Source organism: Oryctolagus cuniculus, chromosome 7, assembly GCF_964237555.1.
Source record: "Oryctolagus cuniculus chromosome 7, mOryCun1.1, whole genome shotgun sequence".
Classification (NCBI taxonomy): Eukaryota; Metazoa; Chordata; class Mammalia; order Lagomorpha; family Leporidae; genus Oryctolagus; species Oryctolagus cuniculus.
The window spans coordinates 54,923,803-54,995,891 of NC_091438.1; positions in this window are offsets into that span (position 1 = coordinate 54,923,803).

The window sequence follows — 72,089 nt, forward strand, 5'->3', positions numbered from 1 at the left end:
GTGCAGAGTTTGCAGGAAAACACAACACCAGCTTGTACAAGGGACTTGAGCATCTGTGGACTTTGGTGTCTGCAGAGGTCTTGGAATCTATTCACTCTCTTGAATATTAAGAGGCAATTGTAGTTAAAAGGAAAAGGCTTTGTAATCAGAAAAACTGAGTGACAGTCTTTTTTTAAAATTATTTATTTATTTGAAAGGCAGAGCTTGGGGGAGGGGAGAAAGAGAGAGAGGGAGAGAGGAAGAGAAATCTGTCCACTGGTTAACTTCCCAAATGACTACAGTAGCCTGGGTTAGGCCAGGTGAAAGCCAGGATCCAGGAACTCCATTCTGGTCTCCCACGTGGATGGCAGGGGCCCAAGTACTTTCCTAGGGGCATGAGCAGGAAGGTGTACCAGAAGTGGTGTGGCGGGGACTTGAACCTGTGTTCCTATGGGATGCAGGTGTCACAGGTAGAGGCTTAACCAGCTGTGCCGCAATGCAGGCCCCTGACCAGGCGTTAGCCTTGGTACTGATCCTTCACGGCTGTAGGAATGTGAGAAACTCAGACTCTCCGGCCCCTGTTCTCTCCTGTGTGGCATGAGACTAGTAAAGTGCCTGCTTCGCAAGGTTCCGTGAGGACGACTTGGGAAGGATCCACGAAGCACTGTCACGATGCATGGGCACAACCCTGGGCTGCCAACACTGTCAATCAGCTTGTGGCGGCCGCCTTGCTCCTCCATCCCAGCAATGCATTTTCGCTCTAGTAGCTGCTGGTGACTCACCGTGCGTATCTGGAAACCCTACTGTCCAAGGAAGTAGTCTCCTAAGAGAGACACTTATTGGCCAGTCTGGATGAAATGCTCTAGTGAAACTGCATGGCAGTGCCGAGTGTAAAAGGTGTTAAGAAGACTCCTTTCAGATCGCTTGCACCGAGCTGACGTAGGATTGGGTTCTACGGACATTTGGAAAAGTGCTTACTTCGTGCCAGGCACTGGGCGAGGCGTTGGGCTTGGACTAAGATACAGCCCCCGTCCTCAGGCAGGACACAGGGGCTGAGGGAGACAGCCACTCAGATAAGAAACTAGACTAGCTTGGCACCCATGTGCTAGTGGAGGCACAATGAGACTACAGGGCACAGAAAGAGAAGCAAAGAGAGGGCCGAAGTTGGAACAGGCATGGGGTGGGGGTGGGTGAGGGAGCTTTGAAGATTGAGTGAAGTTTTAAGCTCAAGCAGAGAGAAAGGAACAGTGGATCTGGGTAGGGGGAATGGAAGCATAAAGGATGTGTGTGCATAACTTAAAATGATGTGGTTTTGCTGCTTGGTGGACAAAAGGCAGAAGTTCCATCATGACGGCATTGTATATAACACAAAGGAGCTCACCGTGCGACCGGTGAGGGGCTACGGACAATGGCAGCGGTGGGTTGTTGGGGGCAGAGTTGAGTTTCCTTAGGAGCTCTCCTGTGACTCCTGTGGCGGGGCTGGTTGAGGAGAGCCGTGGAGAGAACAGGGCGTCAGAGGGAGAATGAGCCAAACAAGGGATCTTCAGTTAGAAGTCAGGAATCAGTGAACCGGCGATGGTGTGTGGAGGTGAGGGAGCAACAGGTGTCTAGGGCGATTCTTGCTTTGCCAGAGAGGTGCAGACACTGATCTTGGCTTCCATAGTGAGCGCTGTTTTAAATATTTGTGTTCTCCCTAGATTCCTACCCTGAAACCCTACCCCCTGGGGTCAGCGCTGTGGCGTAGTAGGCTAAGCCTCCACCGGCGGTGCCGCCATCCCATATGGGCGCCGGTTCAAGTCCCAGCTCTTTGCTTATGGCCTGAGGGAGCAGTAGAAGATGGCCTGAGTGCTTGGGCCCCTGCGCTCACGTGGGAGACCTGGAGGAAGCTCCTGGCTTCATATGGGCCCAGTTCTGGCTGTTGTGGCCATTTGGGGAGTGAACCAGTGGATGGACAACCTCTCTCTCTGTCTCTCCCTCTCTGTAATGCTGCCTCTCAAGTAAATAAAAATAAATTAAAAATTAAAAGGAAAAGGAAGTCCTACTCCCCACTGTGATGGTGTTAGGAAGTGGGGGGCCTTGGAGAGGTGAGAAGATCACAAGGGTGGAGACTCTATGAATGGGATTTGTGCGCTTAGGAGAGATCCCAGAGAGCTAGTCAGCCCCCCTGCTGGTGAAGTTTCAGTGAAAAGATGCCGTCTATGAAGGAGATGGGCCTACATCAGACACCGCATCTGCTGCACCGTGACCTTGAACCTCTAAGCCCCAGAGCTGTGAGGAGGAAATGTCTGTTGTTTATAAGTCATGGATGCCTGAGTGTACCAGGACAATGACCTCCCCGCTCTGCCACAACCTCCATCTCTTCGGTTTACAGTCTTCAACTTAGGAGGTATAGACCCAGCCCCAGTGGATGAACAACAATTGGTCTCAACTAGTTGTGCTACTCTCATTCCTCTTGGCCACTTGGACAAACTGTGGGCAAATGAGTCCTTTGTTCTGCCCAAGGCAGTGTAAGGAGGAACTTCCCTTAGTGAATGAAGAGATAATAAACAAAAACAAATAACTATGTGACACGATGAAGGTTAAGTTGCTTCACTATAGTGACTATTTTACTATCGGTAAGTGTCCCAGAGCATCACAGTGTATACCTTGAATATACATAATAAATCATAAAAAGATAAGCCACCAGAGGAAGCAGACTTCTGCCCGTTTCTCCTTCTTCCTGCCTAGAAGGTGGGCATAGCCCCCATATCTGAATGTCCCCTTGCAGCAGCCTCCTTGTCCGAGCAGACAAGAGCACGAGAACAAAGCTACCGCACTAAAAATGGTGGAGCGGAAAGTGACAGCCTGGCCGTGGACAGCGTCTCTGGACAGTTGGATAATGTTAGCCTCGGTCATCCCTGAACTTCCTGTTAAATAAGATAAAACGTTCTGTTAGGGGGTGAGTGTTGGTCCAATGGTTAAGAGGTTGCTTGGGATGCCCACATCTCTTATCAGAGTGCGTGGGTTCAAATCCAGGCTCTGCTTCCAATTCCGTCTTCCTGCAAATGCTTACCTTGGGAGGAAACAGGTGATGGCTCAAGTATTTGGGTCCCTGCCACCAATGTGGGAACCCAGATTGAGTTCTGGGCTCCTGGCTTCAAGCTGGCTCAGCCCTGGCTGAGGAGTGAAGCAGTGACTAGAAGGGCCCTCATTCTGTCTTTCCCTCTCTCTCTCTGCCTTTCAAATGAATAAAAAGTAAATAAAATAATTAACATTTTTCTGTTAGTGTAATCTCCCTGCTTTATTTAGGAAAGGATATTTTAGAGAATAAACAGACTCCGAAGGTCATGACTCAGACCCAGTAGACACTTACCTCTTGTCCTTGGGCGGCCAAGCCTGGGTGTTACAGGTCAGGAAGGCTCAGGGGCAGAAGCCAAGGAAGCCTCTGCTCTTTCCAACACATGGCTGCCTGAATCAGTCTGGGCCTGGAATCCCAGCCAGAGGGGAAGAGGCTCGAGATAGTCTTTGGGGAGATTTTGTGGGCCAGACATCTCACTTTGGCTCGTATTCCAATGGAAAGAACTGGCCACATCTAATTGCCATGGAAGGATGAGTTTTGGTGGATGGCTGGGAGTCCCACTACCCAACTTGTCACTTGTAACTGAGAAAATTCTCACTGATCCAATAGAGATGAGGAAAGACATTTTGGTGGGTTGCACTATTTTCCTTTAACTGACAGGAGCTATATTTTTCAACACATAGCACATGGGAGGGATAAAGTCAAAGGACCAGTGACTTCACCCAGGAAGACTGTAGAACATGAGAAGAGACACAGAGCTTGAGCCTTTTAAGTTATTCAGGGAACCCTTCTAATCAGGAAGGTTCCTCCTTACTTTGGTGGAAAGAACAATTTAGATGCCTCAATGGCCTACAGAGACTTCCCTTAGGTTGCTTTTAGACTCTTGGCTCAAACGGAAGGTCAAGTCCATTGACCACAGCAACATAGATATTTTTAAGGGGGCTTTTGGAAATAAGCAGGACCATCTCTGCTGGTTTTCTTTCTATAACTTTGACAAACAGCTGAAAAACGTCTTAAGCAAAATGTACCCGACTTCCTTCCTCTCCTGGTGAAGATGTTTTATGTGGACACCTAGCAACCCAGATCCTGAAATAGCTGATGTGGGAAATGCTCCAAGTGCAGCTCTGTTCTTTCCCCTTCTTCCTTATCCTCGCTTCTGAGGGTTCGGATTTGGGAACTGATTTTTCTTCTTTTAACTGTATGAAGTCACAGTAAAGGCTTTCGCTGGAAGTGCTTCATACCAAGAACATTCTAGAAAGACTGTCCCCCGTAAGCTGTAGTCCTTGAGAACCACAGCCATTCTGTGGAGTACATACTGAGGACTCTTTGCACTTGACCGACACAGCCTGTGTGTCTTGTGGCTGTGTGGCATACACAGTCCCGGGTAGATTGCCAGATGTCATCCATCGGTCTGGCTGAGTTTGTCCTTCCATATCCTCCCCTCAAAGCTCCTAATCACGATGGTTAAGCAAATGAGAACACTAAACACGATGGAAACTTGCAACCTAGGCACTTGTTAACTCTGTCCCTCTTTGTTTATAATCCAAATAAATTCTGAAAGGGCCGAAGCCATAATATGTATTTTATAACTGTCTTCCTGCCATACTCCATAACATGAAGATCCTAATAACTAGTGTAGGTGGAATATTTTAAACCAGGCATCATGTTATATGTTTTATCAGAGGAATCTCATCTACATTGTTTCCTTATAAAAATTTTTACCAGGCCGGCGCCGCGGCTCACTAGGCTAATCCTCCGCCTTGCGGCGCCGGCACACCGGGTTCTAGTCCCGGTTGGGGTGCAGGGTTCTAGTCCCGGTTGGGGCGCCGGATTCTGTCCCGGTTGCCCCTCTTCCAGGCCAGCTCTCTGCTGTGGCCAGGGAGTGCAGTGGAGGATGGCCCAGGTGCTTGGGCCCTGCACCCCATGGGAGACCAGAAAAAAGCACCTGGCTCCTGGCTCCTGCCATCGGATCAGCGCAGTGCGCCGGCCGCAGCGCGCTGGCCACGGCGGCCATTGGAGGGTGAACCAACAGCAAAGGAAGACCTTTCTCTCTGTCTCTCTCTCTCTCTCACTGTCCACTCTGCCTGTCAAAAAAAAAAAAAATTTTACCAGTCTGGCTGGCATTTGGTACAGCAGCGAAGGCACCCGTTGAGACGTCCACATTCCAGGTTGAAGGGCCAGGGTTAGTGCCCTGGCTCTGCTTCCGACTCCAACTTCCTGCTGACGGGCACTGTGGGGGGCAGTGGTGATGCCTCACATACTTGGGTTCCTGCCACCCACATGAGAGACCTGCCTCTTGGTTTTGGCTGGGCCCAGCTTGGGCCATTGCTGGCATTTGGAGAGTGAACTAGCAGATAAGACTGCTCTCTGTCTCTCTCTGTCTCTGTCTCCCCCCCACCCCCACCCCCAAGCTCTGACTCTCAAGTAAAAGAAAACAAGCAGGTAATACCAATGTCACCATTTTATAGATAATGAAATTGAGGCTAAAATGGTTAAGTAACTGCCCAAGTAACAACAGAGTTTAAAAGTAATCATGCTAAGATCCCGTCTGACCCAAGTGGGCATGATTAGCCCCTATCCCAGACTACCTCTCTTTCCATTTTCTAAGAATTACAGATCTATATAAAACAACCAAGCACCTGGCTGGCACACAGCAAATTCTCAATAAACAGCATCATCATTATGTCATTGTTCTTTCTTAACAGGTGGACACCATGTAATTTTCTTATAAAATTGTAAAGCAGGCCTTAGAGTCCATGGGCTGACTTACATTTTGTGTGACTATAAGAAAGCTATGCAGAGGCAATCCCTATGTTGGCAAATGTAGAGGCTTTGTGACATGACGACAGCTAAAGTTGTGGTGAATAAGCAGTATTTGGAGGACCTGACCCAGAGAAATGGAAAGTCTTGGAAGTCAACCACCCAGATAGGAAAATTATATATACTAGGAGTGCTTATAGGAGTCCATTGGATAACAACATTGCATTGAATCAATTAGTTGTCTGCTGATAATTTTTTCTTTAATAAACCTTATTTTTAAATATAAAAGTACTATAGCATTTGGAAAACACAGTGACATGAAATAGGAAAAGCAGGCTTAATTTTGCTGCCCAGACATCTCATTGACATTTTTGTATTCTAATTGGAATTTTATTCTTTTTTTTATTTTTTATTTTTTTTGGTATTTGTTTGCTTTGTTGATAGCATTAGAGACCTTCAAATTCCCAAGTACCTGAGTCATCAAAATTTCTAAATCTGGGCCCATTGGCTTGGGACACAGAGAAGGCTGCTATTGGCTGATTTGTAGCCCCAGAGTCTCAAGGGGACAATAACACAGATCCTGGCAGGGGAGTGGCCCGAGGGGCTGCTCTGGACAGGGTGACAGAGGCCCCGATATCTCAGGGAAAAGCACTCAGCACCGAGCCAGTATTCTGCACAGGGGTCGACCTAGACCAGAAGGAAGTTTTCCTGGGCCCCGTTCCCACCCTCGTGGTCACAGCACGGTGACACAGCAGGAAGTGGGGCCTCCCCAGGGCCCAGGTCTCTCACAGGAAAGTGCTGTCGGGGGCCATCCATGCACGTTGGGTTAGCAGCAGTTTTTCAAGCCACAGCACTCATTCACCGCTGGAACGCCGGCCTCAGCACTGGGCTGTGGCTCTTCCTCTGCTTGGTCCTGATGCTTGTGCTGAGACCTACGGTGGGACCACACGTCAGCTCTGCGCTGTGCTTTCCTGGAGAGATTTCCAGATGGCTTCTTCTCCAAGTGATACTTCCTTTAGGTTATCATGTTCTTAAATAATGACTGACCAAGGTTACGCATTTGACATAGTGCTTAAGACTCTGTTGAAACAGTTCTATCTCTTAGCATGGTGCCAGATTCTCTTTCCTGATTCCAGCTTCCTGCTAATGTATGCCCTGGGAGGCAGCAAGGGATGGCTCAAGAATTTGGGTTCCTGCCCCAAAAAGGGAGAGACCCAGATTGAGTTCCTAGTTTCTGACTTCTCCTTGGCCCAGCCATGGCTGTTCTAGGCATTTGAGGAGGAAACCCGAGGATGCAAGATCTCTGTCTATCTCACTCTCTATCTCTGTCTGTCTCTCTGCCTTTCAAATAAATAAAATTATTGAATTAACTTATTAATAAAAAGAAGGATGAGAGGAAATGTATTTCCCAGTTGAAAAAGACAATACTCTAAAGTCTTGGCCATGTTGTTCCTTTGGCATGATGTCTTTCAGTGGTCCCTGAAAGGAAGGAAAGTCTCCCTCACTCATCTTCTCTCCCTATGGAATTTGCTCTTTGCATAGATGAATGGCAGTGCCAGGCTGTGGTGTTGGAGTCTATTCAGCCTTCCCCGACTTGACCTATCTGTGGACTAAGAGGTAGCCTTGGTGTGAAGTGTTATTCTGCCTCTGTTAGAGGGAACAGCGAAGGAATGGGAGCCCGAAGCCCCCATGGATGCAGCAGGTTTGCTGCAGTTAGTGGTTAGTGCTTGACATTCGGCAAACCAAGAAAAGACCCTCAGCTTCCTTGAAAGTTCATTTACTTAACTGGACAATTTATTGATCAAAATTCTTGCAGTTGTCAATCCACGGGCAATGGATGTTCACAGTAATGATCCTATAACCCTGCATTGCAGCCAATCAGGCACCATCTGAGTTCCTTATGATCCCAATGCTGCATGTATTTTATGTGTTCAGATTCCCTGAGAACTGGTGACCCATGCATATCACTTGCAGAGATTCTAGAAACCAGAATGGTGCACCACTGCCATCAGTGGAAGGTCGACCTAATTCTTTGTCCTTTATTTTGAGGATGAAGCCATGGAATACGTTACAAGAGCACCAGCAGGGCTGAAGGACACACACAGGAACATTGGCTTGTCATGGGCACACCCAGGAAGGCTGGCTGTTGGCATGGGAAGATGGTTTTAGGCTGTAGACCCCTTACTCTATGAGGATATTTTTGCTCAACAGACTATCGCAACTTCTTTTTTTAAAGATTTATTTATTTATTTGAAAGGCAGAGTTCACAGAGAGAGGAGAGGCAGAGAGAGAGGTCTTCATCTGCTGGTTCACTCCCCAATTGGCTGCAACAGCCAGAGCTGCACCGATCCAAAGCCGGGAGCCAGGAGCTTCTTCCGGGTCTCCCATGTGGGCGCAGGGGCCCAAGGACTTGGGTCATCTCCTACTGCTTTCCCAGGCTATAGTAGAGAGATGGTTAGAAGTGGAGCAGCCGAGACTTGAACCAGTGCCCATATGGGATGCTGGCACTGCAGGCGGCAGCTTTACCTGCTATGCCACAATGCCAGTCCCTTCACAACCCCTGTTGCACAATACTCTAGCCAGTCCCAGCTGTTTCATGGCACAGCCTGCACATTCATATCCAGTTTGTTCTGTCCAATTGCATTTAGCCTATGCTAAATATCCCTCTGCACCTGGCACACATGTGGGCGTGACAACAAGGCCAGGTCTAAGCCACTGGGTGGGCTATGGGTCAGCTTAGAACTCAAGCTGTCCGTGAAGATTAATGGACACCTATCTGGTTATCTAGAGGCTAGATCAGGTCTCAAAACTACTACTCCACAGATCTTGGATACATTTTAGGGTGCAATGTTTTAGTCTTGGTCTGACATAATATTCAATGAGACTTTTTCCATTTTCTCATAATTGTGCCTGAGCCCTCTAATGACAACCCCACTTTCCAAAGAAGCTAGTAGACCAACCATGCAGAATTTGCCAAGAGGCGGCTCAGCACTAGCTCTTTGACTCTTGCCTGTCTTCAGTCTCTGTCTAAAGGAATCCTTGAGCTTGCTCCAGGGTCCTGGGGAGAACGTGTTTTCTTGACCTGACTCACCGATGTCTTGTGTTTTCCCTAGTCTCTTCATGAGGGTTCAGGGAAGGTGCTTTCCTGCTGCTTCGTCAGGCCCCAAGGCTGTTGGGAAACCACAGTAGAGAGGGATGGAAGAGTTCTTGAGAGACTGACTGTGTTTCCTGGGATCTGGAGACCACAAACTCCAGTGCCTGAAACTCCTGCGGAAAGGAGTGGGCATTGTGGGGCAGCAGGTTAAGCTGCTACTTGGGACACCTTCATCCCATACTAGAGTGCTTGGTTCAAGTCCTAATTACTCTGGGCCATCGCTGTGGCTCAGTGGGTTAACACCCTGGCCTGAAGTGCTGGCATCCCATATGGGCACCGGTTCTAGTCCCGGCTGCTCCACTTCCCATCCAGCTCTCTGCTGTGGCCTGGGAAAGCAGTAGAAGATGTCCCCAAGTCCGTGGGCCTCTGCACCCATATGGGAGACCCAGAGGAGGCTCCTGGCTCCTGACTCCTGGCTTCGGATCGGCTCAGCTCCAGCTGTTGCGGCCAATTGGGGAGTGAACCAGCGGATGGAAGACCTCTCTCTCTCTCTCTTTCTCTCTGTCTCTGCTCTCTCTGTGTAACTCCGACTTTCAAATAAATAAATCTTTTTTAAAAAATCAAGTCCTAATTATTCCCGTTGAGATCCAGCTTCCTGCTCACGTGCCTGGGAAGGCAACAGATGATGGCTCGTGTACTTGAGTCCCTGCCACACATGTGGGAGACCAGGCTGGACTTCTGGCTCCTGGCTTTGTCATGGCCCAGACCTGCCTTTTGAGAGCAGTTGGGGAGTGAACCAGTGATGGAGGATCTCTCTCTCTCTCTCTCTCTGTTTTTCAAATAATAAATAAATAAATAATAAAAAACCAAAAAATTCTGAAGGCGAGACAGGAACTAGCACTGTTTTTCACAATTGGAAGCAGAGCTGGTGGTAACACTGGGCACACTGCTCTTTCAGCAGGGACTGAGCACCACTGTGTCCTTGCCGGGGCTGGCACAGACCTTGTGGAAGGCACTTGGTCTTGAAAGAACCCTGCCCGAGGGCTGCCCAGCTTGGGCAAATTAACTCCAGCACAAACCACCCTGTGTGGGTGATGGCTTGCTAGGAGCTAAAGGCTGTCCACAGAGACAGGCAACTCATGTCAGGAAAGATTACAGGAGTCTGTGGGTCCCACCAGAGGGGTCTCAGTAGAACCACGACAGGGAGAATGAGCTGGTATATGGGATTTGCCAGGCACAAGGCTTTCATATCTGATCCCAGCGACTCTAGCCTTTTTCCTTTAATTTCCCTTCTTCTAACCTCAAGAAGCAGCATCGGAGAGCTAGGAGACAGAGTAAAGCTGGGGGAAAGCAAAGCCCGTCTCTATGCAGCTTGCAGCTGGAGTCAGGCTTGATAGGGTAGAGAGAAAGAGTCCTTTGAAGTGGAGAAGTTTGAGCTGGGGTGTAGCTTACATTGACTTTTGCTCTCAGAAAATGAAGATTGTTCACACATTAAACAGGCCTGCAAGGCACAAGGATCTGATCATGACGTCATGGTCATGATGTCACAGGAAGAACTGGCAGAGTGGGCATGAGGCAGAGCAGGGAAAGAGGAGAGCTTGCTTCCTGATTACTCTTCAGAAAGCTACGCACAGGAGAGTTTTGGAAAGAGCAAACATATATGTTTTTCTCTATTTCTTTTGTTAGGGCCAACTGAAACCCCTGGACATTCTATGTAAAACAAATAAAAGATGACCCTGAAAGGCAGAGAAAAGGCGGACTGGCTGGGGCCCCGGATACCGACACAGAGGTAAGGCGCGTGGGCTTTCCTTCTGCCTGATTTGGACTGGGTGCCGAAGAAGCCAGAGACATGGGAACACGGATGCACGCAGACATGAAACGCACCAGCGAACACCTGCTCTCTCAGACCAAGGAAAGGAGTGGCCTAGTAAATAAGTCTTTGAGCTAGAAAGTGCCCTGTTCCAATCAAACATCAAAGGAAAAGCCATGGTCCCCAACCACCCTGTATCAGCAAAGGCCTCACAGGGAGCTTCGACTTCCACCAGCTGTGGGCTATAAGGAGCTGGCCTACCTTCACCCCACCTGCCATCTAGGGTGCTGCCTAAGAAGGCCGAGAAGGGGGCTGGGACTCAAATCCTCATCTGCCATAAAAAAGAGGTAAAGTCTCAAATAAGTAACCTAAATTCTCACATCACAATAAAATCTAGAAAGAAAAGAGCAAAATGACCCAAAGGCAGCAAAGGAAGGGCATGATAAAGAGCGGAAATTAACAAAATTGGAACCAACAAGGAAAATCAATAATACGAAGAAAAGATCGATAAGTGGTCCAAGCTCTAGCAGGAATGACGAAGAAAAAGAGAAAAAAAGACGTTCTTACTACGAGGACTGAAGTCGGAGCTGTCACTACAGACCCCGTGTGTCGAAAGGATGAAGGAGTACTGCCAACCGCCCTACAGCAAAGGCGACCACCTGGGTGAAACGGAGAGCACAAACTCTCCAAACTCATCCAGTGAGAAATAGGTACCCACTAAGGAAAATAACTGCACAATTTAAAATCTTTCCCCCGAACGGTAGTCTCCAGACTAGAGGGTTTGAGCAGAGAAATCTACCAGGTATTTAAAAAAAATAGACACCAATTCCACAAAATATCTTCCAGATAATAGAAGATGAGAGACTACTTCCCAATTCATTTTATAATGTTAGTGTTACCATGATACGAAAATCAGACATTGAGAGTACAGAAAAAGACTGCTGTAGGCCAGCAAATTTAGAGGCAAAAATCTTCAGCAAAATATTAGCAAATAGAATTCAGCAATATATAGAAAAGTATACTCCATGATCACGAGGGATTTGTTCCAAGGATGCAAGGCTGGTTCATTATTTGAAATCAATCAACATAATCCACCTTAGTAATAGATTAAATAAGGAATAAAATGATCATCTTAACTGATAGAGTAAAAGCATTTTAAAAATATTCAGCATCTATTAATAATAAAAACTCTAAGGAAATTCAGAATAGAGAGGATCTTTCTCATCTTATTAAAAATATTTATTTTATTTATCTGAAAGGCAGAGTTACAGAGATAGAGATAGAAATAGAGATAGAGATAGAGAGAGAGAGAGAGAGAGAGATCTTTTATCCACTGGTTCATTCCCCAAATGGTTCCAGCAGTTGAGGCTGGGCCAGGCAGAAGCCAGCAGCGTGGAACTCCATCCAGGTCCCCCATACAGATGGCAGGAGCCATCATTTGCTGCTTTCCCAAGTACATCAGCAGGGAGCTCGATTGGAAGTGGAACTAGTGTTCATTTGGGATGCCAGCACCTCAGTGGCTTAACCCATCAGGCCACAACACTGGCCCCAACTTCCTCAACTTGAAAACAAACATTTACAAAAAGCTCTACAGTTAATATTTTCCTTGATGATGAAAGATTAATGTGTTTCCTCTAAGATCAAGAACAAGGCTAGATTGTCCTCGTTCACCACCCTTCTCGCAGGATCACAGAGTACTGCTAGAAGTTCTAACCGTTGCAATAGGATACAAACAGAAAAAGACATACAGATCAGAGAGAAAGAAATAACTCTGACTGACATGGTTATCTATGTGGAACATCTTAGTGAACCAACAAAAGGAACACCCTAGAACCAACAATGTGTTCAGCAAAGTCTCAGGTTATAAGACAAACAAAACCCTGTATTTCTGTGTACCAGCAATGGACACTGACATTTAAAATATGATATGATACTTCCTGCCACTCAAAAAACAAAACTCCGTGGCCCATGTTGTGGCATAGTGGGTTAAACCACCACATCATCCCAGCTGGCATCCCATATGGACGCTGCTTATTGTCCTGGCTGCTCCCCTTCAGATCCAGTTCCCTGCTAATGCAGCTGGGAAAACAGCAGAGGACGATCCAAGTGCTAGGGCCACTGCACCCATGTAGGAGACCCAGAAGATCCTGGCTCCTGGCTTTGGCCTAGCCCAGCCCCATTGTGGCGATTTGGGGAGTGAATCATCAGATGGAAGACCTCTCTATCTCTCTATCTCTCTGTCTCTCTGTCTCTCTCTCACTCTGTAACTCTACCTTTAATAAATAAAATAAGTCTTAAAAATGCTTAGATGTTATTCTAAAAAAGATACAGTATTGTATGCTTAAGACTTCCAAACATTGATGGAAGAAATCAAGGAAGATCGAAATAAACAGTTAGACACACTGTATTCATGAACTGGGAGACTCAAAATCTTAATAAAGACGTCAGTTCTCCCCCCACTGATACACAGTATTAACACAGTTTGCTTCAAATTCTCTCCTGGAATTTTTGCAGAAATATATAAGACTGCTTTAACATTTATATTGAATTTCAAAGGATTGGGATAGCTAAAACCAACTTTACAAGAACAAAATGGAAGGAATCCATCTACTCAATTCCATGACTTCTTATGGAGCTGAATAATCAAGACTGTGTGGTGTTGGTGGAAGCTTAGGCACAAAACTCATTGGAAAAAAAAAACAAGAACCTGGAAAAGGACCCATACAAATACACCCAACTGGGTTTTGACAAAGTTCTGAAAGCAATTCAATAAAGGAAAGATGGCCTTTATAACAAACAATGGTAGAGCAGTAGGTTATCCCTGGGAAAAACAGTGAACCTCGACCTAGATCTCATACTTACACAAAAATAAACTCAAAATGGATCAAGGGCTTAAGCATAAAATATGAAACTATGAAATTTTTAGGAAAAAAAAGAGAGAAAAAATGTTCGGCATCTGGGGTTAGGTCAAGTTTTTATACTTGACACCATAAGCACCATCCCTAGAAGGAAAATTGATAGAATTCTGATCAAAATAAAAAACTTTTGTTCTGCAAAATTCCTTATTAAGAGATTTAGAGACAATTTACAAACTGAGAGGAAATATTTTCACACCACATATCCAACAAAAGACTAATATCTAGACTATGTGAAAATCCCTAAAAACTCAACACTAAAAAGAACAAATAATCCAATTAGAAAATGAAAATATATGAATACACTCCATTAAGGAGGATGCACTGATGAGAGATAAGTTATTCAGCATCACAGGTTATTAGAGAAATGCAAATTAAAGCCACAGCAAGAAGGCATTACCCACTTATCAGAATGGCTAAAGTAAAAGTGACAACATCAAACGATGACAATGCTGTAGGGGAGCCAGCTTGCTTATACAGTGCTCTGAATACAAGACAGCACAGTCACTCTGGAGAACAGTTTCTTAGAAACTCAATATGCTGTTACCATAAAACATAGCAATTGCACTCTGGGCATTTAGTCCAGAGAAAAGAAAAAAAAAAAAACTTACCTTCACACAAAAACCTGTATCCAAATCCTCACAGAAGCTTTATTCATAGTGGTCAAAACTGGAAACTATCCAAATACTTATCAATAGATCAATGGTTAAATAAACTGGCGAAGTCATGCAAGGACTACTACTCATCCATTTAAAAAAGCATGACTGAAGGTGGACATTGGCTGGTGGTTAAGCTTGCTTTGCTTCTGATCCAGCTTCCTGCTAATGTGCACCTGGGAGGCAGCAGATGATGGTTCACGAAGTTAGATCCCTGCCACAAGTGTGGGCTACCCCAGCGAAGTCTGTGCTCCTGGGTTTGACTTGATTTGGAGAGTGAACAGTGGATGAAAGATCTCTCTCCCTCTCTCTCTCTTTCTCTCTCTGTTTCTATCTCTGCCTTTCAGATAAACTTAGCAAATAAGGAAAACTTTAAAAAAGGAATGAATTATTGAGCCACACTACAAACTGATGAATCTCCAAAGAACTCAGCTGAGTAAAAAATGCCAAAACCAAAAGGCGATGTGGTACCACGTGACTCAATTTACATAACATTCTTGAAATGACAGAAGTATGGTGATGGAGAATAGATGAGTGGTTTTGGGGTTAAGGAGGGATGGGGGCAGGAGAGAATTGAGTGTGGCTATAAAAGGACAACAGGTGGGTCCTTGTGGAAATGGAATATTCTGGATCTTGACCATATCAATGTCAACACTCTGCTGTGATATTGTACTATAGTTTGCCAAGCTGTCACCTTTGAGGAAACTTGGGTAAAGGGTACATGGCTCTGACTGTACTATTTCTCCCAACTGTATGCTGAGCTAAAATTATCTCAAAATGAAAACTATTTTAAAAAACCTTGGAGTCACAGAACTTAAACAGCCATATCTACAAAGTATCAGAAAAACAACAGTGACTTTATACATTAGATTTTCTATCTTGGGCAACGTCCAGTGCCCCTTATTGCTATACCCACCATGTCCTGTGATTCTGTCATTGCAATGAGCTTACCTAATACACTTGGCAATGGGCATGCCTGTCTCCTCCCCTACACCACAGCTCTGGAAAGTGCATCAGCTATGTCTTAATCATCTGGAACTTAGCATGCAGCCGTGTGTTGATGTGAGGTCTGACATTTGTATGCTGCCGGGGCGGTCAGTGAATGCCTCTGTGACAGCATCAGGTAGCAGAGCTGTGTCTGGGACTGACTTGTGGACTGGTTTGTACAGGACACTTAAGAACAAGCAGGGGCCGGGCTGTGGAGCAGCGGGTTAAAGCCCTGGCCTCAAGTGCTGGCATCCCATATGGGCGCCAGTTCTAGTCCGGCTGCTCCTCTTCTGATCCAGCTCTCTGTAATGGCCTGAGATAGCAGTAGAGGACGTCCCAAGTCCTTGGGCCCCTGCACCCATGTGGGAGACCTAGAAGAGGCTCCTGGCTCCTGGCTTCAGTTTGGCGCAGCTCCTGCTGTTGCAGCCATCTAGGGAGTGAACCAGTGGATGGAAGACCTCTCTGTCTCTACCTCTTTCTGTAACTCTGTCTTTCAAATAAATAAAATAAATCTTTAAAAAAAAAAAGAACAAGCAGAGCCACAACTAAATGAAATAGAGACAATGAACACTGCTATACTTCTTAGGTTTTGGAAAATGCTTATCAGAGAGTCAAGAATTTGGACACATTAATGGAATTGAGCAAGATTTTAATATGAAACAGGAAAGGATTCTCTCTGGGGTCTCTTGATTCCTTTAATTTCCCGCTTTTTTGTTCTTAAGCACTTCCACATTCCCCTCCAGCCCTTGTATACACAAAAGCTTTCCAGTTTTGGAACTTTTCTTTGGCTACTCAAAACTCCTTAATATGATGATTCAATTAGACAATGCCCCAAATTGCATCCTTCTGATCCCCAATATTTGACCTTGAACTCTCCACTGCCTATTTCCTCAGATTCAAGTCTTTGACAGCACAAGTTCGAATTGTACAAAATAAGCATTATACCAACACTGACACATTTTTATAAGGAGAGCGTTTTCCATTGTAAACTCTTTTAAGATATTTTTCTATAAGTGTTGCTAAGCCAGTCCAAAAATTTCCATCATTTTTATGGCTTCTTTCATATGTCAAACCCTTTAGACATTAATGTTGTCTAAAGGGTATGATTTTCCATTAGTTTGTCCCCAGTAACAAATTGTACTCTACGGAGTATTAGCTAACGTTGAGTTTTAGCTGCAAACATAGTAAGGGCTTAATAAATTTAGTGCTTAATATTCATTCTTGGAATATCATTCTTTATAAGTTTGTTTTGAGATACACTTGTGTACTATAAAGTTTTAATGTGTACAGCTCAGTGATTTTTTTTATATATTCATGAGGTTTTGAAACTATTACTACCTCTCTGATTCCAGAACAATTTATTAACAACCAAAGAAACTCAGAAGTCATTAGCAGTCACTCTCCATTTCCTCTTTACTCCAGCCCCTGACCACCAACCTACTTTCTGTATTCTACAGATTTGTCTTGTTGGATAGTTCATATAAATGAAATCATATACTATTGAGGCCTTTTGTATTTGCATATTTTAACTAGTATGTTTTCAATGTCTATCTGTGTTATAGCCTTCATTCCTTTTTATGGCTCATTTGTCCTGTCTCCTATACCACCTCACATAGCCATTGCATGGAAATACTATTCCTTTCATCAAATAATAGACATTCAAATTGTTTCCACTTTTTGGCCATTATGACTAATACTGCTATAAATATTATGTATGAGTTTTTGGGCTGACATGCAGTCTCTTTTCTTGCGTATTTGCCTAGAAGTGGAATTGCTAGAGTGGCTACCATGAGCAATGAATGAGTTCCGCACCCTCCATAAACTAGTCATACTTATTATTGTCTGTATTTGCGATTGTAGCATCCTAGTGGGTATGAACTAATTTCACATTGTGGCTTTGATTTGACTAATTGTGATAGATAATTTTCACGAGCTTCTTGGCCATTTGCATATCTTTCTTGGAGAAATTCCTATTAAAATTCAATTTCATGTTTGGATTATTTGTCTTTATTATGGAATTATAAGTTTTTTCATACAATTCTGGACAGGAGCCCCTAATCAGGCACATGATTTGCAATGCCTATTGCATAATATGTACTCATGTTTCCTTCCACTCTCTCTTGTTGGTGCTCTTTGAAGTGCAAAAGTTTTGACCCTCATCTAAATCCAATGTATTTTTATATGTGCTTATGTTTCAGATGTCATAAATAAGACCATTATATGAATGTAATCTATGATCACACAGATTCACGCCTAAGCTTTTGTCTGAGAGTTCTGTAGCTTAGGTCTGTGATCCATTTATAATTTTTGTATATGGATTGAGGTAGGTGTATGCCTTCACTCATTCACATGTGAATATCCAGTTGTCTTAGAACCATTTATTGAAGATGACTACATTGAATTATCTTGGCATCCTTATTGGAAATCAATTGACCACAAATATAAGGGTTCATTGCTAAGGCATCAATCTTGTTCCCTTCATCTGTATGTGTGGCCTATGCCAGTGTCACACTGAAATTGAATACTGTAGCATTATAGTTAAGTTTTGAGATTAGGAAATGTAAGTCCCAAACCTCTGCTCTTTTTCTATGGAATGAAAAAGGCAAGGAGAGTACGTGAGTCAGGCTAGAGCTACTGTGGTAAATTCACTACTTAACTCTTGGGTATCTGGCCTTGTCAAAGCAAAGAGAGAAACAGCTGGGGAGCCACAGGGGCAGACTCCCAGCTTCAGGCTCTGCATAGCCATCTGTACCAGTGAGAGCAGGAGTAAGGCAAGGAGGCTTTGACACGCCTTGAACTACCTCTGGCCTCCCAGGTGAAAGGCTCGCCCCTTCTACAGAAACCTCTTGGGGGAAGGTCAATATTTCAATGAATTTTTCTCTTTTGTAATCATTTTAATTTAGAATCATTAATAAAATGGGATGGAATGCTTCCCCCAATTCTTCCAGACCTGCTAGTCTACAAAAGGCTACAGATGCCAGCTGTCCTCATTTTATGAACAAATAGAACTCCAGGAATTGCCCACCCCCCACTCCCAGGCTATTGTGGCAAAGGGGAAGAAAACAGCAATAGCTGGGGGAAAGCCAACACTGAGGACTCTCTTGAGTCTGAAGCTGAGTTGTGGAAAAATTCTGAGAAATTCCCTTGAAAAGAATCCACATAAGAGATTTTATTGCTTATGACAAACTCCTGCTTCTCACATAAATTCTTTTACAAACTAGATCAATGTATAAATAAATATGAAATATATATATGTACACCCTAACATGTTGACCTGTCTGCATTTATAGTATGTTCTTCAAAAGAAAAAAAATCAATTTTAGTCTAAACATCTTTGAATATTTAAAACCATTTCAGAAATCTAGTTTTGCTTGTATAATAGTTGTTGTAAAATAGCTTGCATTTGGGGGTGGACTCTCAGGACCTCTTTATTCATTTAGTATAGTTCTTCTGCCATATTCATATTTCATTTGGTTTACAGATATGCTACTTTTAATTTTCCAAAATGTCTATGCTTACCACCCTTTTAAAGAGTGGTGCTTCTCAAATGCTTATAATATTTCATACTTAATATACCATTTGTCTTCCCAATATTCCTGGGAGGTATTAAAGAAGGCAGAAGAGTAGATAAGCAGGCTTATTCCCCCAGTACACTGATGAGGACTTTGAGCGTGGGGTAGACAATGGACATGCATCCATTCATCGACTTCTTCTTTCTCCAGTTATTTTTGGAAAGCCGTGTACATTAGGACCTGCCTCTGGATGCTGAGATTACAAGAACTGTCTTAGTCCTTCTTTTCACAGAGTCTCTGGTCTCATGGGGGAGTCCGATTGTTATTTTCAAATTACACTTCTTTGCTTAAATTATTTCTGGACTTTTTCACAAATCTCAAGATAAAGACTGAAAAATCTTACCAAGGCTTACAAAGTTCACGTGGTCTTACCATTATTTTGACTTCCAGCCCCACATAATTTCTGCCTAGGCACACACCCTGTCAATACTGCAAGTTTCTCACCTGGTAGGTTTTGTGATTTTGGCTTTGTGAGGGGATGGTATGGCTTAATTTTGATGTTCATTTTTTATCAAAGTTATACAGGTGCCTGGTCCAAAGAGCTGGTATTTTCAATAGTCTCACTGTGAAAAATAGTGACTCTCTTTTCCCCACACTCAACAAACTCTAAGTCTTTAGGTGATTCTTCTGGTGCCTTTGTTCTTATCACTCTTTTCTTGCCAGTTCTCAGTTTTTTCAGCTTCAAGCATTACCCACTGACTTCACACTGAGAAGCGGGAGACAGCTTTATTAACACCCCTCCCTCCACCTCACTCTCCGCTTCCATCCACCACAACAGACTGTCAGGACTTGCTTGGTGACTCCAGATTGCAGCTCTAACTGAAAACAGACTTTGTGCACCACAAATAATAGCCTAAAGTTATATTTACTTGTTCCTGGTTCAGAAACAGCCAAACAGAGCGCTTCGATCAGGGGAGAGAATGGATAAAAGGCATTCACCGGATGAACGGAGTTTTTTAAACTATAAGAAAGTTTGGGAATCATTGCTCCCTCTCCTTCAACTTTAGAGCTACTGGCACCTAGGTTCAAGGTCGTGTGGCAAATGCACTGCAGACGGGAAGGAAGCCGTCCTCCCTTTTGTTCCAAGGCTCTTAAGAGGGTGCCCTGCTATAAGCGAAATTTCAATCCATGTGAATACAGAACCAAGTGCTGCTATTTCCTTCCGGTACCAGAAATTCTTCACCAGTCACCATTCTGTCACCATATTAATGAGAAACGGTGACTTGATCAGCATAGCCCTGACTGTTAATGAACAACTTAATACGTTATCCCTCTTAGTATTTTTTTTTTGTCTGTTCTACTTAATACTACTGGTTTAATTCTGTAATTAATACACAGTTATTCTTAAGTGTTGTAATTTAACTGGAATGTGATCCCTGTTAAATATAAGAGTGGGAATAAGAGTGGGAAGAGATGTACAATTTGGGACATGCTCAAGCTGACTTGCCCCAAATGGTAGAGTTAGAAACATACCAGGGGATTCCAATTCAATCCCATCAAGGTGGCATGCACCAATGCCATCTCACTAGTCCAAGTGATCAATTTCAGTTCACAATTGATCATAATGAAAGGACTAAGAGTCAAAGGGATCACATAAACAAGTCTAGTGCCTGCTAATACTAACCGATAGAATAAATAAAGGGGAGAGCGATCCAACATGGGAAGCAAGATACACAGCAGACTCATAGAATGGCAAATGTCCTAAACAGCGCTCTGTCCTCAGAATCAGCCCTAAAGGCATTCGGATCTGGCTGAAAAGCCCATGAGAGTATTTCAGGCATGGAAAGCCAAGTCACTCTGGCCAAAAAAAAAAAAAAAAAAAAAGACCTAAATGAAAGATCTCTGTGAGTGAGATCCCAGTGGAAAGAACAGGTCTTCAAAGAAGGAGGTACCTTTCTCTGAAGGGAGGAGAGAACTTCCACTTTGACTATGACCTTGTCTAAGTAAGATAAGAGTCGGTGAACTCAAAAGGCTTCCATAGCCTTGGAAACTCATGACTGGAGCATAGGGAGATTACTGATGCCATAAACAGGAGTGTCAATTTGTAAAGTCAACAACAGGAGTCACTGTGCACTTACTCCTCATGTAGGATCTCTGTCCTTAATGTGCTGTGCATTGAGATTTAATGCTATAACGAGTACTCAAACAGTATTTTTCATTGTGTTTCTATGTGGGTGCAAACTGTTGAAATCTTTACTTAATGTATACTAAACTGATCTTCTGTATATAAAGAAAATTGAAAATGAATCTTGATAAGAATGGAAGGGGAGAGAGAGTGGGAAAGGGGAGGGTTTTAGGTGGGAGGGAAGTCATTGGGGAGGGGGGGAAGCCAATGTAATCCATAAGCTGTATTTTGGAAATCTATATTCATTAAATAAAAGTTAAAAAAAAAAAGAATAGTAACGGCCACTATTTATTTAACACTCGACACAGCAGTCACCATGCCAGGCATCACGCATGTTCTGTGCCGCTCTGGTTTTCACAGAGACCCTGTGAGGCAGGCGTTATCGTCAATCCCATTTTCATAGGTGGAAATTAAGTCTCAGGATGCGCAAGCTGCTGTCCTGTTGCCCTGCATGAACCCTACCGGGCAGATCTGGGCAGAGACCTAGCAGCTCTATCCAGAATGAATCCATCTCTGTCCAGCTCTGAACTCAGCATTTTCCCCTTTAACTGATGTCTTGCTTATGTGTTTATCACAGGCCACGGCCATCACCGATTCCTGGAGCCTGCAGCTATCTGGTCAGCTAGCAACTTCACAGACTGCTCTGAGAATTAGCAAATAGAAAGGTGAACCCTTTTGCCTTAGAAGGGTGCCTGACACATGGGAAATGCCCTATAAATGCTGAGCGGCCATCATAGTCCTCCTGCTGCTCTAATTTTCTTACTTTCCACATTGCTAACAGACCCAGCTCTTTCCTTGGTCTGAACAAATACTTCTTTCTGTAGATTTTCCACGTTAAAGATTTCGACTAACTTCCTTCTTTGCCATTGTCCGTTCATGGAGTTTAAAATTTATCCTCTCCTATTGTTTTCTTCTTCTTTTTTCACATCTGTCTTCCATTTTTTAATTGGCTACAAATGGTTCTAGAAGGGTTCCACTTGAATTCTGCTGCCCTAGGGTGTTCTTTATCTTAACTCTTCCCATCGGTTTGTCAATATCCAGTTCAGACTGATCTCTCCCAAGCAGTCTGGGCTGAGGTGAGCCTTCTGCCTGTCCCTGTAAAGAACAGAATCTGAGTGCCCGGCACCCTAGGGGACATTCCCTCATTCTGTCACTGCCCCCTCGAGCAGGTCTCAACTTTCTTATCTGTAGAAGAAGGGCTCCTAATTCCCTAGCCCTGAACTTCTTGGATTTAAAAAATGTTTTTGTTTTACTTTGATGTTAGATCCTGCTTTCAGCTGGAAACCTGGGGCCGGGTCACGTCCCCCAGGTCCTGCCAAAGGCTGTTGAGCGCCCTTGGTGCCCTTTGCTTGGTTTCATTCTTCCTGGAAAAAAGCGGTAAAATGACTAGCTTCAGAAACTGTTGGTAGAAAGCATTGCGTGTATTACACTATGGGAAAATGTCTTATAATTCAGACCATCATTTGTTCATCACTTTGGGAATATCCATTTTTGGAGGGAGAGGTAACTAAACACCTCCATATCTTTACATCCACTCCAGGCAATGAAATCAGAAAAATAAAAATGTTGGCAAGAAATGGATCGCTAGGGTTGACTTCCCTTCCTTTGCTGTACCTCTTCCCTCTCTCCTCACCTCTAGATCAGACGATAGCTCCTACTTGCAGCTCTTTTTACTCTTTTCTTTGAACACCTTTGGTCCTCAGAATCTTCCCCACTCACTATTACTTCCAGCTCCACCTACAAAGGGCACAAAAGCCGTGAGAAGTGGTTGAGAGGGGGTGTTGAAGGAGAGGAATTAGAAACGAAATAGCGTTAAATCTGACCCAATACATCTCAGGTCTTTCACTAGTCAGTACATGCCGTTCAATGGGATAGTGATGGCGGTGTTGCAAGGTAATTGCACTTACCACCATCTTGCAGTTGAGGAAAGCCAGGCTTGAGGTCAAATAACTTGTCCATAGTTGCATGGTTAGTATCAGGCACGAGCAGCCAGGGACCACTGGTCTCCAAAACCTATGCTTTTTAGTTCTTCCCTCTATTGATGATCTGTGTCAGCTAAACAAATTACCACCAAAGCAGAGTTGCTTAAAACTATATATATATATATATATATATATATATATATATTTGACAGGCAGAGTGGACAGTGAGAGAGAGAGACAGAGAAAAAGGTCTTCCTTTTGCCGTTGGTTCACCCTCCAATGGCTGCCGCGGCCAGCGCGCTGTGGCCGGCGCACCGCGCTGATCCGATGGCAGGAGCCAGGAGCCAGGTGCTTTTCCTGGTCTCCCATGGGGTGCAGGGCCCAAGCACCTGGGCCATCCTCCACTGCACTCCCTGGTCACAGCAGAGGGCTGGCCTGGAAGAGGGGCAACCGGGACTAGAACCCGGTGTGCCAGTGCCGCTAGGCGGAGGATTAGCCTAGTGAGCTGCGGCGCCGGCCCTTAAAACAATATATATATTTTTTAATCTCACAATTGCTATGAGTCGGGGGTCTGAGTTCAGCTTAGTTGGATGCTGTGGACTGAAGGGTCTCCCACGAGGCTTCAAATGAGGTGTGCTGAGGCTACCATCATTTATTTTGAGGCTCAACTCCAAGAGGACCAGCTCCCAAGCTCACACATACACTGTTGGCCGGCCATGGGCTCTCATCAGCTATTGGCTGAGCACATAGAGTTCTTGTCCTGTGGGCCTCTCCTAGGGCAGCTCACAGGGTGCCAGCTGACTGGCCCCCAGAGTAATTACAAGGTGAGAGAAAGCAGCCAAGATGGAAGCCACAGTCTTTCTATAACCTAACCCTGGAAGTGACAGCTCATCCCTGTGATGTATTCAACTGCTTAAAAATGAGCCAGTAAGTCCAGCCTGAACTCAAAGACAGTGGCTACACAGGGCGGGGGTACCAGGAGGAGAGGACCACGGAGAGCCTTGTAGAAATCATCTCTCTGAGCTCAGGGGCAGGCTCTGAAATAGTCTTTGCTTTACAAAAAAAATGATGTTTAAACTATCCCTTAGGTGAACTGCATGTTCTACCGTGTTCAGCTCCTTGCATGGACTTTCTTCACTGGAAATTGTCAGTAAAGAATTTCAGAGTTCACTTGCAACTGGAAAGATTGAAAGATATAATTGTGCATATATATATATATATATATTTCACTATAGATAGCATGTTATACTCTATTGTTGTTATCTATTTCTATTAGGCCATCACAAAACACACCAAACACCAGAGTAAGGGAAAGGGTTTATTGGGGAAAACGCAGCAGGACCGGAGGGGTGAAGCGGTGAAGGGAGGAGAAAAGGGCTGCGTGTCTGGGAAGGGGGTATAATATACCTTTTCCAGGGGGTGGGCAGGGAGGTAGGAACTAGCCAATCCCATTAAGTTGGAGGTGGAGCTTGGCACAGGTGGTTTGGACCATGTGACTACCTGGCTTTCAGCAATGGCGGCAGGAACCAGGGCATAGGATGTAAATCAGGTGTAGATCGCACCACAGATAAGACTGCGCCATTTTCCTAACAATTGTATGTTACATATACAATATTTAAAAACCCTTCGTGTGGGCTTTGATGTACAAAATGATAATAAAATTATGTAAAACAATGTATGAAACATAATAGTAAAATGATAGTTGTTATGTAATACTTCTATAACTTATAGTTATTATATAATTATATATATAACATATACAGCTATACATATTATGTGTACAGTATTTTAAAACTTTTCATATGGTTTAATGTATAAAACATAACAATGAAATAATAGGAATAAGCAGTTTCTGATGATGTTCATTATATCTCTATGTCTTATTTTGCAAGTATTTCTGTAATGTTACAGCCTGGGTTACCAAAAGAAATACATCTTAGTGTCTACCTGACCTATACTATGCAAACATCTCACCTCTTACTAATCGCATCTTATTAATGTCCAAAATATTTACTGACTATGTACCTGGAACAGAGTCCTTCTTTCTGGTGAACACTTAGCAAATAAAACTACTGGGGTCTACACTGTGGTGCCTGTGACACTGGCATCCTGTATCAGAGCACTGGTTCAAGTCCTAGCTGCTCTGCTTCTGATGTGGCTTGCTGGTAATGTGCCTGGGAAAGACATGAAAGATGGCCTGAGTGCTTAGGACCCTGCCGCCTACATGGGAGACCTGGGTGGAACTCCAGGCTCCAGGCTTCAGCCTGCCCCAGCTCTGGCTGGCCTTTTGGGGAGTGAACTAACAGATGGACGAACTCTTCCTCTTTCTGCCTCCCCCTTTCTCTCTGTTATTCTGCCTTCTAAATTAATAGAACAATCTTTTTAAAAAATGCTGTTTGTAACTACAAAACTTTATAACACAATTGACTATGTTGCACTATGCGAACCTCAGAGAACTGAATAGAGAAGGCACAATGGATGAACAGCAGAGCACTTGACCGAGGCCCTCGGGTCCCAGAGACCTGGCTGTGAACATCACACTACCGGCTGGGGGTTCTCAGGCAAGTGCCTTGGCTACAAATCTGTGTGTGTGTACTGCCCTGGCAGGACAGCTGCGAGGAAAGACCACATAACCAAGTTTATTTTTATTTTTATCTTTTTAAAGATTTATTTATTTATTTGAAAGTCAGAGTTACAGAGAGGTAGAGGCAGGTTCATTCTCCAAATGGCTGCAACGGCTGGAGCTGTGCCTATCCGAAGCCAGGAGCCAGGAGCGCGGGTGTAGGGGTCCAAGCACTTGGGCCATCTTCTACTGCTTTCCCAGGCCATAGCAGAGAGCTGGATCAGAAGTGGAGCAGCCAGGACTAGAACCAGCGCCCATATGGGAATGTCAGCACAGCAGGTGGCAGCTTTACCCACTATGCCACAGCATCAGCCCCATAACCAAGTTTAGATGCAGACTCTTGAGCCAGAGCACTTGAGCATAGTTCCTGTCTCTGTCAGTTACTGTAGGCGAGACCTTAACTTTTCCACTTCAGCTTCCTCGTGTGAGAAACCGAGACAAGGATGGCACCTGACTCCCAGGTCTCTTGGGAGGAGTCCCTGGGCTAATACGTGCAAAACACTTTGGAGAGTCCTAATCAGTAAGGATGAATGAAGTTGTTTCCTTAGGACGGTGCCTGGCATAAAGTGAGGAAATTGATAAATTGTTCTCAATTTTTTAACTTTCAGTTTTTCCATTTACAAAATGAAGGTATTAATGAGTGTCTTAGAGATTTCTTAGGAAAATTAAATAAATTGATATATACCATATAATTATATCGCATATTTATTATGTGTATATATAATTATATATATTATACATGTGCGCACACACACACAAAGCACCTAACAGTTTGTGCTTCAGATAAGGACACAGTAAATGGTGGCTCTTCTTATTGTGAATATTCGCATGTACTGCTAGAGCCAGCAGTAAGTGGGGGTTGGGGATGCCACACAACCTAGTGCAAAGCTTATCCCCCGCCAGGACCTAATACCTCAGCTCCCAGTAAGCTCCTGACTGGGAGGTTACTCCAAGATGTTCCTTTGCACTCTTAGCTTGGGCAGTACTTGCCAGAGCTCCTTTGGGGCAGTAAGCATCCAGGGAATGGTGAGTCTGAGAGTGGTTTTCCCTAGTTTCTGCCTGGTATTTTAATTGGCATATTAAGTTTCTTATCTACTTTCCTTTTGTGTTTTTCAGAATACCCTTTTGTGACTGCAGGCTAGAGCAGAAAGAACGCGTTGGAAATAGCTAGTGGCGATAAAGGCCTGGCCACACACAAGACCCATAGCCTGGGATCGGCTGGTGGCAGGCAGAGGAAGTTGTCAGCTCTGCACTGCGTCCCACAGGGTGACGACAGGGGGCAGAGTTAGAGGCACCCAAAGGACGCACTGGAACTCTCTGGCTCTGTTCTCAAGGACTTGCCACAGTGCCTTCTCTGCTCTCCTGAGAGCTCCACTTAAGGACATCAGTGTCCCGGTCCTCTCCTTCAAGGCCAAGGGTGATATTTAATAGGTGACATCAGCTTGGGCAGAAAAGAATGCATGTCTCCAAACCATAGCCCTGTCTCTGGCCCTGCTAATGATAACCACAAACCCAGGGGGAAGAAAAGCACTTCTAAAGCCAGTTCTGGGAAGGCGATTGCTCCCTGACCTCCCACCCAGGGCTGCAGCTCCGACTATCAGACTGAAGGCAAACATCTCACAAACCAAGACAGTGCGGGAGACACCACTTCATGACTAATTGGCTTTAGGAACACAGAATAAAGGAAAATATATAAACAACTAGTTGAGCTTTAAAAATAAACACAGCTAAGGACCATGGATTGCTCATATAATCCTGTTTTTATTAGAAATACTGACCCCAGTGACTATCACTGGCCCACCCTTACGTTGAGTTCATTGGGGATGGGTCATTTGTGATGATAACCTTCAGTCGTATTTGACATTTCACTTGTTTTTGGTCCCTCTTTCATTGTTTTTACCTGGTGGCTCCAGAGAAATCTCAATAGAGCTCGCTTGGCAATAGTTTATATATCTTAAATCAAGTTAATTTCACGAAAGCCCTAACTTTCATCACCTTTGCAATGGTGTTAGCGTGGCTTTAAGTCCTTAGTTGGAGCATCTCAGTGGTGAAGGGTAAGTTCCTGGGATCTGTTATCAGCTCCCTGTTTGGGGATTAGGGCGATGTTTTCATGTGGGATATAAACATATCCGGGTAATTCTCCTGAGCTTCACTTGTTGAAATGTGACAGTTGTCCTATCACTTAATTATGGCTTGGCTCCCGGAAAGCTTTGCTGGCACCTCTCTGACAGCTGCCTGCTCCCCTCACCCCGCTCACACACAACTCAGTCCCGTCCCAAATCCGTCCCTTAGCCAAGGAAGCAGAGCTAACAACAAATGAAACACTCCCTCTCGAAAAACGAAATCGTCTTTCAGTGGCTTGGTTGTTAGACACAGAGAAGTCAAGACATCAGAGGCTGAAGTTTTCCTGTCTTGGCCCGGTGGGGCTTACAACTACTTACCCTAGCCTGGCTCCTGGCCGCTCCTCCCAATCTGACAGCTTTCCTTGCAGTCAGTTTGTCCTGCTTGATCTCAAGAGCACTCTTCTAGGAAGCTTTTCCCTCTCCAATGTTGCCGAAACAGAGTCCATTAGAGTACAGCAATAGAGAACTAGAATTAGAATAAAAAGTGAGAGGGAGTGAAGGAGGGAGAGAGACAGTGAGCTTAATGCAATACTTACAACTTAAAAAGGAGAATACAGGGGCCAGCACTGTGGCATAGTGGGTAAAGCCCCTGCCTGCAGTGCTGGCATCCCATATGGGTGCTGGTTTGAGTCCCAGCTGGTCCACTTCCGATGCAGCTCTCTGGCCTGGGAAGCAGTAGAAGATGGCGCAAGTCCTTGGGTCCCTGCACCCACATGGGAGACCCGGAAGAAGCTCCTGGCTCTTGGCTTTGGATCAGCCTAACTCTGGCCATTGCTGTCATTTGGGGAGTGAGCAAGAGGATAGAAGATCTCTCTCTCTCTCTCTCTCTCTCTCTCTCCCTGCCTCTCTGTAACTCTGCCTTTCAAATAAATAATTTTTTTGAAAAAAAGAAACATACAAAAATCCCAGCCATCAGTTTCAGTTTATGTTATAATCCTTATTCTGTTGCCATAGTGTAATGAAGCATAGGGTGTTTCTCTCCATGAAAAGTAAAAAAAAAAAAAAGTCTGTACCAGTAGGGTGCTAATAAATGGGTAAAAATTAGCTCTCAAAGGAAAGAAAAAGTGTTGATTTGTAGCGTTTGCTGATTTCCTTGGTATAAATAGTCCCATCATCATTAACTTCAAGATACCCATGTGCAACAAGTATGCAAAGACTTGGGGAAAGATCATACCATCAACTTTCCCAGCCTGGACTAGTCTAGTTTAGTCCAGCAACAGGGATGGACAAAGCCAGGAAAAAAGGTTTCTCGAAGAGCAAGCACGTCTTGAGTTTGAGTCTAGTATTCTCTGAGTGGGATAGAGAGATGGGGGAAGAGGGTACACGGTAAGGACTTCTGGTCAAGGATGGCCAGCTTTGACTGCATTCTAAGTGCGCATGTGTGCAGTATGTATGCACATACTTGTGTGTGTGGCATGTGTAGCGGGTAGGGGGTGGACCAGAGAAAAGAATCCCTTCAAACAGCCCAGCTGTGACTCAAGCCATGAACCTTAGTCACCTACATGGTTCCCAGATGTCGATCTGACATCTAGAGCCTTCCTTTAAGTCTATGAGTTCCAAACCAACTGAACTTGGTTCAGAAAAGAGTTGTTTCAAATAATCTTTCGGTTACAATAGCCAGTGTAGTGGTCAGTGAAACAGTCTTTATTCTAGGAGCCAACATCAATACGCTATTATTATGGAGAGCAGCCACTCAACAGAGCACAACCAGGCCAAGGAAGAGGGACTTCAGACTGAGAGGCCCTTAAAGGTCAAGCTGTGATTTGGCCTGTATAGGAAAGAGTTTAAAGGGTAAGAGTGATGCACTGATTTGCGTCAAAATAAAAGCTCTGTGTAACAAGAACTGTTTCCGAATGGTCTAATTACCCTCTGTCTCCATCACAGTAGCTGCCCTCCAAGGGCTGCTTCCTTTATTGCATCAAAAGCAATTCAAGAAGTTTATTCTCCCTGAGCACTGGGAATTCCCCCCCCCCCCAAATAAAATCAGCACAGATTGATTGTCATCCTGACAGAGGATAACGGGTTGATCCTCACTCCCAGTTCACCCTCCTGGGGCTCTGAATGTCTACCTGTTGCCTGCTCTCGCTGCCTTTTTTGGAAAATCAGAGGGTTGTCTCTAGAGATGTCCCATCAGTACCTTCCGCTCTTGCTTCTTGAACTACAGAGCAAGCTCTGGGGCGTATGGATTCTCAGTCACTATTTCTTTGGCTTCTTTCCCTTTCATGAACATTTTATTCTTTAGTTTCAGTAAATTGATTTAAATATTTTAAATCTAACTTAACTATATTTAAAAATAATTTAACTACAACTAATTATAAAAATACTATAAACATTACTATACGTGTGGAACTGTTTCTCAACATGGACACCTACTTAATGCCTTTGGATAACTGAGACCTTAACACTGAAGATGAAAAAGTCAGGGAAATACCAGAAGCACAAACTGAGTGTCTTCTTTAAGATCGCTTTTTAGAAAGAGAGTTTGTTTTCTTAACTATGGGAAAATGCCTATTTTCCTGAATAGGAAACTTTAACAGTCTTTTTACAGTAAATAGTAAAAATAGTTTCCTAGTGGGAATATGTTAACGATATTGAAATAAGAACCCATTGGTAGCATTAAATAGCCACTAACATACGTGGATAATTAGGACAGAAAAGTTCTAATGAAAGACAGAAATACGGGCTTGGAAATAGACTGCTATCTAAATCATCATTTTGCTGTCTGGTCCTCTGAGCAGCATGGCTCCTTCCATGTTGCTTAAACAATGTCATACCAGGACAAACGTGAGGTTCAAGTCCACAGCATCCTGCTGCTGCTGTTACAGAGTGATTTTTAAGGGTTCTTCCTTTTCATTTACTAAGTAGCTCCTCAGAAAAGATCTGAGGGGCAAAGATGGCTGTTATGAGACATTGTTTCTCTAGCATAGAGAAGGATATGTTGTAAAGAAAAACATGTCAAAACAATTATGTTGAGTACACAAATTCCTTGGCTTTACAAGATTGGTCCCAAGGAAACTCTGAGTGAATGAAGGTAGCCCCTCCCAGATCTCAAGGCTCTGGGGGCTGGTCTGTTTGTGAGATCAACCTTATCATCTGTCCCCATCACCCAATGCCCTTCCCCAACACACATGCAGAGGAATGAAGTAGAGAACGTAGTCATTCCCTGGTGAACTGGCACTCTTCCCATGCTAAGTGGTGGCCTAGCACTCGTCTTGTTCACTCTGAATTGCCCTTGAAGAATGCAAGGACCAGGTCTTGAGGGAGTTTTCCTTTGGGACACAACATCCAAAGAGAGGGGACAGCATGGCGCAAGGAACTAAGTGGAGTGTCCAAAAGTTAAACTCTTCCCAGCTGGGTGAGCTGGGGGCACTGTTTAAATTGTGTGAATCGGTTTCCTCATCACAAAATGGAAACTAATAATATTTCTTTTCCAAGGCAGGTTGAAGGATCAAGTGAAACAGGGTTGTAAGGCGCCTGGCAGAGCAGACCATCATCAACGGAGATTCTCTTTAGATGTCAAAGCGGTGCTGATCCCTCTCAAGAATGGAGTTTGTCCCTCTCCCCTGCCAGTTCCCTTTCTTCTCCCACTCAAGGGGAGAAGGGAGTGGCTACCACGGCCTCCCTTCCCATCACCACAGGCAGCACAAGTACAATGTGGAGTTTGAGGCTGGTGAAGAGGAGCCTCCTAGGTATGGGGCCCAGCCAGAGCAAGTTCCAGAGAACTCTGGGGAGCCAGATAGTCTGAGGCCAGAGGTCACTCTGTGAGGTCAGCATTACTTTCAATGGGCATGAGCTCAGCTCTGTAAAGAAGGGCCCATGCCCAGAGAGGACAGACAGCCCCACCTCTTCCAATAAGAGGCCGAAACATCCTGTAACATTCCGGCACTTGGCTCTGATGCAGAGCTCTTGAGCTGTCCAAAACTATCTTCACTACACACAGTGCACATCGCCGTCTGTCCGTCTGTCTGCCCACAAGTGTTTGTTTTCAGTATCTTTGCGTATTGGCTCTGAGTTCAGGCTGAGTGTTGTGTCTGGCTGGAGGAGGTGTTTTAATATCCTCGCTTGATTGGAACTATCTTAATGTTGGTGAGTTCTGTTGTTTTGAATAGGATAAAGTATTGCCCCAGGTTTCTGCACAACCACGGTGGAGAATAGTTCAATTTTAAGCTTATGTTATCTCCTTGAGGAAATACTGACCAAAATAACCACATCTGGAGTGTTCCTCTACAGGTCCCTGGAGCTCTGACCAACTCTTGGATAAACCATGCATGTCAAAAAATACTTGATCACTCATCTGGCCTACAATCTTGGAAGCTGAAATTGATAGAGCATCCTGTAACCACCCCTCACCTTCCTTTATACGTGCCAGGAATCCGGCATGTCAGATGGGTGAAACCAGCGAAGATATAAAAGCAATTTTCATTAAAGTTTCTATGATTTATATTCAGTCCGCAAAAGATGTGTTCACCCACCCAGATGAAGTGAGGCTGAATTTATTCGTTCATTCACAAACATTTTATTGTACCTCGTTTGTGCCAGATACTTTGTAAGCACTAGGGATACAACATGTGCATGACCTAATCCCTGCCTGAAGGACTCAGTCTGTTGGAAGAGACGGTGTTTAGGATCCAAATTGAGGGGAGTGGTCAGTTGTAAATCAGGGAAGGCTCACGGTCCAGACTTCAAATCAAGGTCTTCCCTGATTTCCAAGTGCTATGGTTTGGATGTGGTTTGCCTTCAAGGGTTCATGTGCTGGCAGCTTGGTCCCCAGGGCAGTGATGCTGGAAGATGGTGCGGAGTTTCACGGAGTGGAGCCTGACCAGAGGTCCTTAGGTCACTGCGGTAACTTCCCTTCAGAGGGATGAAGGCCCATAGCTTCCTCAAGAGCCAGTTGTCATAGAGTGAGCCTGACTGCTTAGTCTCTCTGTCTTCCTGTCATCCACCTTGAGGCCGTCACAGGAGCCAAGTTGAGGATGATACCATGCCTCTCAATCTCCAGAACTGTGAGCGAAACAAACCTTTTTTCTTTACAAAGTTGCCCTTCCCTAGGTATTTCACTACAGTAATCAAAAATGGGCTAATACACCACCCCTCACAGAATCGACTGCTCCCTTCATGAACTCATCATGATTCTAGTAGCCAATAAGAATAAATCACACTGGGATAACTTTCCTGGCTCAAATTATCCAGGCCGACTTTAAGAATGACCCTAAAGTCATGAGATAATTGAACAGGCACTGATTTTATGGCATATGTTCATCTCTTAAGTCAGCAAAAGAAACTCTGCTTTGAAATTTGACAACCTCAGCAGATCTAGCCAATTCTATTAAAGGCCCATGTGTTCAACTCTATAAATGGGGGGAAAGTCTCTAAAATGTGCCCATTATAATATACAGCCTATCTCTTCTCTGCAGTGAACGTTAAGAAGCTGACTTTCAAAAAGCTTTGAGTTTAAGATGAACTGTGATATCAAGGGCAAGGAGGAGTGGAAGACGGGGGATTGGTATCAAGCCATTGACAAGTTGTAAAATTTCAGTAACACTTTATATTTTTCTTTAAATGTTTCTCACACATCCACCTCCAAGTGATGATACCTGTATTTCCACTGGTGAATTCTCATTTGTTTGTCATAAAGTTTAATTCTAACACACAGTTATCCCTATAGATGTCTTTTACACCTCATAATGAATAAATGTATCAGATTCTTGAGAGACTGCTGATACTAGGGATGAAAGAGGGGTGCTATACAGTAAATACTATGGGATTCCTGGGTTTGTTACTTGCAGTTTGCAAAAGCCCAGCCCTGGTTATAGCTTAGAGAACACAAAAATTCACATGGAGAAATGGTTAACAAGATCTATGATTTTAAAATGCCACAAGACGAGCAAGTTTGATAGTTTTGATAACCCAGAATAAGACACCCCACCCTTATTCCCCTGCCTCAGCTTGTAGTCGCATAAGTTTCTGGTCCAGAACCAATCTCTTGCACTAGGCACCCAATGACATGGCTGGATGTCATCTGCCGCTGTGACATTCCGAGCAAACAGCTACAGTTAAAGGCCATCAAAAAGGACTTTCCAAGTCATATTTCATCTTTTTCTATTTTTTTAAACTTTTCATTGCAACTCTATATTCCTTGTTCTCAGATCTTATTGTGCAAAGCTCCTCATTTCTCAGTCCCCACCCACAAACCAGTGTAGACCTGCCAGGAAGAGAGTGAGTCAGTGTCTCAAGGCCCCAGTACAGTCACAAAAGAACCTACCACTCCTACCTGCACCTTCTACATTCATTCAGAAGTATGGATTGAACACTCTCTGTGTAGCATGGGGGACCTACCTACCTCACGATAAGGATCAGAAAAGTAGTAGTCACAGTAGTAATCTTGTCCTGCTTATTATTGTCCTAGAGAGACAGGTGATAAATACATGAAAGATTATGTCACAGTAGGATATGGTGAAGGACTACCTATCCAAAAAGAACTATAACAGGTCAAGGAGAAGAAAGACATAGGCAAGAATGGTTATGCTCCATGAGAGCAGGGTCAAGTTCATTGTTGTGTCTCAACTATTTAACAAATTGTGGATACTCAACAAATATTTGTTGATAAATGAATGGAAGGAGAGGTGAATGGATAAATGATTGATCAAGGATTATTATAAAATGCTTCATGAAAGAGGTTTTTAAAAGTTGACTAGACTGGGTACAAAGGATTTCTGTGTGGGTTCCCATAAAAAAATAGCATAGTCGATGTAGCTTATAAACAAAAGAAAGTTATTGTTCACAGTTTTGAAGGCTGAGCAGTCCAAGACGAAGGCACCATCATATTTGGTATTTGGTGAGGGTGCACTAGGAGCCAGCTAGCTCTCTGGGGTGTGCATGATGGTATAAGGGACCATTGTAAGGACTCCATGCTTATGACCTAATTACCTTGTGAACGTCCCACTTGGCCATAATATTTCCACACATGGATTTGGAGGGGGAGGGGAACAAAAATATTCATACCATGGCATAGGAGAAGAGGGAGGGAAAATCAATACGTTCCTCTCCTGATGCATCTCGGGACATTCATCAGGATTGGGATATCTCAAAAATATAGCAAGCTTTCTACTACCTGTGGCCAGTCCTGAGCAAGGAGCAGTGCCACAGCCTCAGCTTTGGTGGTGGAGTTTATCATGAGCGAGCAGTCAAAATAACACTAGGATGATAGAATCCAAAGAGGGGCGAGAAAAAAAAGTAGAAAGGAAGCTTCTTAGTCTAAACACAATCTCAATGCCTTTGGACTCAAAACTCTTCCACCATGACTCCCTGCACCCATGATAGCACTACAGGAACCACAGTGAGCTTTAATCAAAGCCACTACCTATTGCACTGCAATCACTAATCCACTCATTTCTTCTTCACACTGAACTGTGAGCAAATGGAGGACAGGGACTATGTATTCCCCTTTATAGCTCCATTCTCTATAGCAGTGCCTAGTACATGGTACATAGCACTTGCTGAACAAAATAAGAGAATGAATGAATGAATGCCATCAAGGTAGTCTAGAGGAGATCTGATTTCACCCAGTTCCCTAGATGCCAAATGTTGCCTCCCATGATGAACATTTCTTGATCTTAGTCCCTGTAGTTCAAGTACATGGACCCCCTCCCACCTCCCTTCTGCCATGAGTGCTTTTCCCTGCTGCCCTTTGACTATACATACTGGGACCCACGGTAGCGTGTCTTGTTTAACATTGGTAGAGTGGAATCCTGGGTGATAAACATCTTTGAAATTTTTTTATTTATTTATCTAATTAAAAGTCACAATTTACTTGAAAGTGTGATAGAGAAAGGGATAGAGAGAGAGACATCATCCATCCACTCCTATTTCACTCCCAAAATGGCTGCATCAGCCAGGGTTGAGCCAGGCCAAAACCAGGAGCCAGGTACTCCCTCCAGGTCTCTCATATGGGTAGTAGCAAACCAAGTATTGTTGTCTCCCAGGTGCGCTAGCAGGAAACTGGATGGGCCATAACCCCAGACACTGCAATATGTGATGTGGGCATCCGGGCTGCGGCTTAAACTGCTGCTCCATAATACCCACTCTGCCATCATGAAAATTCAACTTTTGTCAGTCCAACCACGTGTTCTGACTGCTAATGCTTTTAGAATTTGATAAAACATTTTTATAAGACTTTGGCTCCTAAATATATGCCATCTATTTCATTTGGCCCAATAAAAACACTTTTTTTTTTCCCAACAGCCAAGAGAGAACTGTCAGATTTAATTAAAGATGACAATCTCTGTTCTATACTTTGTGAACAATTTAAGGAATTTTTCAAGGATAATTTTTGTGTACAAGGGTTTTACCTTACATTCTGATTTTCCTGTGTTTCTTAGAATTTCCATCATGTGGTTCACAATGTATCTCCAAAAGACAAGGATTTCTTTTTAATCATAGTCACAATACCATAATTCCCAAACCCAACAATAATTCCTTAATATTCTCAAATATCCTTGCATGTCTTACATATTTTTATTTTTAGATTTTTTTTCTGAGCTTGAGGTTTGAATTTGGATCCAAATAAAGTTTCTATCTTGCAATTGGTTCATATATTTCTTAAATTTATTTTAATCTAAAGGTTACTTCTCCACTGTGTTGTTAAAAAATTGCGCCTTTTTTTTTTTTTTTAACAGAACAACATTGTTCGACTTATAGTTTCCTACAGCCTGGATTTTTCTATTTCATCTTTGTAGTATTCTTTCACAAGTTACTTTATTTCATGTGTATCCTTTAATTAGTAGTTATATCTAGAAGCTTAAATAGATTTAGATTTGATTTTGTTTCTCAAAACTGCTGTATCAGGGGGCCGGCACTGTGGCGTAGTGGGTAAAGCCACTGTCTGCAGTGCCAGCATCCCATATGGGCGCCGGTTTGAGTCCCAGGTGTTCCACTTTAGATCCAGCTCTCTACTGTGGCCTGGAAAAGCAGATGGTCCAAGTCTTTGGGCCCCTGCACCTGCGTGGGGGACCCGGAAGAAGTTCCTGGCTCCTGGCTTTGGATCAATGCAGCTCTGGCAGTTGCGATCTATTAGGAGTGAACCAGCATATGGAAGACCTCTCTCACTCTCTCTCGCTCTCTCTCGCTCTCTGCCTCTCCTCTCTGTGTAACTCTGACTTTCAAATAAATAAAGGAATCTTTATTTTAAAAAAAATATAAAAAAGCCCCTGCTGTATTAGAGGTGTCTATATTTCTATTAGGCGGCAGAAAATGTCTGATTGTCTCCTTTGGAGATGCTAGCAGCCATTGATGAATGTTGTCTAGATCCATTATTTAATTAGGTTTTGCAAGTTGGTGAAATTATAATTTCATTTCTTCTTCTTTCCTATTACTGGGATACTTTCAAAAGGCAACCTTTCCCTTATCAATCATGTATTTAACCTGAGCAACAGCTTATCATTATGCTCTTAAAACTGTGTATATGAAACACATGAAATTTGTTCCCTTTATATAAATAAAAATTAAAAAGAATAACTTTTGATTGTTTTCTTTTACAAATAATAAGTTTTCTCTAATATCCTTGAGAGCGGATCAATGAAAAAAACCAAACTATCACTACACAGTCAAGGATTATGTAGCCAAGGATTTAAACATTTAAACATGAATTTAAACATTCATTCCATTGCAGTTACTATCTTTACAGATGCTCAGATTGTTCCCTCTTTACCCAAACACTGATCATTCTTGTGCTTGTCAGATAGTAGCTATGGATGACTTGAAGGATTGAAATGAAGAATGGGAAGGAAGCAAATCTCTTTAGCTGTATCAATTTGCAGAAGGTCAAATTCCTATAATAAACCATATGTTTTATATCACTCAAGTGATATTACATCTCTGATCTGACATTAAATGATAGATGTAAACATGTGCTGGAAATAGGAACTGCTGTAACAAAACCTAATATATTGGGTTTCTCCAGAGCACAGAGCTAGCAGGATATATAAATATAAATGTAGATGTCTGTGGGGGGATTGATGCTGGGATTTGGATGACATGGTTATGGAGGCCAAGAAATCCATGATATGCCATCTGCAGCTGGGAGAACCAGGAAGGCTGGTGGAGTGATTCAGGCTGAATCTGAGGGCCTGGGGACCGGGGAAGACAATGGTGTCCTTCTCAGTCTAAGGACACAAGAGGGGTGGGAGAGACACTGGTCAAAATCGCAGAATCTGATGTCCCCCCATCCCTGAAGTTGAAACTCTCACATCTAAGGTCAGGAAACAATGTACTTCCAAGCTCCAGAGGAGATAGTGAGGTTTCCTTCCTACCTAGTTGCTCTATCCAGACCCTCAACACATTGGGTGATGCCCACCCACGCTGGTGAGCTGGACTCTTCTTTACTCAGTCCATAGATTTCAATGGTAGTCTCTTCCAGAAACATGCTCTTAGATGCACCCAAAACCAACCTGGTCCAGTTGACATCTAATTCTACCCCTTTTTAGGTTGGCACCTATGTACACCTCATTAACCCATGCTCAGTTTTCAGAGAAGACAATAAGGTGACAATTCTACTTGATGTGATACAACTGTGCTTTATACAACCCGAAGCACACTAATCCTTTTTCTAGAAGAGGAAGGGAAGTCTTTACATGATGTTTATTGTTCTCTTGATATCCTGTAACTTAAATACTGTGATATAAAATTAACACTTCTAAAAACTGGTATAAAGTCAATACATCTTATTTTATATGATAAAGGATAAAGAAAGGAATTAGGACAAACATAGTTGCTAATATATATATATATACATATATATGTGTATATATATATATGAACACCAATATATTAGTGATAAATTAAGAGGAAATAGTCATGAAAACTATTATTCTCATTTCTATGACTGGCCATGGATTGTAGCTGGTTTTCATATTTAACATTCCTTTACTATTCATTCCATATTCCTTTGCCCTTAGCAGGCCCTTCAAGTAGAAGTGATTCTTTATTTAGGGAGGTGACACCATCCTTCCTTCCTGAAGGGCTTGGGCCATTTGTAGTTCAGCCTGGTTTAGGCTGCAGTTTTCCATTGCTCTGAATCCTAGGGCGTGATAACACTGAGCAATGGCACAAGGGGTCTGCTGCAACCCGGGCATACTCTTCCTTACCTCCACTGTGAATAGTAGCCCAATTCCGCTCGGTAGTCCAGATCAGTCAGCTAAGCTGATACTGTAACTTTCTTTTTGATCTGTTAACTCAGAGGCACAGAGAATCCAACATGACCACCTAGCAGTCTTCACCTCCAATTCAATGGAATCATGATTGTGTTTCCTGATGGAAGCATTCTTCCCGCTGGAATTAAGATCTCTAGGCCAGAAAAGCATAAGGTTACAGGAACAGGAAGCAAAATTTCTACTAGAGGGTCAATAGGGTAACAGTGAGTGGTGCTACTCACATTTCCATCTGTTGATTCATGGACCTGTTGATCCTGGCTATCAGAGAGATAGTGCCATTTATTGGGTGTTGATTCAGAGCATAGATATCCCACAGCCCTGCAGAGTAGGACCGTGTGACTGGCATCGTAACTGAGTCTTCAGAAGTCCATTCTATCGTTCTGTGAAGCCAACTGTTTCAGAATGGCGAACATGGCTAGGTCAGTGAATTCCACAAGCATGAGCCATTGGTGCACTTATTTGGTTGTGAAGTGAGTCCTTTGGTGAGAAGCAATGATGTGTAGGATAACATGATGATGGAAAGGCATTCTGTAGATCCACAGATAGAAATTTGAGCAGAGGCACTACATGTGGGGCGTGCAAGATCATATCCAGGGTATCTATTCAAGTAAGGACAAAACATCGCTCCTTCTATGATGGAAGCAGTCCAGTGTAATCAACTTGCCACCAGGTAGCTGGCTGTTGTGATTGTAACTAGCATTTATGCATGCTTTTTCTTTTTTTTTAAGATATATTGATTTATTTATTTGAAAGGCAGAGTTACAAAGAGGCACAAGCAGAGAGAGAAAGAGAGAGAAAGAGAGAGAGAGGTCTTCCATCTTTTGGTTCACTCCACAGATGTCCATAACAACCAGAGCTGCACCAGTCCAAAGCCAGGAGCCTCCTCGGGGTCTCCCATGTGGGAGCAGGGGCCAAAGGACTTGGGTCATCCTCCATTGCTTTCCCAGGCCATAGCAGAGAGTTGGATTGGAAGTGGAGCAACTGGGACTTGAACCGGCACCCATATGGGATGCCAGCACTGTAGGCAGCAGCTTTACCCTCTATGCCACAGCGCCAGCCCCAGCTTATTTGTTGTCTTCTACAATCCATTCTCTTTTCCTTTTTTTCTTCAGCAAGCACATCACCTGGGCATGATCATTTACCTAGTGGGCTAACCCTAGGGAATAACGCTACATTGGAGTCCAGTGTCGATTTCTACTGCTGTTAGATCGGGCACTGAGCAGTGACTGTAAACAGGCAGACTTTGGTAAGTGGAAGCCGGCACTGCCTTGATGGCCACTTTGTTCGTGAGTCTACTGAGTGATGACAAGGCTGGTTGGGGGGGAAGACTGATAGGTATCCACAGAATGAATCATCCTATGCACTTGATTATTAAAATTCTTCTCTGATGAGGTCACCTTTGGTGAGAATTTACATACGACATAAATATATTCACATTTGATGCTCAACTAGAGAAGTCCATCTACATCTCTCTCCCCCCAAATTCCTTGTTACTGATTTTCCAGTAATGTTCCTCCAAGTCCCTGACTACCCAGCCGAAACGCTGGCTACTGCCCACGAATCAGCATATAATTACATCTGGTCATTTACCCTTTCAAGGAACGCGCACAAGAACATGCACCGCCCAGTGTTCTACCCACTGGGAAGATTTCCCGCCACCGCCGTCCTTTGGAGATGTCCCAGGAAGGCTCCAGCACTGGAGCTGTCCGCTTTCAGGTGCTGCCTGCACATCACTCAGCATTTCTGTAAACCGGGCTGGAGTCTTGTCTTCATCAGCTGATTATACTCCCATGAGGCCACAGGTACAGGCTGGGAGAAAGAAGACAGTGTAGCGGGAATGGGGACCGTAGACATTTAGGTTACTTCTTTGGGTAACTTCCTTATCCTTCAGTCTGATCTCATGTATGTCACTTCTATTTGGTAATGGAACGTCACTGTGTATGCCCATCTCATGGCCTGGTGGGTCAGATAACACTCAGTCTATGACTGGCAGTTCAGGTCTTATGGTAACTTTGTGACTTATGGTCATTCAGTTTCTCCTAAGGCCCAGTAGCAGGCCAAGAGGAGCCTTTCAAAAGCAGAATAGGTATCTGCATATTATGGCAGGGACTTATTCCAAAACACTAAAGGCCTACTCTGCAATTCATCCATGGGAGTCTGCCAAAGGCTCCAAATAGCATCTCTCTCTGCCACTGACACCTCAAACACTATTGAATCAGATCACGTGACCCAAGTGGCAGAACAGTCGTCACAGCAGCCTGGACCTGTGGCAATCTTCTCTTGTTCTGGGCACCACTGAAAACTAGCAACTATTTAGGTCGCTAATACATGGGTGAGGGTAACATAGCCATAAAGGAACATTTTCCCTCCAAAATCCAAAGTGGTCCACTAGGTTGCCCGTTTCTTGGTGTGGAAGGGGTCAGACATAACAAGTCACCCTCAGAGGGATATCTTGGCGTGCCCCACACTGTTGGACCCCTAGAAGTTTCACTGAAGTAGAAGACTTCTAGGTCTCCCCCTTAGTCTGTCCAGGGCACCACAGCAAAACACCATAAAGGGAGTGGCTCATAGACAACAAAAGCAATAGATTCTCAGTTCTGGAGAGGGGAAAGGCCAAGATCAAGGCAGCAGCATATCTGGCGTCTGGTGAGGGCCCCTTCCTCATAGACAACACCATCTTGCTGTGTTCTCACATGGCGGAAGAGGTGAATGGGCCATTTGGATCCACTTTATATGGGCACTTAACCCCATCATGAGGCCTCCACATTCGTGACCGAATCATCTCCCCAAAGACCTCACCATCACCTTGAAGGTTATAGTTTCAACCCACGAATCTTGGTGGTGCACAGACATTCAGATCATGGCACTAAACTCTGTGACATTAGTTTGAGGACAAGAAGTCAGGCAGGTGTCTGATGACCTTGAGGAGGCCATGGTGACAGCCTAAAGAAAAATGACAAAGATGTCAAAAACTGAGCAAAACGAGGTCTATTGTAATAGTGGAAATTTTGGTAACATGTCCTCTGTGGAAATGAGAGAGATAGGAAGTGGACATAACGAACGTGATGATTTAGCTTTAAGTTATTTCTGATAGAATATTAAGAAATCTACCTGGGTTCTCCGAGCTGTCTATCATTAGGGCACAGAGAGAGATGATCAAAAGAAGAAATCATTAAGTTTTCAAGTAGCATTTGGAGAAAATGTAAAGGTTGCAGCACCATTTTTTTTTCCAGCCAGCAAAACTGCCTTAAAGTTAAAAACGGCACCAAGGCAGAGACCGGGGAAACATGGTCTCGGAGTGAAGACTGAGTCCAGGTCTGAATACAAACTTTGTGAGGACTGCAAGAAGACTTCACGTGCAGCCTGACTGAGGCCCTTGCTGACGAGCCGTGGCCCTTTACAGGACCTCGGATGTAGACTGCTCAGATCCTCCCTGTTGAGCGAGAGGATTTCTAAGAATCATAAAGACACACCATCCCTCAGCTGCCCCAAGGGGAGCTCAAGGAAGAGAAAAGCTCATTTCAGTAGGGCGTGAAGGTATTGCGTTTGCGTGATAGAGTTGATCATTAACTGACACACAAGAAACCCACTAATTTTTTTAAAGATTATTTATTTATTTATTTGAAAGGCAGTGTTACAGAGAGGCAGAGCAAAGAAAGAGAGAGAGGTCTTCCATCTGCTTGTCCGTTCCCCAGATGGCCACCGTGGCAGGAGCTGGGCCGATCCAAAGCCAGGAGCTTCCTCCAGGTCTCCCATGCGGGTTCAGGAGCCCAAGGACTTGGACCATCTTCTACTGCTTTCCCAGGCCACAGCAGAGAGCTGGATCAGAAGTGGAGCAGCCGGGACTTGAACCGGTGCCCATACGGGATGCTGGCGCTTCAGGTGGCAGCTTTACCTACTCCAACACAATGCTGGCCCCTGAAACCCATTAAATTTTTAAGGAAATCAAACCAAATTGGACTGAAAAGTAAAGCAAAGATAGTATAAAATGCAAGTCTTCAGACTCTGTAACTTGTATGAAGAAGCCTCAGTGTGGGGAGACTACTTACCTACAAACACCGATATTCCTCACGAAAAAGTAAATTAAGATGAGCGTAGAGGACAGCCCCCAGGGAGCAGGCCTGGGCTTCGCTCAAGCACTGGCAGCAGGCTCCAGGTAAATTTCAGTTACTGCACACCAGGGACTCTTCCTGTCTCCCCGCTTTGGAACAGTGGTATCTACTTCAGCTGTCTTATGCCTATCACAACATTGGAGCAAGATAACTTGTCCCTTTAGTTCCTAAGTTTTTGAACTGTGTGTACACATGATGTGATACTGGACCATGCGCCTGAGCACGCTCTGTGGTGAGATGCAACCTTACAAAGTGAGTATGCCGCTGGTAGGACGGTTGTGAGAGGGAGAACTCTGGCTATTTGTTTTTTTTCCCAAGATGGCTACAATAACACCTGCCATTCCACGTGCTCCTCCTCTGTGTAATCGTGTCACTTTCTCCCGAGGTGGGGGTCTAATTTCCTTCTCCTTATATCTGGGCTAAATAAGAAAGGTGGTGGAGGTGACCCTGCATGACTTTTGAGGCTCAAAGTAAGCTCTACAACTTCAGCCTTGGTCTTGTCTTTGAAAACACTTGCTGCCGATGCTTCCTGAAGGCAGAGTCCCTCTTGGAAACCATCTGCTGTGTTGCAAGGATCCCAAATCATAGGGAGACTTTGTGTGTGTAGGATCAGCAGCTCCACCTGAACCAAGCCTTCAAGCGATCCCAGCCTTGGAATCAAACATTTGAGTAGGGAAGCCTCCAAATGACTCCAGCCTGTAGCTGTTAGGGTAACCCCTGGTCATCTGGTCTTTAAGGTCCTGTAAGACCCTCAGAGTGAGGATGCTAACACGTCGAGAGGCACATCCCAAAGACTCAGAGTCCAGACCAGCTGATGCAAAAGCAAGAGGATTTATTCGGCGTCTGCGCAGACGGGCCTCCTGAACTCCGGAGTCCAGAGAGCGCCCCCAGCACAGAGCCACAAGGTTTATATACCTGCAGTGACCAATCAAAAGCACTATAGTGTCCATGCACACAGCAGTCCAATCCGTGAGCTGATCATGTGAAAGGCATGCGTCTTCTATCCAATCAGCTACGGGATCACATGGGAGGCATGCACCTCGTCACCATTTTGTTGTTTACTTCTTTAGCAGTTCCTTTCCCTGCCAGCGTCATCTTGTTCACCCTGAGGGGGATGATGTCTCCTCGCTCCCTTTTTTCCCCTGGTGGGAGAGCGGCATCCCGCTTCCCACACCGTTATTTGTGTATTAGGAGGCATACAAACTGGGTTAGGTCTTAGCACAGCCAGGCACAAGTGTCGCAGCTAGCTAAGCATAGGGCCCCTTATTTTTATAGCTGCACCTAATTTTAGCTTTGGGGGAAAAAGTTTAGGGCTATAATTTTTAAAATTTAATTTTATTTGGGGCAAAGGTGACTTCTTGTTTTTAATAGTGTTAGCTTAAGTCACTCCATCTTGGTTTGATTTTTAAGGTTCTTCAGTCCCAGATAGCAGAACAGAGAGCAGAGATAAGGTTCTCTCGATGTGTCTTCTCTGAACTTCTGGTCTATGGACTCTGTGAGCATTAGAATAAAGCTGCATTTTGTCACAGTTTGGGGTGGTTTGGAGTACAGCAACAAATAACCAACATGATGCTGAAATGCGCTGTTAATACAAGAAAATGACAACCCATCAAAGAACAATGTGGACTGAGAACACCTTTTGAAATCCACACGAAAGCATCCAGAGAACCTGCATCCAAATGGACCCAGAAGACAGAATATTTGCCCTACTGACAAATGGGGATTGTGCAGCTCTAACAGGAAAAACAATTGATGATCCATTTTTAGAATCTTTTGTGTATCATTTGTAGATTGCTGTACATATCCAGGCCTGAATTATATGGTAAAACATAAAAAGATTCTTATTCAAGAGCTTGGGTTCCCTTATTCTTAATTATTTTTCTTATTCAGCTACAGAATTTCAAATCCAAACCAAGACAAAATAAGGCAGAAAGTATCTTTCATATGGGTACTTCTGCCTCCAGCAATGAAGAAATAAGATAAATGGCAAACCATTTCAAAACTGGGCAAAATACAGGAAGCAACTATTTTCAGACACTGGACAATAGATAGCAAAGTTGTGGGTCCCTGAGAAGAAGGAAACAGATGAGGTAGGCCCTACCACTGCCTGGTTTTCTTCTTCCTGGATGTGATTCCAAGACTCTTTGCAGGAACAGTAAACCTGTAAAGAACCCACTGATCTTGCTTTGTTGCAAAGACAAGTAGCAGAGTTCCAGGAAGCCAGCGCAGCCAGAATTTGAAGAACGGAGAATCTATCCTGGAAAAGGGGGTTGACACCAATAAAGAGCTCCAGGAATCCGCAGAGGGGTCGAGCATCTATATGCATGAGCATGGAATAAATCCAATGAGGCCAAACAAGAATAGCTTCTGAGAAAATAACATTTATTGGGAACTATAAAATAATTTCAAGAGCTCATACTGGGCCAGGAATTGTTCAAATTCTCTCTGAACAAAATGGGGAAAATTTGATTCACCAGAATAATACACTGGACATAAAATACAGATTCCACAAGGACGAAATCTTAGAATTAAGGCTAAATTCACCTGACAATAAAGGTAATCCTAGACCTGCCTTAAAACAAACTAACAATGTGTGATATTTTAATTATCAGGAAACATTTAACAGTCTTTAAAGTAATACAACAGAATATATTTCTCAACAAGCTAAAACTCACAATCTAGCATCCATCTAATATTGATAACATACAAAGAAACAAAACAGTGACCTAAGAGGTTCTTCAAAAAGTTCATGGAAATGCATATTACCAAAAAAAAAAAAAAAAAACCCACCATGAGTGGATTTCGAAATTTTTGCACCAGAAATGCTATCAAAACTTACAAGAGACTGTGTGTGTGTGTATTTTTTTTCTTTAAAGATTTTATTTATTTGAAAGTCAGAGTTACACAGAGAGAGGAAAGGCAGAGAGAGAGAGAGAGAGAGAGAGAGGTCTTCCATCTGCTGGTTCACTCCCTACTTGGTCAGAAGGGCCGGAGCTGCACCTATCGGAAGCCAGGAGCCAGGAGCTTCTTCTGCGTCTTCCACATGGGCTTTCACAGGGGCCCAAGGACTTGGGCCATCTTCTACTGCTTTTCCAGGCCATATAAGAGAGCTGGATCGGAAGTGGAGCAGCCGGGACTCGAACTAGCGCCCGTATGGGATGCGGGCGCTTCAGGTAGCAGCTTTACCCTCTGTGCTACAGCGCCAGCCCCACAAGAGAACATAGACAACATGAGTAGCCCTTAATATATTTTAAACATTAAACTTACAGCTAAAAGAACTCCACAAAGAAAACTCCAGATTTAAATGGTTTCACTGGTTAAATCTCTCAAACATTTAAGAAAGAGTTGAAAGTAATCCTACAGAAATGATTCTGGAAATAGAAGAGGAAAGAATTCCTAACTCATTCTATCAGGCCAGCATTATCAAAAGGAAGCACAGACTACGAGAATGAAGCTATAGGTCAGTATTCTTCTTAGATATGTATATATCCATTTTAAACTAACTTAGAGCAAATCCAATCCAAAAGAAAATGGGCAAGAAATCATGACTAAGTGAAGTTTATCTCAGGAATGCCAATTTTATTTGGCATTTATTTCAGAAATCATTACTGTAATTGATGATAGTAAAAAACCAAACTAGAAAAACTATATGATCACTTAAATAAATGCAGAAAAGGCATTTGGTAAAAGTCCACACCTATTCATAATAAAAATTTCTCGCAGGATAGGAACAGAAGGGAACTTTCTCAACTGAACAAAAGCATAGAGGAAAATCCTGCAACCTTAACAGTGAAAATGGTGAAGCATTTTCTCACTAAGATCAGGAAAAGTGAATAATATCTTGTCATCACTTCTCTTCAGCTGTGGACTTGAGATCTTAGCCACGGCAATAAGGAAGGAGAAAAAGGCACACAGACAAAAAACAAGCGAACAAACAAACAAACAAAAAAACAAACCAAAGTTGTCTTTATTTCCAGGCAGTACGCTTTTTTTTTACGGGTTAATAAAGACTTTAATTTCACACACAAAAAACTCTATGCATAATTTAAAAAGGAAACAAAAACAAGGGAAAACTGTAAAGGATACAGAGGAACAGTTCTGCTAAAACACAGATAATATGATTGTTCATATAGAAAACTGTAGCCATCTATAGAGAAGATACTAGAATTAAAAAGTGAATTTAGCAAAATTGCAGGATACAAAGTCCATATAAATCAACTGGGTTCCAATCACTAGTAACAACACTTAAAAATTACAAATTGCATCAAAAACATTAAATATTTAGGGATCAATTTAGCAATATAGGTGCCAAACTCGTGCAGTGGAAAGTATAAAAATAGTTGAAGGCGATTAGGAATATTTGACTAAATGGCACAGGTCATGATTACAGACCAGAACACTCAATACTGGTAAGAAATCTGATTCTCATCGCATGACTTTGCTAGGGCTGCTAACTCAAAATACCATAGATGGGTTGGTTGGCTGAAACAACAGAAAGTTATTTTCTCAAGTCCAAGATCAAGGTTTTGGCAGCCTTGGTTTCTCTCCCTCCGGCTTGCAGGCATCCAGCCTCTCTCTCTGTCCTCACATGATCCTTTCTCTGTGCGTCCATATCCCCTCTACGTCTCTTCTCCTGCCAAGGACACCAGTCACGCTGGATTAGAGTGCTGTATCAACGACTTAATTACCTTCTTAAAGGGCCTATCTAAGTATCATTACATTCCAAGGAACTAGGGAATAGGGCTCTGACATCTGAGTTTGAAAGGTGTACAATTCTGCTGGCGCCGCGGCTCCATAGGCTAATCCTCCGCCTTGAGGCGCCAGCACACCGGGTTCTAGTCCCGGTCGGGGCGCCGGATTCTGTCCCGGTTGCCCCTCTTCCAGGCCAGCTCTCTGCTGTGGCCCAGGAAGGCAGAGGAGAATGGCCCAAGTGCTTGGGCCCTGCACCTGCATGGGAGACCAGGAGAAGCACCTGGCTCCTGGCTTCGGATCAGCACGATGCGCAGGTCGCAGCGTGCCGGCCGCAGCGGCCGTTGAAGGGTGAACCAAAGGCAAAGGAAGACCTTTCTCTCTCTCTCTCTCTCTCACTGTCCACTCTGCCTGTCAAAATAAATAAATAAATAAATAAAAAAGAAAGGTGTACAATTCCATCTCTAACACTCCTCAAAGTGGACTACAAATTGAAGGCAATCCCAACCCAAATCCCAGTACACTATAGAACTTGGCATATTTGTTTAAAAAACTGGTATGTAGAATCAAGGGCCTCAAACAGACAGAACAATGTTAAAGGGAAAAAGAAAGACAAACTGGAAGATTTATACTACCTGATTCTAAGACTAACTATAAGTAAGTAACCCCAAAATGTGATGTTGGTATAAAGATAAATACATAGATTATGGGTTGGCAAACCATGGGCCACAGACTTGCTGCCTGGTTTTGCAAATAAAGTTTTATCAAAATATAGCTACTTCCAGGCCAAAGCTGTGGCTTAGCGGGCAAAGCCGCCACCTGCAGTGCTGGCATCCCATGTGGGCGCTGGTTCAAGTCCCGGCAGCTCCACTTCCGATCCAACTCTCTGCTGTGGCCTGAGAAAGCGGCAGAAGATGGCCCAAGTGCTTGGGCCCTTGCACCTGCATGGGAGATCCAGAGGAAGCTCCTGGCTCCTGGCTTTGGATCGGCCCAGCTCCAGCCATTGTGGCCATTTGGCGAGTGAACCAGCAGATGGAAGACTTCTCTCTCTCTCTCTTTCCTTCTCTCTCTGTGTAACTCTGACTTTCAAATAAATAAGTAAATCTTAAAAAAATAAAATAAAATACAGCTACTTCCATTTGTTTATATGCTGTCTATGACTGATGTTGTAGTACAACAGCTGAGTTGATAGGATATGTTAAAGATTATGTAACCCACATGCCCAAAATATTTACTCTATGCCCCATTAAGTAAAAGGTCACTGGGGTGGGCATTTAGCCTAATGGTTAAGACACCCAATACGATGCCTGCACCCTATATCCAAGTGCCTGGGTTTCGTATCTAACTCCGGCTCCTGACTCCAGCGAAAGGAGACAGTAGTGATAACCTAAGTAACTGGGTTTTCTGCCACCCAGGTGGGAAATCTGGATTGAATTTCCAGTCTGTGGCTTTGATTTCAACCCAGCCCCTGCCGCCATAGGCACTTGGGGAGAGAACTAGCACAAGGGAGCTGTGTCTATCTGTGTCACTCTGTCTCTGTATCTCTCCTTCTAAAATAAGTAAGTGAGTAATTTTTTACAGTTTGCTGATCCCTGACATAGATGAATGAAACAGAACAGAATTCAGAAATAGCCTAGCCCAAGTTTTCCTAATGGCTGCACTGTTGACATTTTGGCCTGCATAATTCTTAGTTGGAGACTGTGCACTGCACCATCCCTGGTTTCTACTCACTTGATGCTGGATACACTCCCTACTTGTGACAAATAAAAATTCTCTGGGCATTGTCCCAGGTCCTCTGATCAGCAAAACAGCCTTGAAAGCCACTGATATAGTACATGTATTATCAACCAGCAACGAAACTACCAAGGAAATTCAGCAGGGAGAATATATGGTGCTATAACAACCAGATATCCTCATAGAAAAAAAATGGACCTCCATCTATATAAAAAAGAATCAACTTTAAATGTATTATCTACAAACACAAAAATTAAAATTTTTTTTTAGAGATGGGCATTGTGCATCAGGTTAAGCTACTATTTGGGACACCCACAACTCGTATCAGAACAATGGTTTGAATCCAGGCTACTCTGCCTCCAATCCAGCTTCCTTCCTGGGAAGAACAGGATGATGGCTCAAGCGCTTGAGTCCCTGCCACCCTTATAGGAGACCCAGATGGAGTTCCTGGCTTCCTGGCTCCTGGCTTCAGCTTGACCCAGCTTTGATTGTTGTTGTGGCCATTTGGAGGGTGAGTCAGTTGGATGGACGATCTCTGTCTCTGTCGTTCTGCCTTTCAAATAAAATTTATTTTTTGAATATGTGAAACAATCTAGGAAAAAAGCATTTGTAATTTTATCTTTTAGATAGACATAGGAAGTATAGACTTCATAAAAAAAAATAAAACTTTTGCTGATTAAAGACATTGTTGGGGCTGGCATCATGGCACAGTAGGTTAATCCTCTGCCTGAGGTGCCAGCATCCCATATGGGCACCGGCTCTAGTCCTGGCTGTCCCTCTTCCAATCCAGCTCTATGTTATGGCCTGGGAAAGCAATAGAAGCTGGCCCAAGGCCTTCAGCCCCTGTACCCGCATGAGAGACCCGGAAGAAACACCTGGCTCCTGGCTTCGGATCAGTATAGCTCTGGCCGTTGTGGTCATTTGAGGAGTGAATCAATGGAAGTAAGACCTTTCTCTCTGTCTTTCCCTTTCACTGTCTGCAACTCTAGCTCCAAAATAAATAAATAAAATCTATTTTTTAAAAAAGGACATTGTTAAAGAAATGAAAAACAAGTCATAAGCCAAGAAAAAAAATTCTTGTAAAAACATACATCTAGTAAACAGCTTAAATCTAAAATATTTAAAGAACCCTTAAAACCCAATAAAAGCCAAAGAACCCAATAAAACATGGGCAAAATATTTTCACTGTCACCTCAATGTATGCAAATGGCCCATAAAAAGTCTTCAACATAGTTAGTCACCAGGGAAATTAAAAGCAAAGCCAAAATGAGATACTGCTATACACTTACCATGCCATGTGAGTGGTAGGTTTTCTTTTTCAACAAAACAAAATGTTTAAAATATCAGATAATATCAAGTATTGACAAGGATATGGAGCAACCAGAACTCCCATAAATTTCTGACTGCCATACACGATGGTAGAGTCCCTAAATCACCTAAAGTTTCCTGTATAGTTAAACATCGCTTACCACAAAACCCAGTATTTCTACTTCTACATTTTCAAGAGAAATGGAAACATGTTCGCACAAAGACTTACAGAAAAGACTCGTGGCAGCTTAGCTCATAATTGCCAAGAAAATAGGAAACCTAACTGATGAGCGAATAAACAGACTGTGGGGACAGGCATCTGGTACAGCAGCTAAGATGCTGTGGGGGACACCCTCGTCCCGTACAGGAACGCCTGGGTTTGGGTCCCAGCTCCTCTTCTGATTCCAGCTTCGTGCTAACGCGGGCTTGAGAAGCAGTAGGTAATGGCTCAAGTGGCTGCTCCCTGCCTCCTGCATGGGAGAATCAGATCCAGTCCTCAGATTCTGCCTTTGGCCAGGCCCAGTCCCAGCTGTTATGGACATCTGAGCAGTAAGCTAGCAGATGGTCTCTCTCTCTCTCTCTCTCTCTCTCTCTCTCTTCTTTCTCCCTTTCAAATAAATTTTAAAACACCACAAAATGTTAAAAATAACAAAAATTAACAAATTGTGGGATATCCATACAATGGAATACCACACAGCATAAAGAAACGAGTTATGGATATCTGCAATGGCACGGATGCATCACCAAAGCATTTTGCTAAGATAGAAGCTTCACACTAAGGACTAAGGATCATGCAGCCCTCCACATGAATCCTAACTTTTATGATTGTAGATTCTCCAATCAAGTCAGTGGTTTCCTGAGGCCGGGTGGGGAGAAAGATTGATTGCAAAGGGACACAAGGAAACACTTTGGGATGTTGTATCTTTCTATATATGTGACTGTGTACAACTTGATAGTTCCACAAAGTGACTAAAGCAATCAAGATTTTGTGGCTAGGGTGACACAGAGTGGTGGCTCTGGTGGCAGTAGTAGCCGCTGAGATGACCTTCATTGAGCCAGATGCCTGGCTAAGTCCTTCAGATGCACTGTCCCACTCAGTCTTCAGGATGGTCATCTGAGGTGAGTGCTAGTGCTTCTCATTCCTACATAGGAGGGAACCACACACCTTAGAGCAACATGTCCCCAATCACTCAACTGTTCTATAGATCTGGCTGAGCCCACATCTGTGCTCTAAAGCACAGAATTACCCTGCAGCCTGGAGGGAATGCTCTCCCACTACTTATTTCTATATTATTAAGCTACCCAATGATCCAATACCAATACTCTATCCTTACCCAGTTCTTTGCAAGATAAGCTTGTGTGAGCACGACACTCTAGACACAAAGGCTCAGGGAGTTTCAGGCTAAATTGAGACTGTCTCAATTAACTCTCCCCTAGGCCAACTAGGAAAAGACACATCAGGTTTTAGAGTGTGCTACAGGCTGTATTCTCTGGAAGCAGCCCCTGAGACAGAACTTGGGGTGCATGTGAAAAGGACAGAAGGGAAAGCAGGATTGGGCAGATGGAGAAATCAAACCACAGAGTGGACCCAACCAGCTCTTGGACAGCCTGATGTGGGATTCTTGAGCAAGTATTGCCTGGAAGAGCAGCCCACGTTGGGCTGAAATGGTAGAACTTTTGTATTCCTGCCTCGCTCAGTCACTGACTGGATGTCTGAGGCAACCAGGAATTGCTAACAGCCAGAGGCTGGGTGTGGCTGGGTAGGAAGTCTTCCCCAAAGCTGGGTCCACCGCTGAGTCCACAGCCCAGTATCACCCTCTTAGAGCGCCTCCCAAAGGTACTACCATGTTAGTGAATTCTCCCAGCCTTCCCAAAAGTTTCATTTGTAAAGAACTTACATGATTTCAATAGAAAAACTGATACACAAAAAGTAACATCCAAAAAGTGTTACCGTAAGAAACGTGTTCTAGTGATTCAAAGCAAAACCATTTAATAGAATATCAATATTTTACTTATAACTAAAATATACCAAAGGGCAGTCAACTAGATCCATTACCAGCATGATTTGTTCATCTACAGCGGATGGAGCACTCTTATGCCCCAAGCCCTCTGCTTACCATTGAAGACACGGAAACAAATTCAAGAGGGTATGAATAATGAGAATAATGAAATCATCTAAAAGGCACACTTCTTATCCTCCAGGAGCCTGTAATGTTCCACGCGAGGACAATCCGGAGCCAGGTGACAGGAGAACAGTGTGCGGCCTGGCTGTGCAGTGGGCAGACAGAAGGCTTGTGGCGTGTGGGCTGTGTCCTGTAGTGCACAGCTGGATGGACGACGACAGAGGAGCATCCCAGACACAGCTGGCAACAGAAGCAACGTCACCAGCAGGAATGGTCCAGGGTGACTACTTTGTAGGATGGGATTGGTAGAATGAAGGGAGAGGGGACTCAAAGGCCGGTCGGGATGGTTTGTGAATGCCCCTACACATCACGCGAAGGAGGCCCGATGGATTAAAGGAAGGTGTGGACAGATGAAGGCGAATCTAGTCCCATGACTGGACAGCAAATGCATGTGTCCTTCCAGATAATGGCATTTTTTTCCCTTTAATTTTTAATTACAATTTTAAAAAAAGATTTATTTATTTGAAAGTCAGAGTTACAGAGAGGAGAGGCAAAGGCAGAGAGAGAGAGGTCTTCCATCCACTGGTTCATTCGCCAGATGGCTGCAAGGACCAGAGCTGTGCCCTTCTGAAGCCAGGAGCCAGGAGCTTCTTCCATGTTTCCCATGAGAGTGCAGGAGCCCAAGGACTTGGACCATCTTCTACTGCTTTCCCAGGCCATAGCAGAGAGCTGCATCGGAAGTGGAGCAGCCGGGACTCGAACTAGCGCCCATATGGGATGCCGGCACTGCAGGCGGCGGCTTTACTCGCTATGCAACAGCACCAGCCCTACAATTTTTTTTAAAAAACAAAGCAAACCTCCCCCTGACCCTGGCAGTGGGACTTCTGCTTTGTTCTCTCAGACCCATCATAGTCTTATCCTTCCATGCTGACCCTGGCTACAGCTTTCAACAACATGCCCTCCTGTTCCTTTCTTAGGCAAGACGGGATTTCAGACTGCAGAGGTAACAGCAAAACCTTGAGCTAAAGGAGCAGCTGCTGCCAGCCCTCCAATGGAAAAGCCATCACCCACTGCACAGCAGACAAATATGCCCACAGCTTGGCCACGTCCTCCTCTTTGGCCAGTGCTAAAGAAAGGGTGACATTGTCCTTCTCATTCTGCTCTGTGTCTTTGCTGTCTTTTGTAGGTTTCTGTTCTACCTACCTGACCCCCTTCATCAGAACTGGTTTTAGATATGTGACTTGAACATGGTCTCTTAGAAATCAAAAAGAAACCTAACAGAATCACTTAACTCAATTTCTAGAAAATTTGCTTCTGAATAGCACAGCTGATTTACATATGGTAAGTAAAACAGGAATTAGCAAATATTTTCTGAACTTGTAAAATGTTTTTAAGACACCCTGATGAGTCAGTGTTTAATCCCTTCTCCCATAAATAGGACGAAAGATCCTTGCTATGTTTTCTCTTAAGTAAATATATTTTAAAACTGTGCCTACATCGTGTTCCAATTTTCTCTTCAGCTGTCACTGTGAATGGACATAGCAGCTGGAATGAAGGCTAACACATCACACCTCATCTTTGAATTTCCTGCCTTTTGTTTTCTTGAATCATAGCCTTGATGTTGTTTAAATAGTGCTCTGTATATTGAATTTCCTTCTTCTCTTGACAAAGACCAAACAATTTTTAAAAATCACCCCATCTTTCACAGCATACTATAAAAGAGTTCTCAAGCTGAAATGGAACTGGTCTCTTATTTACACATATAAATATATATTTAGGTATTTTAATACGCTGTCATTTATCTTATCGATTGACTGCTTGGGCAGAAATGTATTTGTTCACATTGTATCTGTGCTGTGTGGTTTGCATTTTAAGATGACACCGCTGATAGTGATTGCTAATTGCGTGCACAGATGGTTGGGCAAAGAGCAAGCATCTTCGAGGTCCATGGACGCAGTCTGTCTTTTGCTGTTCGCAGGCCCTGTCGCCTGTGCCTTTCCTTCTTCATCTCAAGTCCTCCCGCCAAAGCCAAAGCCACGTGGAGTTAGGAGGACATTTCTGCACTACTTCCCAACCACTGAAATGAAACAGGTTCCCAGCGTTTCCCAGCTTCTGCTTGCAGCTTTCAGTGATAAGACATTCGCCTCTTAATTGTCCCTCGTTTAAGATTATTTGAAAAGTCTTCTTTTCATTATACCAGCCATTTCTCCCATCTAACTTTCACTTAATCCGAGCGCCCTTTGGACCTGCACAAGGAAGCCTAGGGGGAAGAATGCGCACATCTCCTCTCCTGGTTTCCCCAGTGAAGATTTTCTCATCCCCCCGTAGCTCCTCAGGGTCCTGAAGCTGCCCAGATCCCACTTCAGCTCATCAACTGTCTCCTTTTCTGCGCTCGGGGAGCTCTTCGTGTGGCCTGGCCAGTGCCGCAAGATTGCCAAGCCTTCCCTGCCGGTTCTCCTTCCTTTCTCCAGGGTGGTCTCACCCGTGACGGGCCAATTTTTGCAGCCAAGATTCACTCTTGTTTAACTAATTTATATTTCAAAGACTTAATTTTTTTCACAAGCAGTTAGGTCATATTATTCTCATCTAATATGTGTCCATTCGAATATTGGAACTAAAATACAAGGTTTATACCTTTAATTCTCATCTTGCTTCTTTCTTCCTAGTCATTGGTCCAGAATTATTTTTTGTTGATTGCATCAACAAACATATTAGTTCTTTCTTCAAGGTTAGTTTCATTTGAAAAGCTGGCAAGCATATCCTTTGCGTCTTCATTTAAGTCATGCGTAGGATGTGGCTCAGGACGGGACTCCGTGATATGCCTCCTCCCCAGGTGTACATCAACCATAAGAGACAAGACCCATTATCTAGGTTAGAATACGTCCCCCTGAAGTTCATGTGTTAATCTCCAAATTCTTGTGTTTACAGTTTGGAGACGGGAGGTAATTAGGGGTGGAACGGGTATTGATGCTAGGGCCCCCTGCAGAGACTAGAGGGTTCAAACAAGAGGAAGAGGAACCTGAGCATGCGCACTTCTGCCCTCACCGTGTGGCGCCCTTGTCCGGTTCTGCTCTCACAAGAAGGCCCTCGCAAGAGCCAGTGCCAGGCTCTTGGACTTCCCAGCATCCAGGACCCCGAGCCAAAGGAGCTTCCATGGTCTCCACTGCATCCAGCCTCAAGGATTCTGTTATCACGGCAGAAAACAGACTAAGACAGTGTTACTGGCCTGTCAGCCAGCCAGCTCTGGCCAAGTTTCTGTCTTACTCAAAAAAGCATAAGGAGACACTTTGTCAATAAGGAGGCATTTGTCAAATGCCTTCTTCAAAGGATGCTACGTCAAAACAGAGCCTTCTTTCACATATGAGAGAGAACGCGTGTTGTTTGTTTTTCTGTGTCTGGCTCACTTCACTTCTCATGATGATTTCAAGTTCCATTCAGTTTGCCGCAAATGCTGGGATGTCATTCTTTTTTTAGGGCAGAATAATACTCCCTTGTGTATATATGCTGCATTTGCTTGACCCATTCATCCACTGAAGGACGCCTAGGTCGATTCCACATCTTGGCTACTGTGCATGGTGCTACAGCGGATGTGGGGTCCAATTATTTTTTCATGTGCCAATTTCATTTCCTTAGAATATGCACCCAGAAGGGGAATTGCTGGACTATATGTAGATCTATTTCTATTTTTTTTTTTGAGGAAACTTCATACTGTTCTAGTGGTTAGCTCACATTCTATCAGCAGTGTATGTGAGTTCCCTTCTCTCCACTCCTCCCCAGCATGTGTCACTTTTTGTCTTTTTGATAGTGTCCATTATCACTAGAGGAAGATGATACCTTGTTGTGGTTTGGATTTGCCTTTCCCAGGTGGCTAGTGATATTGGAAGGTTTTTTTTTTCATGTTTTTGTTTGCTATTTGTACTTCCTAAGAAATATTTATGCGCGGTGCGCCAGCCGCAGCGCGCCAGCCGCGGCGGCCATTGGAGGGTGAACCAATGGAAAAGGAAGACCTTTCTCTCTGTCTCTTTCTCTCACTGTCCACTCTGCCTGTCAAAAAATAAAAAAAAGAAATATTTATTCAGATTCTTCACCAATTTTTAAATTAGATTGACTGTCATTTGGCTACTGAGTTTTCTGAGTTGATTATATATACTGGATCTTAACTTTGGTTTTAAAGATTTATTTATTTATTTGAAAGGCAGAGTTACAGAAAGAAAGGAAGAGAGCAAGAGAGCGAGTGAGAGAGAGAGAGAGATTCCATCCTCTGGTTTACCCCTCAAAATGGCCACAATGGCCAGAGCTGGGCAGATCTGAAGCCAGGAGCCAGGAGCTTCTTCTGGGTCTCCCATGTGGGTGCAGAGGCCCAAGCACTTGCGCCATCCTCTACTGCTTTCTCAGGTGCATTTGCAGGGAGCTGGATTGGAAGCAGAACAGCCAGGACTTACACCAGTGCACTTATGGGATGCTGGTGATAAAGATGGTGGATTAACCCACTATGGCACAGCACTGGCTCCAGATCTTCACTTTTTGTTAGATGAATAATTTGTAAATATTTTCTTCCATTCTGTTGGTTGACTCCTCACTCTGTTGATCATTTCTTTCACTGTGCAAAAGCTTCTTAGTTCTTGTAATCACATTTGTCTATTTTTGCTTTTGTTGCTTATGCTTTTGGGTTAATAATAGTAGTACGCATGTTTAAATCTGAATTGAAAATAGTGCTTATTAAAAGCTGCAATGGGGGGGAGGAGAGTGAGGAGGGAGGTTGGACAATGGGCATAAAACGCAGTAGGGTGCACATAATAGGTTCTAGTATCTTGCAACACAGTGGGCTGACTACAGTCTATGATGACATAATATTCTGTACGAAAAGAACTGGAAGAGGGGAGCTGGTAGGCTCCAAGCACAAAGAAAAGACCAGGAAATGCAAAGGCTCATTGCCTGGTATGGATGGTTGAAGCTATATGTACAGGTCTTGCTTGCATTGTATCCCTTAAAAATGTGCAAGTATTACGTAATGATATAAAATTAAAAACAAATAAATAAAATATTTTTAAAAACCATAAGTTTCTTGACCTTCAATTTAATAATCTAATGACGGGGCTAACTCTTTTTACTCAACATCCTGTCCATAATACTTGCCAGGTGGGGCCTGGCAAGGAATGGGTGCTCCACAGATACTGGGGAAGTTAATGACTAACTGAGGAGTGGGATGATGTAATACAACAGAAGAAGCAGACTGGTAGGATATGTTGAGTCTGAGGTGTCTGTGGAGGGGGGGAGTAGATTTCCACATTAATAAGTTGAACACCCAGGTTTGAAATCCAGGGGAATGGGCTGGCCTCACAATATAGACCCAGGACTATTTAGGGTAGTAAGTGAAATTAAAACCAAGGCCATGAATGAGCTTAGAGGGAGGGGTTGGGTGAGAAGAAAAGGAAGCAATATGGCAGATTGAATAAAAACATGGAATTCTACAATAAAAATGCCTGACTATACATTCTGCCACTTTCACAGGCTTCATGATAGAAGAAGTTCCTGTCAAGATGAAGCAGCAGAAACCAGATTTTAGTGGCCCAAAGAAAGGCTCAGAGGTCAGCAAGTGAAGATGTGCTTGGGAGAGCGGGCTTGACCATCGCATGGTGACAGGAAGGGGAGGGAAAGAGCCATCGGAGAGCCAAAAAATCTGGAATTATAGAGAAAAAAGGAGATAGCAAAGTAAAGACAAGATCCAAGAATCCATAGGGCTGGGAAAGGAGGGCTCAAAAGCACACACGAGGGACCTCTGCTCTTCCCCAGCCTGTCATGTCTAGGACGACAAAGGAAGTGTACACAGATGTGGCCAAAAGATGTCGAGGCCAAGTTCTAGGGGTGGGAAAAGAAAGGGAGTGCAGTATTGTTAGAAACTGCTAGGTAACAGGTGGCAAGTTGATGAACTCTGTGTCTTCTGTGGCATAATCAATGACATCCTGGAAAAAGGAAAAGTTGGAATTGAGTAGGGAGCGTGAAGGTGATGGTTGAGGGTGAATCCAGAGTGGCCAGGCCAGCATCAGTACCCTGGACAACTGGTGGAAGCAAAACAGGAGATGATTATTCAAAGCTCAGTGTGCACTTATTGAGCATTTACTATGGCAGGCACTGTTCTAGGTGCTGGAGATAAGTCAGTGAACAAAATAGACATCCTCCCCACCTGCAGGAAGCTCACACTTTAGTGGGAGAGCCAAGCCAGTAAACAAATGTGGATGAGGTCAACAGTGTTTTGGGAAGAGTGTTCCAGATGGAGCAAGAGCGTGTAACAAGGCACTGTGGCAGAAAGGAGCTGAGGATGACTGAAGACAGCTCCCAGGGAGGGAGAAGCATGCCAAGTCAGGGGGTTGGCAGATGCCAGACTGTCTGTAGAAGGAATGGGATGTTACTGTACATGAAATGGGACAAGATCTGATTTCCATCGTGAAAAGATGATTCTCATTGTTAGGGGAAGGTGAATTAGAATAAGGGTACGAATAGAAGCAAGTAGGCAGTTAAGAGTTGTTGAAGCTGTCCAAGTACGAATTAAGATAAGAGCTGTGGAAAGCAAAGGATGTGGGTGAATTTGGGAACACATTGTGGAGGCAGAAAATAGGACCCAGCGGTGGATGGGATGTGACTGTTCAGGGAGGGGAACACTAAACCACCACCCCCAGGTTATGATCTTGACCAACTGGGAGGTGTCTGCTGCCATTTATTGGGATATGTAAGAGATGGAAAAATAGATGTGGGCTTTGGACTTTGAATTGAGATGTATATTAGGCATCTGAGTGAAACTGTCAAGTAAACACTTGGACAGATGAGTCTGGAACTGAGTGAAAAGACATACATTTGCATGTCATTTGCATAAAAGATGACAATTGAAAGACGGGACTTGTTGGGATTGCAGAGTGTATTAATAGAAAAGAGGTCAACCCCTCGAACATTTAGTGGTCAGCTAGAAAAGAAGCCAGCAAAGGAGACCAGACAGAGTGACCCACAATAAAAGTGGCAAACCAGACAGAGGGAAGCCAGTCATTGTGGCATCACAGAGACCTAGAAAACACAGTATTTCAAGAAGGAGGAAATAGTTGGCTGTGTTAATGGAAAAAGCAGTGTGGAGGTCATGGGTGACCTTGAGAGGAGACTTTTCAGGCCCTGGTGCAGAATGTGTTGGGGTGACATCACCAAGTCTGACAGGGCGAAACAGAAGCCTGCTTGCACTGCCCATCCTGGTTTGAATCTTTCTTCTTGGGAAGCTGGTATAATACCCTGGGAAGAAGACAGGAGGCTCTCAGGCCGGCTCGGCCCACCCACTAAACAGCTGTGCAGATGTGGCAAGCCGAGTGACATCTCTGGACTTCCTCGGCTATTTCTGTTTATTCATGTTCTCATTCAGCACAGAGGGACCAAGCAGCTCTTCTATGTCAGGTTATGTGTACGTCCTTGGGATCATTTCTCTGATTGAAGGACTTAGCTCTTGAACTTTCCTGTGTGTGTAGGTGGCTTACCTCCCCAATAAGGTGGTTAGGTCCTTGGAGTTGTATCTTTCTCAGCATGCTATCCCTCATAGGGCCTTGTACGATGCCTGGTACTTACTATGCACTTAATATTGAGGTTACGGATATGATGCTGTGCCATTAACAATAGCTATTATTTTCTGATTCATATACAGATCCTGACTATCATTCACTGTGTGAGTGAGTCATTTCACCTCTCTCTGTTCCACTTTCCATAACTGTGAAATGGAGATAATAATGGTATCCATATCATAATGCATCATGAGAATTAAAATGGGTGCCCTGGCATTTAATGTGTGGTTATTCTTATTAATATATGCTCATGATAGAAAATTTGGGCAAATTAGAATTTGTGAAGAGGGGAAACAAACTGTTCATGACTTTATAATGAGAGGTAACCATTGCCAATATTTTGGTGCATGTCCTTCTCATTCTTCTCTCTGCATGGATGCGAAGAATTTTATCCTGGATTTAAAAGCCAGTTGTAGATGATGATGATGCTGATGGTGATATTATTCTTTCAGACAAAATAGAAATTATATGCATGTTCATATATATATGCATAATAAAAGTTACCAGTTATTCAAGTATTTGTAATTGTAATCCTAAGAATTTCATGGACATTATCTTGTTGATGCATCAAAACAACCCCTTTGTGGTAAGTATTGCCCCCACTGTATTGTTGAGGAAAATGAACAACGGAGAATGTGACATTATTATAGTACACCTGTTTCCGGGGCTGCTCTCTTTCTGGACACATGAGAACTGTTGTTCTCTGCCATGTTCATATTAGTTGTGGTCATATGAATTTAGACCAATGAAATGTGAGCAGAAGTGATATGTGCTGTTCTTGTTAAGGTTGGGCTGTTTTTTGTATGTGTTCCCCAAGCGTTCATTCATTGGTAGCTTGGTCTTCAGTGGTGTGATGTTAAGAGGTAGGAACCTTTAAAAGTCAGGGTCTACTGGGAGACCATTACCAACCCCTCCCTGGTAGCACTCTGACTTCCGGTTTCACCATGTGATTGCTCTCCTTCCCGTGCTGTGTGCTCTCGCCATCCACCAAGAGGCTGTTACTAAAGCTGAGCTGATGCAAGTGCTCTGCCCTTGAACCTCCAAAACTAAATAAGCTAAATAAGTGTCTTTTGTCTGTGAGTTCTCCAACTCCAGCTCTTTTGTGATAGTAACAGAAAACTAAATAATACAATTCTGGCTAGGAGAATTTAGTTTCTAAAGCTTAACCCTCCGTTTCATCCTTACTCTGCCATGGTTGTCCTAAAAGCTAGGGTTGATGCATGTGGAAGATTAATGCCAAGCCATCCTGAGACCAGCTGTGCAAAAGAGTTGCCCAGACCTGTATCAGACTTGACTTGATCAAGAAATAAACCTTTCTTGCTTTAGTGATTGAATTTTGCAATTGTTTCCACAGCATAACTTGGCCTATCTGAACTAGTACAAAGTACTTCAAGGACTTCCCGAGGTCATAGAGTTGGTAAGTAGAGAAGCCAGGATTTGGATCCAGACTCTGCAGTCCAAAGCCTTTGTTCAACAGCTCTTCTGCAAAGAGTCAGGTGAAGACTTCGTGAGGAGTGGGGAAGAGATGGAGTTTAACAGGAACTGTCATCATCTCTCTTATTCCACCTTGCCTGTGGTAGTGGTAGCATTATCTTTGAAGTCGTATGGCATTTCTCCAGAGCTGCACATGTTGGAGGGAATATAGGCAAAACAGAGTAATCTTACCATTTATGGTGTGATACATGTTTTAGACATTCTGTGAGCATGAGAGAAAAAAAATCACATTGTGATTTTGGAAGCAGAAAAAGGGTGGGTAGCAAAGCCTGGAAAGGGGAAGCAATAAATACTATTAATAAAAAAAACTTTAACCCACAAAGAAGTTTCAATAATAAATCCTCAAGAGTAATCTTTGGCAAGCAGATCCAAGGGTCAAAGGGAAGCAAAGATGATAAAATTGGTAAGTCAAGTAGCTGAATGCAAGGTTTTAAACATAGGAATTACTGAATTCAGCGAGGCTGAGTAGTTAAAAAAGGGCAAAGCAGACAGAGTACAAAAACAGTCCTGCTTTTCAGATTATAACTGTTAAAGCAGCCTAAAGCTATGTATTGTGTGAAGAGCTGTGACAGGCATGCTCGTGGCAAGTCCTGTAGCACCTGCATCTGGTGGCAGGTGTGTCTTTTCCAAAACTTGGGAGTAGACATAGTGTGGTTAGCTTTTGTTAATTACACCCTTTGTGGTAGAAGTTGCTAAGACTGAGTGTGACTCCTCTAGTTTTCAAAGAAGTTAAGACAGCATAGTTTTGGTGTCTCTAACTCATCAGCACAATCTGGTAAAATTAGGCATCACGTAAAGCCAGACATTAATAAAAGGGAAAACAGATTTCTTTGTTAGGTCAGTCAACAAAGAAGGAAATGGCTCCAACCGTCTATTTCCCTGATCTCAGGACAAGATATTTTCACAGTCTGGGCCCTCTCCCCTTAGGGATAGATGTGCTGGATGATAAATGAGGTGTTAATAGCTCCCCCTAGACCAAAGTTCAGACTCATGTGGGTCTCTGCCAAGGCTCTTGTCCAGAGAGAACCAAAAGAACAAGATTGGGTATTGGCGCATCTTCAGAACAGAGTGGATACAGCACCAGCTGCTATAACCCCAGGGCCATGGTCAGGGCTCCAGCATCTCCCACTGCCTCTTGCAAGCCTCATTCATGAGAATTAGACCTACTCCTCCAGGGCGACGCCATCATAACTTCATCAGCACTGGTTTAGTTACTTTATCTAATAGAAGGCATTTATGAGTAATAAAAGCATTTTTGTGGTCAAGTGATGCTGATATTATGGCTGCAAAGCTAATTTCCTGACATCCTAACAGATGAATCCTCCAATGCTACATCTAAACATACTTAAAATGTTCGTTTCACCTTTTCCTCAGTGAGAGAGAATCATGACATTGTATAAGGAAGTCTTCACAAGAAAGATGGGTTCCCCCCATTTGGATGGGCGCTCCATCTGTTAGTAGAACATGTGGAAATACTTCGCTCCCTTAACATCCCTTCATATGGGTGTGAAGAGAGCCCTGTGTACCTAGAAACGTAGTTGTCTTTGCCTATCTTGGAGGCCAAAGGCTTTGGTTTCCTGGGACACAGGGCAGACCACTAACTGGCACATTGGCAACATTACGCCTCTCCAGTTAGAAGTCGAAACTTGCGCTTCCCAGTCAGCTCTCAGCGCTTCTCTGCTCACCAAAGGAAAACACCAGTGTTCTGTGCGGGAAGGAAATGTATAAAAAACTCAGATTCATTTCAAATATTTATTAGACTACTGTGCGCCTGCCTTGCGCTAGATAGTAGGGATCCAAATAAAATTATACTTGGTTCTAAATGAACAATATGAACTTGGAGTTGGAGAGGCCCTGGTTCAAATCTTGGCTCTGGGTTTTACTAGTTTTGCGATTTTGTGCGAGATATTTAACCTCCCTAAGCTTTTGTTCTCTTAACTGTAAAATCTGGACAATGAGAGTTTCCATCTAAGAGGGACCGAGTAGCTATTTAATGAGTGGGCACAGTCAGTCTTGCAGGGCCTGGCACATGACAAAATCTCCAGAACTGTTCATTCTTCTTCTTCTTTTTATTTTGAATTTATAGGGAGACTGAGGATGACAGAGATGAAGTAATTTGCAAGAAAGGCCAGGGCTAGAACTTGAAGCAGGTTTCCTGAATCCACGCTGTGTCCTGGTTTCCTAAGAGGCATTAGCGTCCCAGAAGTCCTCGAGATTAGGGTCTCACCATTTCGGCATCCAAGTGGTTAAATCGTCCAGACCTGGTTCCTGCCGTGGTTGGGGGGTGGCTGCTGTACCCATCAGGTCTCCCTGCCTCCTGGTTCTCAGCCACTTGGAGAAAACGGCTGACCCCATCCATGTGTCCTTCATTGAAGAGCAAGACAACCCTTTCCAGTAAACCTCTCCTGCTGTCACTGTGCTCGGAACCGGCTCACACTGTCACCCAGCCACTCATCGAAACGAGAGTGGGATGTTCTGAGCGTTTGGAGGCCTTGGGGATTTTTAGAGCACTTCCTTCCTTCTTTCCTTCTTTCCTCACTTATCCATTTTATTTACATTGTTTTAGCCTTTAAGATTGGGGAGGTTTAGATACCTCACGATGTCTCAAAAAGTCCCTGTAAAATAGAATTAAAAGATATGTTTATTTTAGTTCAAAAAGGTTTTGAAATCCATGCCTACGAGTATGTTTAACTATGAGTCAAGCCGTGATGGATAATTCACTATAACAGAGAGAGGTGGTAAAAGTGATAGTGTACGATTTCATGAATGAAGAAAGGGGTGGAGCCAAAGCACAGGCAGAGGCGGGACCTCTCCTCCATTACAGCAGGAGACAGGGAGGAGAGGCGGTCCTCATGCGGGCAGGGGACTCTTGCCATCATCGTTCCCTTTGGAAGTCTGAGTCAGAGCCGTCCCCTGCAGACTCCGAGCCGCATTTGCTTCTAAAGGGGCACGTTTATGAGCTTCCAGGCTGCTGTCTAGCCCTTCCAGAAGAAACTACTGAGAAGCGTGCTCTCACCCGAGCCAGGGCTCGTGTTTTAACTGAAGCTTGACACTTGACACTTGAAGAAGCATATTTAGTGTCCTCTTTGGACGATGCCTTCTCCTCTAATCGCTGGGACCTCATGGCCAGCTCTGGCTCTGCTTTGCACCAAGTAGCCCAGAGACATAGCCACAGGCTTGTGGAGCGAGCTAGGGATGCACCCTTTATACTTATCCATGTTTCATTAGGGAAAGCAATGCCCCCAGGGTATTTATTCACCAATTACAAGAGGGAAATAGTAATTATATAGCAAAGGGAAACCTGGTAGACATCAACTAAGGAACTCATTAAAGTTAACAACACCAGGGATAAGACAGATGACTTCCTGTACTCCCTGATGGGATGAAACCAGGAGGGCACTGCACTTCTGTGGTGTTCATGCCCATAGCGCTCTGACGGCCACAATCTAATCAGGAGAAAGCACCAGACCAACTCATGTCAAGAGATCGTCCACAAAATCTTGGTGAGTACGCTTCAAAGACTTGAGATTGTTCAAGAGAGTTCTTCAATGGCTGGATGCTTAAACAAACCATGGAATACTGCTACACAAGAAACACAAGGGAATTATTGATAAATGCAACAGCTTGGATGGATTTCAAGTAGCACTAGAGACCATCGTAATAGAACTGTAGCCATACAGATCTACATATGAGATTAAATTGTACAGAACTACACACACACACACACACACACACACACACAGAGGTACACATGGTTACTGTGAAACTGGTGAAATTTGAATAAGGTCCATGTCCTTGTACCCATGTCAGTTTCCCAGTTGTGATATTGTGTTACAGTTATACAATTTGTTGCCATTGGGGGAAATTGGGTAAATTATATAGAAATATCTGTGTTATTTCTTATATCTGCTTGTGAATCTACCCTGATCTTAAAATAAAAAGGTTTTAAAAATATGTTGAGTTTGTAAAAGTCAAGGAAAGATTTAGGAAAAATTCCAGACTGGAATAGAATGAGGAGTCATTATAACTAAACGCAATTTAGGATTCTGGACTTGCTCCTAAACCATAAAAAGAACATTGGTGGTTGGGGCAGGCATGTGGCACAAAGGTTGAGATACCACATGGGATGCCTGTATTCCATACTGGAGTGTGTAGGTTTGAGTCCTGGCTCCGCTCCTGATTCCAGCTTCTTGTTAATGCGTACTCTGGGAGGCAGCATGTGGCAGTCATCCACATAGGAGACCTGGGTTGAGTTCTCAGCTTCAGGATTTGGCCTGGCCCAGTTCTGACTATTGAGGGTATTTGGGAAGTAAACCAGTGAATGGGAAAATCTGTCTCTCCACCTTTCAATTATAGATATACATATATAATATACAATATATTATATATAAGTATATAATATATAATATATGTATATCTTTTCTTTATTTTAAATATTTATTTATTTGAAAGAGTTGCAGAGAGAGAAATAGAGGCAGAGAGAGAGAGAGAGAGAGAGAGGGAGAGAGATACAGAGAGAGAGAGTTCTTTTTCACTGATTCACTCCCCAAATTGCCACAACAGCCAGGGTTGGGTTTGAAGCCAGGAGCCTGGAGCTTCTTCTGAGTCTCCCACGTGGGTGCAGGGGCCCAAGGACTTGGGCTATTTTCTGCTGCTTTCCCAGGCACACTAGAAGGGAGCTGGATTTGAAGCAGAACAGCCAGGACTGGAACCAGTGCCCAAAGAGGATGCTGGCATCATTGGCATAAGCTTAACCTGCTATGCCACAATGCCATCCCCAATATGTACGTATCTTAAATTTTTTAAAGCACATACATGGAATAAATTGTACTTTGGTTTTATGGTATTGTTTAAATGGTAATTTCTTGGTTTGATCCCTGTTTTATATGTGTTAATAACATTAGAGAAAACAGATGAAAGACATACAAGAACTCTGCCTACTATTTTTGCAGTTTTTCTCTGTAAGTTTAAAATACCTTCAAAGTGAAAAGCAAAAACTAAAAAACATTCTATGATTAAAAGTTTTTTTTAATCTTAATTGATCAGAAATCTACTACCTGCTTTTTAAACAAATTGTTGACCAATCAGTAAGAAAAATTTAAAAGAAAAAGGAAAATGAGTGTATATAATTCCTTAATATTCTTACACATAGATTTCTTCAAATTTAAGACAGTTTATAGCAGCGGCAATATAAAACTCTGGAATTTAAATGTCACATCAATTCTGCTTTTTCTTGGGGCTGGCACAGTGGCACAGCAGGTTAAGCCATCGTTTGCAGTACTGGCATCCCATATGGGCACCGTTTCAAGTCCTGGCTGCTCCACAACCTGCTAATGTCCTGGGAAAGCAGCAGAGAATGGCCCAAGAGCTAGGGCCCCTGCACCATGTAGGAGACTTAGATGTGGCAGCCCTGGCCATTACAGCCATTTGAGGAGTGAACTAGTAGATGGAAGATTCTCTCTCTCTCTCTCTCTCTCTCTCTCTCTCTCTTTCCCTCTCTCTGTAAGTCCACTTTTCAAAATAAATAAATAAATCTTTTTTAAAAAAATACTGCTTTTCTTTATGGGAGCCTCTGCAATCCACTTTGTTAAATTCCCCAGATCTGCTGCTTGTTTCTTAGAGCAGCTTTCTCTGTTGCTGACCTTCCTGGAACTGGGCCATCTCCTGCTCCTCTGAGCTGCCCTTGTGGTGGAGAGACCCGAACTAGCTTTGTGGCCACTTTGTCTGGTTCCAGTGAACCTATTTAGGCTGTCTCTAGTCTACGCCAATGAGCCAATATGCCTGAAAGATGGAACACATTTATCTTTCTTGTTTAGAAAACTTTCTTTTATTTGGTTGAGGGAGAGAGAGACAGAAAATGCCTTTCTGCAGGTTCACTCTCCAAAGTTTATGCAACAGCTGGAGCCAGTCCAGAATGAAGCCGGGAGCCAAGAAGTCAACCTGGGTCTCCCATGTGGGTGGCAGGGACCTATTTACGTGAGCCATCACTGCTGCCTCCCAGGTCTGCATCAGCAGGAAGCTGGAGTCAGGAGCTAAATCCAGAGCCAGGAATCCAACATAAGCACTCCGATACAGGACATGGGCACCCCAAATGGCCTCTTAACAGCTAGGCCAATGCTCGCTATGAACACATTTTAAAGTGCAGGTGCACATGACCCCACCACATACCATAAATCTGAGTGATTTCTCCACGCTCATGGTTGCAGGGTCACACATGGAAGAGACACCTGACCCCCAGCTGGCAGTGCACCGCCCAGGCCTGCTCCACAGCTCTGCTTCTGCCATGTTCCGAGGCAGACTCATCTAAACAAACCAGGTTTCGCTATGTGGACTTTTTTTTCTTCCTCTAAATAAGTATTTTTCCAAGCACAGAATTCAGAGTAGAGGTCATTTTTTCAGCATGGGAATCTGTCTGCCCTCTTTTTATGGTCATTTCTATATTGAGAAGGTCCCAGGTCCACTGAGCCCTGCTGGACGCTGGTCAAGCTCCCTGTGTTCACCTGCTATGTCCTCACCTCAGGTCTCCTTCAGAGGCCACATCCTTCCTGATCCTTCTGCCCTTGATCTGTCTGTTCAAGAGGAAAAATATCGAATGATGCACTATTTGTTCCTGCCTTGGGTTCTTATCTGTGCAGCTCTGGTCCTAAACTGGGCTGGTCTGGTTTTCATCCATCTAACTGTGGAGGTTATATCAGGATGGACAGAAGTTTGGACATAGCAGTCTGGGAAAACGTCTTCCATAAACCTGACTTGATACATCTGTCCTGCTGGCAGCCAGCGGCCCACCAGGCTTCCAGCTGGCTCCTCGCCCCTTCCACAAGGTTCAGCCAGACGAAGAGCTCCCTCTGCGGAAGCAGGCATCCAGCCCACGAGAGCCCAGAGGGCTAAGTGCATCAAGGGCCTAGGTGTGCCTCGAGCAGCCTCACCCCAGCAGGCACACAGGCAGAGCCAGGCACCCCGGATGAGAAGAAGAGTGGGGATCAGACTGGGCCAGCCCTTGCGTCTTCAGACAAGAGTCTCCTAAAATCCCAGCAAACACAGCCTTCACTCTCATCTTCGGTTTGTTTCGTTGAACCTATAGAATGTAAAGCTAAGTTCGCAATGTCCACATTTCTGAATATCTGCTCATTGCTAGAAAATCCGGTCTAGAACTTTGTGTTCTTCATCTCCAGGTCCATGTTCTCTGGCACCAATGACTTTAGAGAGAAGCTTCTGGTCTACCCAAATTCCACTGCTCTGAAAACTCCCACCCTCCCCTCCATTGGAATGTCACAGAAATCCACTGCACCGGTATCTCAGGATGTGTGGCTGACCAGGGCCATGGCCAGCAGGGGCTTGGGGACAGAGCCCAGGACAGGGAAGGCAGTGGTGATGTTTCAAGGCCCGCATCAAGGGTCTCTGTCACCTGGGGGCGCTGCCAAGCCGCGAGGGCTCATAGGCTGAGCTCATCCCACTGGCACTGGGGCTCTTGTGGGAGAATGCATGGTGATGAGCTCACAGCTGGACTTCCGATTTCCCATGCTGGAGTTCTTGCACCGTGCAGCCGTGGCTTGTGGTGCGAGGTAGCCCTGGAAAGGGCCGGCTGCTACTATTCTCCCCTGCTCCTCTCCGCACCTTCCAGGGCTTGAAGCGCTCCCTGCAGGAGGGGCTCCAGGGCCTCGGGTGCCACGGGCACTGGAGGAGGAGGAGGAGGAGGAGGAAGTAATCCGTGGAACTCAGGAACTTTTTTGCCCCTGTTTATTCTTTATGTTTTAATGGAATTCTGTGGTCCAGACTTGGTTTCAGTCTCCATGCTCTCAGAGTCAGCTAAAGTACAAAGGGGAAAAAAAAGAGAAAGTAGTGGGAAAAATTAGATTCTTGATTTGTGTCCAGATGGTACTGGACAAAAATAGAATCGGAGATTCTCACTGCAAACTTGCCTCTGCTAGGAAGCTTCCCCACCCCCTGCATTTAAGGTCCTCTTGGTAGAACAGGGAATGGGAATGGGAAAAATACTGGGAACATTCACTCTGCTTGTTCCCAGGCGTATATTAAAAGGCTTGCACAGGTTCCAGGGGAGGACTTCTGTGGAACTCTAGGAGTCACAGCACACACAGGGGCCTGGGAGGATGTACTTTTCACCAGCTTGGAAGAGGCCCTCTCCATTGGCAGGCTTGCGGGCAGGATGGGGCCAGCGTGCTCTGCAGGCAGCAGCAGTGTGTGACACGCAGGCGAGTCCCCCAGCAGCTGGCCTGCTACCAGCAGAGTGGCAGCCCCTACTCCCTGTGGGTGACATGTTGTTCATGGAGCTCAGTCAAAGGAGACAGGCAGGGCACTGTTGTGGGAGATCCAGGTCCAGGGCCTGTAGGGACCAGCAGTGCTGCACACGTGTGCCCTTCTCCCCCTCACCTGGAAAAGCTCCAGACTTTCTCAGTTCCCACTGGGAGGCGAGCTGGAAAGTGAAGGGCATGCTCTTTTTAAAGATTTATTTATTTATTTGCTGTTTGTTAAGATTTATTTATTTATTTGACAGGCAGAGAATAGAGCGAGTAGGGGAGTAGTGAGACAGGGAGGTATCTTCCATCCACTGGTTCACTTTCTAAATGATCGTAACAGCTGGGTCTGGGCCAGGCTGCAACCAGGAACCAGGAACTCCATCTGGGTCTCTCACATGCATGGAAAGGAACCAAGCCAAATAGCAGGAAGCTGGATTGGAAATGGAGCATCTGGGACTCGATCCAGCACTCTGAAGAGTGTCACAATGGCAGCTTAACTTGCTATGCCATGATGTAGCCCCTAGAAGGGCACATGCCTTGGGACACCTCTTTGAGGCTAGTGTGGGGAGCCTTGAGGATATCCACCTGTCAGAAACGGAAAAGCTGATGGACGGATCTGCCTACCCTAGACTCCGCTGGGCGTGGGCTTGATAGCAAACACCACCAAAGCAACCCAGGGCCTCACTGTGGCCAGCTAGAGACCATGCCCTGTAGTTCTTGCCTCCCAAAGATCAGCCCCAAATCCCTGTCATTCCTTGATGTTCTCTGGGAGTCCAGCCCATGAGGACACCCGAGATCTCCTTCATGGTCAGGCATCCCAGCTGAGGTCAGATGCCATGGAAATGAGTACTGGCCAGGCAGAAGGCACTTAAAAAAATGCAACTTACTTACACCTGGGTTTTCTTCCTAATGTGTAGACAGCCTTGGAGGAGAAAATTGGCCCTTAGTTCTGGGTACCAGTGCTGGACATGGGAGGAGAGCCAACAAGATCTGAGAATCAGGGACCAGGCAGCTGTCAGAGCTAAGAACCAACAGGCAGACTGGAGAAAGCATGGGTCAGAAGGCCAGACTGCAAGGTGAGGCCAGGTCTGAGGCATCAGGGGTGCCATCAGCCCCCAGGACAGACCTGTGGAAGACACACAGCCCACCCAGCCCCTCAGGCCCTGGGGTTTACACACAGGACCCGTTTCTAGTTTGCTTGCCACCTCACCTTGGCTAGGCCCTAACGTCTTCCTTCAGAGCCCGATGGCTTGAAGGAGTTGTAAACTTTCCCAGACTCCTTCACCTATGTGTTAGTTACGATTCTCAAGTCAGCATAAGGGGAACCTCACTGTATGTTTGAACATAAAATGAAAATAGTATTTTACATTCTACTGTGTTTTATACTTGCCTTTCTTCTCTCATTTGGGTGTTAGAATTACCCTGTGAGGTAGAAAGAAAATGACTGGGCTCCCTAGATCATCAGGGCAGGTGCCATTTTGCTCATCATTGTAATCTAAGCACTAATATGCTGCCTGGGACAGCACACTCAAGTGAATATCTGCTGAATATAGGAATGGATGAATGAATGGGTGGGTGGGTAGGTGGGTAGATGGATGGATGAGGAGGTGAATGAATGAATGGAATTTGCCTCAGTGTTCAAGGTGGGTTTATTTTTCCCACTGGTAAGACAGTGATGATGATATTGCTTCTGCTACCAAGTTAAGAAAAAAAATATATAGGCCTGGTCAGAGTCACAGAGATTAGGAATAGAGCCAAGGACTGAACCAGGGTCTCCTGATTCCTAGGCTGTTGTCTGTCCCATAGTTTGTTTGGATTTTGGTAGAGGGAGGAAGAAACTAATTACTGAGTGTTCCTCTGACAGCCATTGCTTCTAGAGCTTTATAATCCTCATAATGGCCCTTTAGAGTAAATGTCCTTATTATTTCCAGTTAAAGATGTTGAAGCTTAG